Here is a 72,089-nt window from a genome sequence, read left to right on the forward strand (position 1 = left end):
CTGCTGCCCTCAACTCAGACCCAGAGCCAACAGAGGGGAACCCATCCCGGTGGAAACAAAGGTATGTGTAGCCCTTAGAAAATTAGCTACAGGTACTTTTCAAAAACCAACTGGGGATATAATGGGGTCTCACAGGCATCTGCATCAAGGGTACTCTACCAGTTCATGGATGCCATGCAAGCACATGCCAGTGAACACATTTATTTACCCTGCACCCCTGAGGAGAGGGTCAGCAATATGCATTTCTTCCACAATGTAGCACACTTCTCTGAGGTACTAGGTGCCATGGACTGCACCATGTGCAGACCAAAGTACCACCCAGTGAAGAGGGAAGGCTCTACATCAACTGCAAGGGTTTTCACTCCATCAACTGCCAGGCCATGTGCAATGCCCTGGGCATTATCATGAATGTGTGTGCTGGCAGCCCTGGCAGCTATTACAACTCCAACATCTGGTATGCCTCACAGCTGTACCAGATGTTTGCTAGGGGGAGCATCCCATATGGCCATTTACTGGGGGATGCTGGATACCCACTGGAACCATGGATGAAGACACCCATCAGAAATGCACACATATCTTCTAAAGAACACCATAATGAGGCACACGTAGAAACTAGGAACATCATAGCACATGTGTTTGGGCTGCTCATCTCACTGTTCTACTGCCTTGATATATGTGGTGGAGCCCTGCAGTGCTCTCCAGCCACATATGCACACATGTTCACAGTATGTGCCATTCTACACAATATGATCCTACAGGAACAGCTGCAGAAGGAACATCACAGGGAAGAGAGACACAGCCCCCCACCAGTGCCAAGGTCCCCACAGCCACAGGGGGACTCAGAAGAGGAACCCCCTAAGCCTAGCACTGTAGGCAGACATAGGTATGCTCTGGCCTTGGTAAAGAGGCAATGCATAGCAAATGCACTGACAACCTAGGGTACTAGGGACTTGACACCTCACTCCAACTCACATACATAGTAAAAAGGATGCCACACCACACAACCTGTACCTTACCATGTATTGGCTGTGTACTGCATGCATCAGACAGAGACAGCCCTGAAGCACAAAGGGACTCTGGCTGACCAAGTTCACAGACGACTGCAAGCTTGGAGCAATTACTAACTCCCCAAGTGATGCAGACATCCTACAGAAAGCCTCACTAAGACCAATGACTGGTGTCAGAGCCATGATCTTAAGCCTAATGCCAAAAAATGTGTTGTTATTCCCTTAGGTGAAAACTCAGTTCCCACTAATTACCACATCGATGGGAGCCCACTGAACACTGAAACCATTATAAGAGATCTGGGCACCCAGGTTGACAGCAACCTCTCCTTCGACCACCACATTGTCACTATAGTCAGAAAGTCCATCTATGTGGCACAACTCATAACCGAGGGTTTTGCATCCAGGAAGAAAGAGGTCATCATTTCTCTCTACTCATCCCTCATTGAACCAATCATTGAGTATAATGCCCCATTTGGCATGTACCTCGCTAGACACCTGCAACAGCTGGAGAGGACACAGAAGTACCTCATGAAGAGGATCCTAGGTCATAACACATCCTACATGGACATACTCAAGAAACTTCAGCTATTTTCCATCTCTTATTGCCTACTTAGAGGCAATCTCTCCTTGACTTAAAAAGCCATGTCTGACCCAGCCCTGCTAGAAATGCTACACCTATCACTTGGGGAGTTAATAATAGCTCCCAGCTTGCAATCTTCTGTGAACCTTGTCAGCCAGAGTCCCTTCATGTCAGCCTGGACTTCAGAGAAGTAGATACCAAACCATGTGGGACTCCACTCGTGACTAGTCGGCAGTCTGACTTGGAGTCAGCTACTTTCACACTGTGGGTTCTATGTGTGAGCCAGTTTGCAATCCACCTAGTGATATAGGGGTTGATGACTAGCTTAGTGAGTTTTTCTATGATTTCTGAGTGGGAATGGTATCAAACGCCTTGGCCAGATTAAGGTAGGCTGGATAAACTACCTTGCCTTCATCCACAGCTCTGGTGACTGACTCAAAGAAGTCGACCAAGTTGAGTAGGCATGATCTACCCTTCACAAAACCAAACTGTGTGGGATCCAGAGTTTGGAGGTTCCCTATTAGGGCCATGATGATGTATTCCATAGCTTTGCATATCAGACTCTTCAGGCTAATGGGGCAATAGTTCCCAGGGTCTGTAGTTGCTCCTCCTTTGTGGAGAGGGATGACTGTAGCAGTGCACCATTTGGTAGGGGCAAAGCCTCAGGTGAGGCTGTGATTTAACAGGGCACACAGGTGAGGTGCCAGTTCTTTCTGTAGTTCATGTAGAACACATCCAGGGATATTTTCAGGTCCCATAAAAGGTGTACTCTTGGCCTTGGACAGTGCTGTTTTAACCTGTGCAGCAGTAATACTGGGTGCCTAGCAATCTACTGGTATTGTGATTGGTCCTTTAGGGGGAGGAGTAAAGTTGGTACTGAATCTGTTAGCCAGTATATTGGCAATATCTGTTGGCTCAGTATAGGAGGTACCATTGTGCAGTAGCTCAGAGCAAATCTGGGTATTGCCATGGAGATTCTTTATGTGCAATGTACTCCTCTGAGGTGCAGGGCACAGCCATTGGGCTATGGCTGTGCATGTTTGCAGACGACTGCATGCTGGATGCTGTCACCGGATTCCCTAGTGATGTGGGCATCTGCCAAGAGGGTCTCATGCAGACACAACTCATCATCCCCTTTGGGGAGAGTGACATCCCCACATATTATCACAGTACTAACAACATCCTAAGCATGCAATCAGTCAAGAGGGTTATGTGCACACAGGTTGATGGCAACATGACATTTGCCCACCATGTTGCTTCCATTGTAAGGGAAACCTTCTACATGGCTCACCTCATACATAATGGTATGTCAACCAGGGACATGGGGTTCACAACATCCCTGTATTCCCCCCTGATAAGGACCATTATTGAGTATAATGCCCCATGGTCATTTACTTGGCAAAGAATATGCAGCAGCTGTGGAGATCACAGAGGATCCCCAGCAGGGAATACCGGGGCCTTATACATCTACTATACACAGATTAGCCCATCCCTCTACCCAGTTTCATACAGACTCCTCAGAGGTGGCCTCTGTCTGGCATGCAAGGCGATCAAGGACTCTACCTTGATGAGACTGCTGTACAACTGAAAATCAGGCTCTACTCTATTAACCAGCACACACACCCTCAACCTAGTGTCACATCAACAAGACTTGTTGGCGGGTCAGCTGTGTGTCCCACACACTCACCCAGCTATGGAATGGACACCCTTTCCACATCAGCCAGGGAAGCTATTTACACCTATTCGAGTGAGACCTGGAAAACTGGATGGTTAACAGGACATACACACTTAGGATACCACCTGTGTCCCTGTTGGACTGGAGCATTGGGTGCTGACTTGCATACACATGGGCTAAACTCTGGGCTAGGCTTGTGAGGGCTTCAGGGCCAATAGCCTAGTAACCTCATATGATCCTAGGTATACCAGTTATGGCCCTGTATGCTGTGATGGACTGTGTTATTATGTGTCCACTCCCATCACTGCCATCTACTGCTGTGTATCCTCTATGGGTGACATACCAGTACCATGTCATACATCCATCTGACAAATAGTTGAGTGGTACCACGGGCATATGGGACAGTGAAGCAACATCTGTGTGACACAATTACAGACAGCACTGCAAATGTGTTGTAGGGTATCCACCTTGTGGGTGTCCAACATCCACAGTACACAGATGTTTGCAGAATGTGTACATGTGCCTGATATATGTAGACCCTCTGCCAGACAAATGTGGATGTCTAAAAAAACAGTTGCACAATATGTAATGGTCATTTCCAGACTGTGGGGAATCTGACTGTCACAGGCCAGACACCTCAGAAAACAGTTATGGTACTTTAATATCTAATACTGTATTCATTCCCTCACATTGCATGTTCAGTATGTGCACTCAGTTAATGAGGTGGAACCTGTGTCCCCCCACTACTACTGGCTATAACCTGCTGTCCTGCTGTAGGGGGTCAACAGGTATGCTACCCATAGCTCTCAGTGATGATATACAGGTGCTGAGTATGCAGTGACCTAGCCAGAGTACATCAGGAACAGTCAGGGACACCTGGACAATGTTTGAACTATGCCTGTGTGACATTCAGAGTGAGAGGAGCAGACTGATAGTACATCATGTGATATGGCAGCTGTATCCACCACTACTGACTGTCACTGTTGTCTAATACACAATCCATTCACATTCATACTTGAGCTGACCATTGCTGGGGGACTCAGGGGCCAGAGCTGTGATCTATGTCACAGCAGACAGAGCCATAAGGGAAGCCTGTAGCTGCTGGACAGCTGACTAACAGTGACATTTAATTCCGAGATATTTACCACAGACCTCTATTGTTGTAAACCCCATTTCCCATGCCTGCATCCCCCAATTGCATCAGATTACATGGGGAACACTATTACATACCTGGTATAGTGCTGTACTCCTTTATGTGCAGGAATCCTGTGGTAGAATGCTAGGATAGCACAGTCTGTCATAATAGTGAGCATCATGATGTGTTGCATACCACTGTAAAAACATGTCTTTTGTAATTTGTGTGTATACTGATCATATCTAAATAACTAAATGTATCTGTAATGTTTCTATGTGGAGCTTTTCTCCCTGGGCCTCTGCTGAAAAAGGGCCTTTTCGGCTCAGTCAGACACCTCCGGTTAACAAATGTAAAATAAATAAATAAATAGAGAAAGTCACAGACCTGTGTACCATAGGCAGCAGTATGCCTTTTGTAGGTAATGCTCATGAACAGCTGATTGCCTGTGCACCAATCTGTGGCTTAGACTTGCTAACTGTATTCAGAAGAGCTGAGTTGCATTTTCATTAGCCAAAGTCATGTCAACACAGTGCTGTATTTGAGGCCTTCATGTAGGCCTTGACCCCTTTTCCTGGCCTGTGAGAAGGACCAGATGGCTTAGTGGTTAAGGTCTTCACCTTTCCACAAAGCATGCCAGTTCAGTGAATGTGTCCTTCCACAAAAGAAAAATATCATCCACGAACCTGGCGTAAGAAGATGAATTTATGCTATTATGCCAGGTTCGTGGATGATATTTTTCTTTTGTGGATTATATGGAAAAGAGTACAGATTTTTTGAGATTCATTACTCATTCTTCAGAGGAATCTATAGATTTCCTAGATGTATGTATAGGATGGGAGAGTGATGGCAAGAGGTTATATACTTCCCTATACAGGAAACCATGTTGGAAAAATAGTTTGCTAACCTATAGTAGTATGCACCCGAGGCATACATTTAACAATATTGTTAAGGGACAGGTTAGTAGGATATCATGTTTGTGTACTAGTGACCAGCAGTTTGAACAGGAATTAAGTAGCTTGAATACATACTTGGTACAAAGGGGTTATAATGAGAAAAAAGTAGCGGACATAATGCAAGATACTGTAGAACACAGAAAAGGTCATGCCCATCTTTGGTATTCTAAGAGAGGAGAACTGAACATTGAAGGGGTAAAAAGGGTAATAACAAGGTGTATGATAGGGATAAACAATGTTTGATGCTTACATATAATGCAGACATAGGTGGAAAATGCAATATAGTGAGAAAGAATTGGAAGATTTTGTTAACCGAAGACAAGTTTAGTAACATGGCTGGTCAGAAACCATCTTTTTGTTTTAAAAGGAATCACAACCTGAAGGATATGCTCTACAATGAGAATAGGGGGATGCAAAACAAGCAATTCTTTAAGAAAGGGACTTATAGGTTCAGGGGCTTAAAGCCTGTCCTCATATGTCCTCATATTCTGATTACAGATTCACTTACACATCCGGTTACCAAGAAATGTTATTACATACATCACTATGCAGACTGCAGGACTTGTAATGTAGTAATGTTGTAATGTAATATTGCACAGTGTCATTCATGTACTTCCTTCTATGTAGGTAAGACTAACTGCATGTTTATACAGAGGATTCCGAAACATATGTCAGATATAAGGTTGGATCAGGTACATAATGCATTGTTTCAGCATATTCATGCAATTCCAGGGCATGTCTTTATGTTCTCAGTGTTGCAGGTTGTAAAAAATAGTATTAGAGGTGGGGGTATAGTGAACTATACTGAAGTAAATGAGACTAAGTGGGTTATTGAGCTATCCGCAGATAGGGCTCCAGGCTTGAATGGGTTAATTTCCTTGAAGCCTATTTTGAAAAGAAGGAGGGTGCATTACTGATTCTGATTGGTTTTCATTATTTTAAATACTTTGATGTAGTTTAGTTTTTTATCTGAAGAAGGGTATACACTCAAAAGTGCTTATCTTGGAGTTGGCTGCTAAATCCTTTTATTGTTATTTTATTAAAGGTGTTTCATTGATATACAGCCTGGTGTTTCACCATCTTTTGCTCTGCTTGTTTACATGTTTGTTGGATGGACAGCCTTTTTAGTGTAGGGCTTCAGCTTTTGTTTGCTAATGACTGCAAGTTGGTCAAATTAAAAAATGAGATAAATGAATTGAATAGTAGCATTGTTAATGATTTATTATTTAATAAAGTTTTTGCGGATACGGAAAAGTTTGTTTATGACAATTGTTTAAGGAAACAATGTAAATTGTGTAGAAATAGCAAAGATTATACAGACAAAAAGGCCTACCCCTACCCCCAATATATAAGAGTGACACTTTGGAGGGAATGATAAATGATAACAACAATGAAAATATTAGAATATGTGTAATTGGTGATGATGAACATGAATCTTTTTTAGCACACCCACCCGAATTGAGACGTTCTGAACGATTAATGAACCTTCAAAATCAGGGTCAGCATGGTACTTTCTTTCAGGGAGCACACAAGGGACACTCCGTAAGAGGGGGGGAGGACAGGTTTCAGAAATAGATTCAAGAGAATTCACCAACACTGAGTTTCAAGGTTTTGGAAAATGTACTATATACAACCTGTGTGACTTATAAAAGATGTACATCAGACCTTGCTAAATAAAGGATTTAATTTTGTACCTAAGTTTAAAACTGATATAGTGAAAGTACTTGTTAATTTGAAACTTTTTATGAGGCAGTTAAATCTGTGCCTATTTTTTCAAACCAGAATGACGAACTTAGACCTGAACAACTGAGTTTAAAGTATAAAAGTACATTCATTCCACCAAACAATCCCATGATATTAATGTTTGAAAGTATGTGTGAGTATGAGTTTAGGCAAACTTTAAAAGAAAATTATGCAGAAAATAATAATTTAACAAAGGATGAGAGGATTTGCTTGAAAGAATTGTCAACGGACAAGTCTTATAGAATAATGAAACCAGACAAAGGTGGCGGCATTCCTATAATGAAACACATAGATTATGTATGTAAAATGTATGAATTATTGAATGATGAAGGAACATATGAAAGAGCATCTAAAAATGAGTTAAATACAGCTTATACGAAAGTTGATATGATGCTATTTGATGCCCATAACCAAGGTTCCATTACAACGAGTGAATATGAGTACTTGTGTGTTGATGCCCCAATTATCCCAGCAATATTTGGAATTCCAAAGATTCACAAAGATCAGATAGACTCCCCCATTCAGGCCAATTGTGGCAGCAAGGGGTTCAAAAACTGAGTCCCTAACAGTGTATGTTGATTATTATTCAAAATTGGCTCTGCAACACGAACCACATATCCTAAAAGACTCATGGCATTGCCTAGAATCATTAAGGGAAGTTGACACACATCAAGAATACATGTTCTTGGCTATAGATGTGGTAAATCTATTCACTGTGATACCCCATAGGAAAGGTCTAGAATTTTTTTGAGTATAGTTTAACAAAGGATGGTAATATGAACCAGACCAAGGTTGACTTACTGGTGGAATTAATGGAAGATATTTTAAGAAATGATTTTCTCTTCTTTGAAGGGAAATTCTTTGGCAAACCTCCAGAGTGGCAATGGGAGCCAAGTGTGTACCTATATTTGTGAACTTAGTATTGGCTGAATGGGAAACAAGATATGTATTCCCATTTCCATTTATGTACAGAATAATAACGTATTTGAGGTTTTTTGGATGATATACTAGTTTTGTGGGCAAGAAATCAGGATGAAGCAAGAGAATTTATTGATCATTTAAATAGTTCAACAGAATTTCTGAGATTTGCATATAGGATTCATGAAGGAGAAATGGATTACCTAGATATCCTTTTGAAGAAGGGTGAGATAATGGGTAACCTTTCCTTGAGTATTTTCACAAAGAAAACGTACTCCAACATGGTGCTCCATTATGATAGTTGCCACCCTACCCATCCAAAAAGAAGTGTCAGAAGGAGCAGATGGTTAGACTCTCAAGATTAGTTAGTCATAATTTGAAATTTCTGGAAGAAATGAGTATCCTAACAGGGATGTTTAGAGAAAGAGGCTACCCCTTCCATCTACTGTTGAGAACTAGGAATGAAGTGATTAAAAATTGAGCAAGTAAGTTTGCCCCTATTTTGAAAGAAGAACTAAATAATGCACTACAGGGACATCAGAAGCCATTTGGTAATGATGTAATGGTTCTCCAATACAATCAATATGCCCCATATTTAGCTATGAGTATGTGAAATTTATGGGAGGGCATTTTTGATGTGGAGATAAAAAAGTTATGATGTAAACCGAAAACTGCATATGGTAAGGGTAAAAACTTGAAAGAAACCCTAGAGAAAGATAATAAGAGATGGATGAGAATTCACAACTCAAAAATGTAGAAGTGTGGTTCTTGCAATACTTGCAGATTTATTAATGATGGCCCATATGTGGCATTGGAAACTTATGGTAGGAATCTCCAATGCCCTGGACAGTGTAATTGTAATACAACAATAGTGGTTTATGTAATGACCTGCACCATCTGCCCAGCTTTTTATGTGGGTAAAACCACAAGAAGATTGGGGGACAGAATTGTCGAACATAACAGGGACATTAAAAGAAAAAGCTCAGTAATGCACTATACACATAGCATTGATTGTAACAATTTTAGTAAGTTTATATTTTTTGTTATTGATAGAATGTTTGTGGAGGGAAGAGGGAATCCCAACTTGGATTTAGAAATTAAGGAGACAGAATGGCAATTACGGCTTAATGCCAGAACAGAACCAGGAATTAATGACAACATTCTGATTGCAAGTGTATTAAAGAAAAGAGCAAACCTTATTTAAATATAAAGCAATTTGATTCTTATTATTTTTCTCCCCACAAAGAATGTTGGCTGGTTTTACATATTTTGCATTTTGTAAGTTATTTTAGGTTATATTTGATTATTTAGATTTGGTAATATAATCACTATGAATTTATTAGTTAATACAAATATTTATTTCATTAATAGGTGAGAAAATATTTTATATATAATGTTTTAACATTTGTTTTATGTTGTGTATCAATGAAAGGCAGTGATTGGTATTTTAATAGACAGGAAATTACATACATGTTTTATGCTTAAACCAGTATAAAAAGGGACTATGCTAATTTGTTTATTAAGACTCTGAGGATGCCTTAATATTTATGGGCAAAAGCGCTGTCTTTTTGTGTTTTTATCTATTTGTAGTTGAATAAATGTCCATTCTTACCCAACCACCTTGTGGCTTATACATCTTTGTTTACTAGTTGGTGTTTGGATGTTTGGAGAGTCAGTGATTCTTTGTTGATTAATTGCTGTAATAACTGAATGTGGTCAGTGTACGTGGGGGCGAAATGGAGAGCTATGTATAGGGCAATATCTTTTTGCGGGACAGATGCCCATTTTCTTTTAAGGAGAGATTGGAATGATGGCAAAGGAATGAATATAGGTATGTGTGGGGAGGTAAGTTGGGTAGGAGAGGTAGCATTTGCAAACAGACAAGATGACAGACTGGGACAGTGTATGACACGTGAGGGGGTAAACACCTTGGACAGAGAGGGTGTTGTGGAATTGGAGGTCCAAGTGTCCCCCAGATGGCAGCAGTGGGACTGAGCTCCTCACCCATGGGCAGTCACCACTATTCCTTCATGATCCTGAAGGTGGCTCTGCTGAGGGCTGGGCACCAGGGCCAGCCTGGCCCTCCAGGTGCACCAGTCTGCCCTCATTCTGGTGCAGTCTATTGTCCATATCACTCTGGAGAATTCTGCACACCATCCCTGGGAGCTGCTGCTGGGTGACCACTCCCTCTCCCTGCCAGCACCTGGGGGGATGGACGGGCCCCATCCCCTGAGGCGATTCCACCTGTGGGTGGTGCAGGACCAGCAGGGGGCACAGCTCCAGGTTGGGTGCCAGACGTGCTGGGACTCAGTGCCACAGCCAGATGAGGTAGGGTATGTGGATCCCTAGGAACCAGTCTACCCACTCATGCTATGTTGTTGGGTTTTTTTCAAAGTGTCTAAGTTAGTCATGCACAGAACATTTACATGTTAGTTATAACAGCATGGATGGGTGTTCCAATTAAATCAGAATTGGTTAACCCTCAGGTGAGAGGCTGGCATAATGGTTAAGCTGTTTATCTTTGAGACATAAGGTACAGGGTTTGATTCTTGCATGAAATAAATTAGCTAGGCTTAAAATTGCCCCCAAGGGCAGTTAGTCTAGTGCTAAACTATGAACTATAAAAACAATAAAATTGCATAGCATACAGAACACAACAATAAATGGGATAATAGTCAGTATTGTAACACCCTGCCAGTAACAGTTATGGCAAAAGGCCAACAACATTGGTATTTCAACAAGGTATGTTAGTATGCAACCATTATAATATGTAAGAATAATAAAACACAAGGCCCAACATAAGGTTTTGAGAACAACATAAGTGAAATGGAAACCATACCCGTAGTATAACAATAATAATATTTGTGATGCAGATAAGAGTTGGGAGGCAAGAGAGACATTCCATTAACAGTATAGGCTTATATTTATTGCAACAGTACTGTTGTATACTCTACAGGTCTGCCCTCATTTTTATTTCTACAAGTGCCCTGTATCTTCTATAGCATGTACATACATCTCAACCTACGTGCATGAGACAGTATGGGCCAATCTGTAACACCTACAGGTACACAACTGCAGGGTACTATTACATGTCAGGGGAACATATATGACTACCAAGGTGTACTGTGCACTGATGTTGTATGAGTGTGCTAGTGACATACTTAGATTCGATGCTAAATCTCTGTCCAAGGATTTTGGCAACAGTGATCACTATCAGTGACTTGAGGGGCATGTATCATGCATACTACAGAGTGTTTACATGTATCCTGCATCCTTGGCAGGCATGGGGCTAAATTATGAGCAGACATTCACAGATGCACCAGGCATGCAGCTGAAACAACAATAAACTGTTTTATTTGTCTTATTAACTTGGAATAGTAGAGTACTTGTGGACATTTAAATTAATGAAGTGTTATCATCTTGCTGAGCAATGCTGTTTACATACTAGTACATCTGTACACATGAATTAGTATACCATTGGAACAGCTACTACAGATAATTTATTTACCTGTAATTCCTGTTAACAATACATAACTGTTTCTATACATATTTAGTAGTACTTGTCTGTTTCTGTAAATATATAGTAATACTTGTCCCTGGATTCGAACCCTGGTCTGTGTGTGGAAAAATGAATAACATATATAACATTTAGCAAACTGTAATACTTTTGTGTGTTTATTGACTGATATGTGCCTAGAGCTCATCTGGTAACAAATACTGACCTGGTAATGTCATGAGATGCACGCATGACAGAGATAGTAGTTGAACTTTGTATTATTACTTGTAATGCAGGTGTACACATTTAACCCCTAGTGGATGGGAATATGCGTGATGTGTACTGACCAGATCAGGGTGCTGGGTTGGCTACCCGACCCATATACAGTTGCAGATGGTATATTTGCAGTCTACGGCTATTACAGTTTCATACTTGCCTGCATCAGCATAACTACATTCAGGAATGCATATAGCTGAAATGCAAAGATTAACACAAGACAATCCTGAGGGAAACACACCATAATACCTTGCACATTACTATTCAAGATTCAGATCTTATAGCTGATAGTGCAAAACAAATATCATAATGCAGTATATCTTGTAGTACAGCTCATCTACACTTTAGCAAAACAGTTCTTTATCGGCCAACCTTCAGTCACTTCATGGTATTATACCCATGTTTACTTCACAGTACTTGTAATATTCAATATCTTGACCAAAAGGCCAAAATACACACAACATTTGTCACAAGAAACCTTTGAGGATGACATGAAACAGTTAACAGTCTTTTTATTGTTGAACACTTTACATAATGCAGGTATTGAAAGACAGCTGTTATTCCACAATGTATGCATTACTAACTTTATTTCCTTAACAATTCTGACTGCAGCTGTACTTTATTTCCTGAAAATCATGAATGCAGATGATTTATTCCCTTCACATTATGAATCCAGTTGTACTTTATTACCAGAACTTTATTATTAATACAGTATACACTTGTTATTTCTTAACATTATTAATGCAGTAGCAAATTGTTTTCCTTAACATTATCAGGTTTCATGCTTTCATGTATATCAAACTGTACCTGGCATTACTTACTTATATCAGTCCAGGTCTATGAATACATTCATTGCACTACACTCAAAACAGAATATACCTACTGGCAGTTACTACTGTACTCTTTCTTAATTATATTACCATATATTGCAGGATATATCTGTACTCATCACACTCTCAGTACAACCTGGCCAGGTGCCCTGCATGAGCCTCCAGGTTGCGAGCTCTCTCCTCTGCAACTATGGGGAGAGAAGCACACCATTATGCATACCTGTCTATTAGATATTCATGCTAGACTTTGGTAAATCAATACCTCCTATACTTACAAACTTGTGGTGCATTGTCATCCCGAGCATCTTGAATCCACTAGACGAAGAGTTCCCCCTTTCTATGCTTCAGGTCATCTTATTGGTGATGCACCTGCTCACCAGTGCGGGGGATGCCAGTTGCAGTGGTGAGGTTGCGTGTCAGCCAGTCCCAGGCCTATGATTTGTATTCAGACCCCTGGTACTGGCCCTGCAGCAGCCGCATGTTATGGTCTTTTACGAGGATCCCAACCATAACCCTGGGCTCCAACATGCCCCACTGCTGCACCCGGAAGCCTGCACTCTCTCCAACTCTTGCCATAGCTCTTGCACGGATCAAATTCCAACATGTTCTGGCTGCATTCCTGCCTGTGCAGCTTAAATATACCTGTTTTCCCACCCTTTACCACCGTTGGACCATTTTTAAAAATGTTAAGCAAAGCTTAGCACCATGCAAATCTGCTAAGCTTAGCTGAGCAGTGCTTAAACTGGTAAATGCTTATCAATGTTGAAACCAGATAAACGGAGCTGCGCATTGCTAAGTACTGCTAAAATGGTTCATGTTTAAGCATTGCTTGGCTTGGCTTAGCAATGCTTAGCAGAGCTTAGCTATGGGCAAACCAGATTTTTTTTTTAAATAAAAAAAAATATTGAAAGTAATTGTTCATTAATGATACTTTATTATTTTGTGTATCTATTTTACTTTATATCTCTTAACCTTATGCATTTTAATTACTTTATCTTGAAGTGTGACTTTAATGTATTGGACACTTGTGTGCAACTGGGGCATTTATCCTCTTGTCTCCACTGAAAATGGGCTTTTGGTCCAGGTGAACTAACCTGGTTAACAAATATCAATGTATGCATAATTAAAAAAATATATTTTTATAACATGTTCCTATCACATGTAAAAGCTGAATGGCCTGTCTGTGTATTCAAACCATACACCTACTGCACACAAGGCTATGACTCTAACCATTCAGCTACCAAGGATATGGTGATTGCAGCTATACATTTCTATATAGCTCTCAGTTACGTTTAAGCACTACTGAGCACTGTGCCACATCATGCAAACCTGCTTAGCTATGCTTAAATTTGACCTTTTCTAAATAATTAAATGCATCTGGTTTCTATTTTTAGATGTCTGGCACGTGTCTATTGCTAAGCGCCATACCGCGCCAGGTAAACATAAAAAATAAAAATAAAAAAAATGTATTTAAACGTGTTTGACTTTATTATTTAAGTGCCAGCTGGCACTTTAACAGTGCATGGGTTGTGTTACTCATCTACAGACACTGTAACACACCCCCTACACTGATTCTGTAACTGTGTCACATGGCTCTCTCTCAGTAACACACCTTCATTAATATGCAATGTGTGCTGCCGAGGGGGGAGCCATAGACACAGCCACAGTACACTCCATGTGGGACTTATACTATTCCTATGTGGAGTTTATTACATCTGGAGGTATAATTGATATATAATGTTTGCAACTATATTTGTGTCAATATAGTTTGTGATGCATAAAGCTTGCAACTAAAATTATGTCAGTATGGTTTGTTTTCATTTATATAAATGTATGATTGCCTATGTCATACATGACAATTTAATAAAGATGTTTCTTGTTTAAAAAATAAAAAAATTATTGTAGATCAATATGCATGTGTATATACCTTTAAAAAGCTATACAAGGGCTTGCACTAGAGTGTAAGTACGGAGCACATGTGAGCCTGACTGCCATTTTTGAGTTAGCTGTTGAGATGTGAACATGTATGTATGTAAGCTCTGTTAGTTAGTCCGTTCATATTTAAAGACGCTGCTATCCATCCCGACGTGTTTGTATATATTAAAGCATCTGAATGAAACCTCAAGCCTTCTTATTATTTGTAATAGAAATGAATGACCAACATGATGTCAGAAGTGACGTATCTAAAAGGGCCTGAAGTATGGTTGCCACCTTTTCAGATGTCCAAAGTGGGACTTTTTTGTAGAAATGTGAAATTTTGCTGGACATAACATACCCACAGCCAGTGCAAAGGACAGAACTTCACTTTTTTGCCAAAATAAAAGCTTATTTTGTAGCATTTGAGTTGCTTATGCTGTTTCATGTAATATTTATGTGTTTCAGATACAAAATAACTGTTTTATGCAACTATTAAAGAAAATTTAAGAAATAGATTTTGTCTTAAAATCTCAGGACATTTGCCATTTGTTTAGGTTTTTTTCGCAGAACACAACTGCCCAAAGTGGGACTGCCCCTCGCAAAGAGGGACAGGTGGTAACCCTAGCCTGAAGTCAGAACCAGCATATCCAAGGGGCATGAAATTTGGAATGACTTGGCTGAGATGATTAGGGGCACTTGGCTACAATTGGAGGAATATAGATGAGTGGACCATCCCAAAAAGTGTAAAACTTTGCAAAATAAGTCAGAAACAAATTTAAACATTAAATCTTGCTCAGCACTATTTCTTATTTGTATAATATGAAAAGGGGCATACAGAATTTTCTAAACAATTTTTCATAAACAGATATATACGTTACTGATAAAAAATATTTGAATTACTACAGAAAATGTTTGGAATAAAGTTTGAATTGCATAAAATGAATAAAAAGGGGAAACAACATCATATTCGCAAAGCATATGTATTCAGAGCTCTAGTAACTACAGAGGGATTAAATTGATCAGTCACAGCATGAAGTTATGGAAAAGAGTAGTGGAAGCTAGGTTAAGAAGGGATGTGATGATTAGTGATCAGCAGTATAGTTTTATGCCAGGAAAGAGCACTACAGATGCGATGTTTGCTCTGAGATTGTTGCTGGAGAAGTACAGAGGTCAGAAGGAGTTGCATTGTGTTTTTGTAGACTTAGAAAAAGCATATGACAGGGTGCCTAGAGAGGAGTTGTGATATTGTATGAGGAAGTCGAGAGTGTCAGAGAAGTATGTAAGAGTGGTACAGGATATGTACGAGGGTAGTGTGACAGCAGTGAGGTCTGCGGTGGGAGTGACGGATGCGTTTAAGGAGGAGGTGGGATTACATCAAGGATCAGCTCTGAGCCCTTTCTTATTTTAACGAGTGACTGGTGTTCCATATCTGAAGTCAACTCCTCTTTGGTCCGATCCGACTATAAGCTAATCACCCTTGATATCCACATCCCGCCCCCACCCCCCATTAAAGAAACCATGGTAAAAATTTCTCCAAAGCCATCTTCATGCTTCTTAAGACAGAAGTGAACTTCATGACATCCATGCAGATGGACATACAGTTACAACTGCTGAATCCTTCACAAATGCACTCTGTAAGCACTTACACGAGTGCATGGATCGTGCTATCCCAAACAGAACCTCTAAAAAAAGGAAGCCAATCTGGTGGTCCCCTGCCATAAACAAACTGTACAACAGAAGGAAGAAACTGTTGCAAAAGAGAGTAAAATCCCATGTGTGGAGGAGCTTCCTGGTCAGCCTCAGTAAGAAGCTGAGATCCCTTATAAGATCCTCCAAAGCTAACTACGAAAACAAAATTGCCACTAATTCTAAGGACAACCACAAAGCATTCTACAGCTATGTCATGAATCTCAATGGCAACACCCAGATCTGCTCTGAGTTACAGCACAACAGCACAAAAATTACTGAACCAACTGATATTGCCAACATCCTAGCAAATAGGTTCAGTGCTAACTTTACCCCCTCTCACCCCTAAAGGGCCCATACCTATACAGGAAGAATGCAGAGTCCCTGTAATCACAACTACGCAGGTAAAAGCTGCACTCTCTAAAGTAAAAAACACAGCATCCATGGGACCGGACAACATCCCAGGCTGCGTTTTACATGAACTTCAGAACGAACTGTCTCCCCACCTAAGCTCCATGTTCAATAATAGCCTCGCATCAGGCTTTGTGCCCACTGAATGGAGCACAGCAACAGTTATCCCACTCCACAAAGGGGGAGCCATCGCTGATCCTGGGAACTATCACCCTATTAGCCTGACGAGCCTGGTCTGCAAGGCCATGGAATGTATCATCATGGAACTCATAAACAAAGACATTGGTAACCTCAAAATTCTGGATCCCACCCAGTTCAGGTTTTGTGAAAGACAGATCATGCCTCCTCAACCTGATCGACATCTTTGTGGCAGTCACCAAAACCGTAGATGAGGGTATCTTGACCTTGCCAAGGCTTTTGACACCATCCCCCATTCTGCAATTTTAGCTAAACTCACTAAACTAGGTATAAATCTCTATGTCACAAGATGGGTTGCCAACTGGCTCACTGACAGAACCCACACTGTAAACGTTGCAGACTCCAAATCTGACCTCAAAGCAGTGACAAGTGGAGTACCACAGGGTTCAGTCCTGGGACCTCTCCTGTTTGGTATCTACTTCTCTGAAGTACAGGATAACACAGAAGGCCTCTGGCTAATGAAGTTCACAGATGACTGCCAACTAGGAGCCATAGTCAAGTCCCCAAATGATGTGGACTTCCTACAGAAGGGCCCCACTGAGACAGATGCCTGGTGTCAGAGTCATGGCCTCAAGCTCAATGCCAAAAAGTGCATTGTCATCCCCTTTGGTAAAAACTCTTTACCCATGAACTACTACATAGACAGCAGTCTACTTAACACCGAATGTGTGATAAGAGACCTTGGGACCCAGGTGGACAGCAGTCTGTCCTTTGATAGTCACATCGTCACAGTAGTCAGGAAGTCCTTCTATGTGGCACACCTCATTATAAAAGTGTTCTCATCCAGGAAAAAAGAGGTCATTGTTCCCCTGTACTCAGCACTCATTAGACCCATTATAGAGTACAACGCCCCTTTTAGAATGTACCTCACAAGACATCTGCAGCAGCTGGGAAGGCCACAGAAGTACCTCACAAAGAGGATTACTGGCCTCAAACAGATGCCCTGCACTGACCATCTCAAAAAAACTCCAGCTTTACTCCGTAGCATATTGCCTACTCTGAAGTGATCTCTGCCTAACATATAAAGCCTATGTCAAACCCAGAGCTGTTGGACATGCTACACCTAAAGAAATCCTATTCCCTCTGAGCTACATGCTCTAGGGACCTAAACTTTGTCACCACAATGAACAGGACAAGCTGAAGGGATAGATTCCTGTCCCAGAGACTTCCCATAATCTAGAACAGGCTACCCATCTATGTCAAGCAAAGTTCTTCATTAGCACTCTTCAAGAAAAATCTTGATGAGTGGATGGGAAATAGGAAATACACCCTGGGGATCACTTCTCTGTCTCTGCTCAACAGTGGCACAGGAAAATAACTTTCTTGGGTGGCGTAAGCCAGGGAATCTTGTTGGCTAGGCTTATGTAGGCCCTTCGGCCAATAGCCTAGTACCTACCTATGAACCTATGCAATGGTGATGGACAGGCTAACAGACAAGATCAGACAGGAGTCCCCGTGGACTATGATGTTTGCAGATGACGTGATCTGTAGTGAGAGTAGGGAACAGGTGGAGGAGACCTGAGAGAGATGGAGATATGCTCTAGAGAGAAGAGGAATGAAGATCAGCAGGACTAAGACAGAATATATGTGTATGAATGAGAGGGAGGATAGAGGAATGGTGAGGATGCAAGGAGGATAGGTGGCGAAGGTGGATGAGTTTAAATACTTGGGATCAATAGTTCAGAGTAATGGTGAGTGTGGAAGAGAGGTGAAGAAAAGAGTACATGCAGGATGGAGTGGGTGGAGAAGAGTGTCAGGAGTGATTTGTGACAGACGAGTACCAGTAAGAGTGAAAGGGAAGGTCTACAAGAGGGTAGTGAGACCAGCTATGTTATATGGGTTGGAGACAGTGGCATTGACAAAAAGGCAGGAATTAGAGCTGGATGTGGCAGAGTTAAAGATGTTAAGATTTGCACTAGGTATGACGAGGGTGGACAGGATTAGGAATAAGTATATTAGAGGGTCAGCCCAGGTTGGAAGGTTTGGAGACAAAGCCAGAGAGGCAAGATTACGTTGGTTTAGATATGTGCTGAGGAGGGATGCTGAGTATACTGGGAAAAAGATGCTAAGGATGAAGCTACCAGGTAACAGGAAAAGAGGAAGGCCTAAGATAAGGTTTATGGATGTGGTGAGAGAGGACATGCAGGTGGTTGCTGTGACAGAGCAAGATGCAGGGGACAGGAAGAAATGGAAACAGATGATCTGCTGTGGTGACCCCTAACGGGAACAGCTGAAAGAAGATGATGATATGTATTTTCATATTAGGCAAAGATATCAGAGTTATCAGAAGTGTATAAAATGTTCACATGCTTGTTCAGTGTTACAGTATAGCTATTTCACACAGTACAGCTATTACAATGCATATTGCACAGAATACAGCCATTACAGAGCATATTTTGCAAAGTAAAGCATTTCAAAGAATTTATTGTGCATTTGAATGTTGTTACAAGCTCACATAACAGTTTGCATGTAATCACAAGGGCCGTATTTTCAGTGTGTTTGTATATACTTTGTGGGCATGGCAGACAGATTTTGAAAACTCAGTGCACTTGTGTTTGACGGCAATATTGCTGAGAACTGGGGAGTGTTTGAGCAAGAGTACGACATTTTTATACAGGCTGTATTTTCTGATAAAGATGACTGTACAAAGGCATTTATTCTATTTAATTTAGCTGGGTCCGAAGCCATTGAAAGGGAGTGCTCATTTGTGTATACACCTGCTATTTATGCTGATGAGGGGGAAAACCATTATATTGTTGTACAGGCTGAGTCGAGGGAGAACCCAGAGTGCTTGAAATGCAAATTTAGAGAAATGTGTAACCCCACCAGACAAATGTTACAATGGAAAGGTACTTATTTTACACAAGGGATCAAAATCCTGGTGAAACATTTGCAGCATATATAACTGACCTGAGAAATAAAGCTAAAATATTCAGATTTGGTGACTTAAGAGATGAGTTGATAAATGACAGATTTGTGTGCGGTATAAAAGATGATGCTGTGAGAAAGATTTTGCTTCATGACAGCAATTTAACTTTGAATAAGGCTATTGAGATTTGTCAGATATACAAGTTTACAGAAAAGCACACAGATATGCTTACAAATTAGAGCAGCACTAGAAGGCACAGTGATAAAGCTCATGTTGATAGTATGCAGCATGTGGTTGAAAGGAACAGGCCCAAGCAGAAGGCAACTATGGGGTTTCCCAGGGACTACTGCATATCTCCGCAGAACATCCTAGCATATTCCAGACTTTACACAGCCCCAGTGAAGCATCAGAGCTAGTCAGCAAACTCAAAGCATGGGTCCCAACATAGTTTCATTGCTAACTGTCGAAATTTTGGAGGAAATCATTAATCTAGAAGGGGAAACTGTTTAGCTTTTGGTCAACAATGTCACAAATGTAATAAATGGAATCACTTCAAAAGATTTTGTAAATCAAAATACCCACATTCTTTTATCAAAAGGAAACATTTTAAGAAATGAGTTAATCAATTAGAAATCCATGGAGTAGGGTTGCCCACCACTCTTTATGTTGATGGTGTGTCAGTGCTTCGTGAAACGGTCAATGCAGTTGATTTAAGGGCAAAGAATGAAGTATTTTGTACTGTTTGGATAAATGGCAAACCCATAGAGCTCAAAGTTGATACAGGTTCCAAGTGCAATGTTATGTCTGCAGAAACATTTGCTAGCATGTGTAAAGGTGAAAGGCTTGATGTGGCAAGGTGTATAAAACTTGTTGCTTATGGAGGTGAAGAAATTCAAACCAAAGGCTCAGTAGTGCTTTCATGTTACTCTGTTGAAAGGAGCTATGACTTATTATTTTATGTGGTCAAGAGGCAGGTTCAGTCATTATTACAGATCAGAGACACTTTGAAAATGGAACTGCTTTCATTTAACAAGGAAAACAGACTAGGGAATCTTCCAGTTGTGTACTCCATGAAGTTAGACCCAGTGGTCAGTTCAGTTATCAGGCCAGCACATAAAGTTCCAATAGTCAAGCAGGACTGAGTTAAGGCCGAGTTAGAAAAAAGAATGGTGTGACAAGGTGTAATTTGTCCAGTTGAATCTCCAACTGAATGGGTATCTTCCATGGTAATAGCTCATAAGAAAAGCTCAGATGACATCAGAATATGTATTGATCCATGAGATTTGAACAAAACACTAAAAAGACCTCATAATCCAATGCACACAGTGAAAGAAGTCATAGCTTTGATGCCAAATGCCAGTATTTTTTCTGTCTTAGATGGAAAGAGTTCATTTTGGCAAATTCAGCTTGACATGAAATCCTCATTGCTCACTACTTTCAGTACTCGATTTGGCAGGTGCAGATTTTTGAGAATGCCATTTGGAATAAATTCTGCAAGTGAAGTCTTTCAGCATGCAATGGAGCAACTTTTTTCTGGGTACCCTTGTGCTATCATAGTAGACAATATACTAGTAGGAGTTTGTGAGGAGGCAGAACATGACAGAAACCTCAGAAAAGTTCTAGAAAGGACACAGCAAGTGAATCTTAAGCTCAGTCCACACAAATGCAAACTCAGGCTACAAAAAGTTCCTTATGTTGGTCATATATTTACAAGTACAGGCCTACAACCAGATCCTTCAAAACAATCAGCCATTCTTGAGATGCCAGCTACAGACAATGTTCAATTCAAGCCCCGCAATGTTTTCTTGGCATGGTCAACTACCTAGGCAAGTTCATTCCAGACTTGAGCCAACTATCATCACCACTCAGAGAGCTGACACATAAAGATGTATCCTGGCTCTGGTTAGAGCAACACCAAAGAGCATTTGATCTCCTGAAACAGAGAACTGTTGGTCAGCCAATGCTCAGACACTTTGATGTTTACAATCCAGTTACACTTTCCTGTGATGCATCGAAATTTGGTCTTAGTGCAGTCATTCTAGAAGAGGATCTACCTGTTGCCTATGCATCGAGAACTCTTACCCAAACTGAACAGTGGTATACCCAGATTGAGAAAGAGCTTTTGTCAATTGTGTTTGCATGTTTGAAGTTCAATGCTTATATTAATGGTAGACCTATCCAGATTGAAACAGATCATCAAATGCTAGTCACTATTTTGAGAAAACCAATGCATTCAGCTCCAGCCTGACTGCAAAGTATGATGCTGAGTTTGCAAAAGTATAATGTTAGTCCTGTCTACAAGAAAGGCAAACTTCTTTATCGTACCGATATGTTATCCAGATCACCCAGAACAACCACTGAACAGAATAAAAATCAATGTGCTCATTTGATTGATGATTTTGAAACCATGGAAGTGCATAATATTTCTTCCATGTCTTGATGAGTTAGGAGATCACACAGCCACAAATCCAGTTTTACAAAGGTTGAACTATTTTATTAGTCGAGGATGACTGATAAAGGAATCCAGTTTACCTCAGGAAATGCAACCTTATTTTCCATACAGAGAAGAGATTTTGTCTGACAAAGGTATCATAATGAAAGGTCCAAAAGTAATTGTTCCAAAGTCCATGCGACCCAAGTACATTACTATTCTGCATCATGGCCACCCAATAACCGAATCTACCAAAAGAAGGGAGAGAGAAATAGTATTTTGGCCTTCTATGTCACAAAACATTGATAGAGCACTTTCTTCTTGTTCAATATGTAATAGTACAAAGCCTCATCAACAGAAAGAACCACTTCAGCTTGACTAAATTCCTGAACTACCTTGGTCAACAGTAGCCACTGATGTCTTTGAGTGGAATGGACAACATTATTTGGTGTTTGTAGACTCTTACTCCAACTGGTTTGAGATTGACTTACTTCCTAATCTATTTTTATTTTTATTGTATTTTAAATTTGTTGAATGGGCTAGTCCAACTGGATGTATGTCCATTTTTAGTGGAGGCCTGGGGAGAAAAGCTCCACAAGTTTCAAAAAAAAAAAAAAAAGTACACAAAGACAATGATATTTACAAAGACATTGGAACTTTACAAGGTTTAGGCACACATTGCATGTCTTGTGATATAACATTTGAGTAGGAAAAAAAAAACTGCAGCAGTTCTTAGTGTTACTAATGCTAGTATGTATAAAGGACACTATTAATTAGAAAGTCACACAAAAAATGTCAAAATGAAATGTTAGTGAATATTCATGGGAAGAAGTACATGGACACACTCATACTGTAAAATTACACATGAGGTCCAAGAGTAGACTGGTTATAGTTAATAAAGTCAACAATATATACATAGGCACATGCCCTAAATAAGATAATGTGATAAGAAGCAAGGTATCATGGGAAGGGTTAGTTATTTAATCTGGGTTAGCACAGGGGCATCGCCAGTGCGATTTAAGGTAGGATTTAAGTTTGCTTTTAAATAGGTTAGCTGAGGATAGGGAGGTTAGGTGATTGGGTAGACTGTTCCAGGTTTTACCCACTGTATTAGAGAATAGAGTGTCACCAGCTGAGTTATTAGATTTAGTTATTTGTACTAGTAGTTTGTTAGATGAGCGTAGGGTTTTGAGATTATTATAGGGGGTGACTAGGGAAGTGAGTATAGGTGTGTTTTCTGGTTGATACAGGATCTTGTGGGCTACTATTACTTGATTGAAGAGTATTAGATTTGGCAATTCTAGCCAGCCTAGTTGATTCAGACTGATACACTGATGGGTTCTATAGGAGGAACCGGCAGCAAATCTGGCAATATTGTTGTAAGAGGTAGACAGTTTGTTCAGAGTACTTTTACATAATTTGGTATAGATAGGAGAGGCATAAAGCAGAGTAGAGATAAGGTGGGTGCAGGCAATGGTGATCCTGGCTAGTGGAGTCAGAAAGGGTTTGATCCTGCAGAGGGAACCTAATTTCTTATTAACTGTTTTTATAGTGTTATTGATCTGAGGCTCATAAGAGAGGTTACTATCAATTAGAACCCCGAGTAGTTTAGTGGTAGGATCAGGAGATATAATAGCTCCATTACTAGAGGTTACAGTAAAGTTAAGTGGGGAGGTTCTACGGGTGGGGGTGAATAATAGCATTTTTGTTTTTTTTGGGTTTAAGATAAGACATCTATGCAGAAGCCAATTTTCAACTGTGCTAAAGGTCTTTTGGGTTGGAGACTGAAGTTCTGATGGGGAAGTGGCAGTGACTGTGGAGTCGTCTGCATATTGGATGCAGGTGGCTTGTGGGATTAGAGAATGGAGGTCATTTGTAAAGATGGAGAAGAATAAAGGTCCCAATATGAATCCTTGTGGGACCGCTAGGGCAACTGGGAGCTAGGAAGATAAGGTGTTTGCCCACAGTACAGCCTGTTTTCTATTATATAAGTAGGATTGGAACCACTGAATAGTAAGAGCATCCAATGACAGGTTTTTGATTGTGTTTATGAGGAGGTGGTGGCTGACCATGTCGAAGGCTTTTGACATATCGATAAAGAGGGCTGAGGATAAAGTGTCATTATTTCAATTTCTATTAATGTGGTCAGAAAAGGATAAGAGAGCAGAGGTGGTGCTATGAAATGATCTAAAGCCATGTTGACAGTTGGCTAGTAGATTTTCTTCAAGTAGGTGGGTTAAAAGTTGCATGTGAATGCATTTCTCCATTACCTTTGCCACAGGGGATAATATGGCTATGGGCCTGTAGTTGGAAAAGTCCTTGGAAGTACCACTTTATGCAGGGGATAATGCGGGAGACTTTCCAGAAGGATGGGATGGATCTTTCAGAAATACTTCTATTAATGAGGATGGACATGGGGTAGGCTACGACTTTAGCTGATTTTTGCAGGTATTCTGCAGGTAGTTGATCTGCAGAGAGTGTGGTGGGTTTAAGTTTTTGGATAAGTTTACAGAAAAGGGATGTGGGAACTGGTCGAAAATTAAATAGAAGGGAGTTATTGGTGGTGGCAGTGGTGGAGCATGTGATGTTAGGAGATAGCTGGTTGGCCAAGGATTGAACATTTTCTGTAAAAAAGTGTTAAATGAGTTGGCTATTTGGGTAGGATTATTGTGATTAGAGCCAGTGAGAGTAGGAGTGCATGAGCGTCCTGGGTGTAGGAGGTTATTTATGCCGAGCCAGAATTTTTGAGGATTATTATGGTGGGTTTGTAGAAGATGGCAGTATTAGGTCCTTTTATCAGACACTATGGCTTTTTGTTTCATTTCTTAGCTGCCTGAACTGTAGGTGATCTGATTTTTGTTGCCTGCCAGTTGGCCCATAGTTTATTTCTTTGGAGGATGTTTTATTTGGTAGTTCTGGTGAGCCATGGGGCTGGTTTAGTTCTAATTTTACATATAGGGGCATGGCAATCTTGAATGGCTAAGAATTTTTAATTAAAGTATTTGACTGCATCATCTAATGGGAGATGTTTCAGGGGTGTCCAGTCACAGGCTGTAAGTTCAGTTTGGAAGCTATCCAGGTTAAAGTTTTTGTTGGTCCTTACAGTCCTATAGATGGTTGAGTTTGGAGATTCAGTCTTATATCTGATTAAGTAGGTGAGTGAGTGATCACTTATATTTTCTGGGAGGGTGCCTGTTTTATAAGTTTGCTGGTTAGTATTAGTGAGAATCCAGTCTAGGGTGCTTTTTTGTTGTTAAGCTTATTGGTTCGGGTAGGGGATGTTATGGTTTGGGTAAAGCCATATAGGTTAATATGAGTAGAAGGCTGCTCAGATGTACAGGAAATCCAGTTTATATTAAAGTCACCAAGTATTATGTTTTTTTGTGGATAGTTGGTTGATAGCCAGCTGAGGATAGCTTCTAATGTATTAGCATTATTGCCTGGGGGAAGGTAGATACAGATTATATATATATGGATTTACATTTGTTGAGCTGAAACTTAGATATAAGAATCTCTGCATTACTGGAAAGAGGCATTTTGGGGTCTAGTGAGGTAACTTGTAGTCCATTTTTATAAAGTATAGCTATGCCTCCATCCTTCTTAGCATTACGGTCAAGTCTCAGGATATTACAGCCAGGGGGAATAACTACACTATCTTGTATTGATGGGTTAAGCCAAGTTTCAGTAAGCAAGAGGATATCAAAAGAATGTACATCTATAAGGGCATGCAGGAGAGCAACTTTATTATTGATGCTTTGAATATTTAGATGTGCTATCAGAAGAGAGTTGGGGGGCCTGGTAAGCAGGTGTGTGTTAGTAGGAGTTGGTGTATCAGGCTTTGTAGCTGTGCTTGAGGTTGGACCAGGGTTTGGGTGTATGTCACCATCTAATCTAGCAGCCAGCACAGTCATTACTAAGACGAAACATCATTTTTCTGTGCACGGAAGTCCACACAAAGTCATTTCTGACAATGGTACACAGTTTACAAGCCAACTGTTCAAAAGATTTGCAGAAGAATGGGACTTTACTCATGTCACGATAAGTCTAGTGTACCCGCAGTCAAATTATTTGGCAAAACACACAGTGCAAAGTGCAAAACATTTACTAGAAAAGTCTAAATGAGATAACAGTGATGTTTTCTTGAATCTATTGAATCTCAGAATTATCCCATTTGTTAAACATCTTGGTTCACCTGCTCAGAGGCTTCTGTCGAGATAAACCAGAACCACATTACCACTCAGTAATCGATTGTTGGTTCCATGTGTCAAGAACAGCAGATCAGGAAAACACAATCTGTTGAGCAAATGCATAACCAAGAAGTCCTACTATGATAAGACCAGCAGACCACACAATCCATTACGAAAAGGAGAGGTGGTAGGGATGCAAATGTCCAAAGGTTATGATCAGATTGGTGTAGTGAAAAATATTTGTCCAGAGCAGAGATAGTACATTGTGAAAACAGAGGAAGGAATCTTTAGGTGAAATCAGAGGAATTACTGCCAGTGTCAGAGCCTATACCACAGTAAATAGCCTGTGAGAAAGACTTGTTATCTCAGAGTGAGTTATCCAGTGATACAATTCCAGAGGAAATTGCAGAGGACATTCCTCTTCCTATGACAAGTCGAGACTTTCCTAATACGAGTTGTGCACCACAGACTGTCCGTGTTGCTGCTTCTAGTCCCAACTCTTATGTTACGAAATATAAATGCAAATCCAAACCGGCTTTAGGTACACTAGGGTGCCCAAAAACATAGACAGCAGCAAGAATAAAAATAAGGCACCGAAGTTACATGCTGGAGACTAGCCACAGTACTTTATTACAATGGAGAACAATAGGTGAGCTCTTTCACAACTTAGTGTTGCTTCATCAGACAATGTTAATACAGGTAATACTTGATTAAATACTTAAACAATCAGTATGGCATCAAAACTTAAAGCAATATTACCAAGTAAAGCTGTTAACACAATATCTAAAACAGACTTTAAAACTCTGCAATCATAGAACATGTGTCCATGTCTATAATAAAACCATAAATGCCCTTCATGGCTGTTATAAATAAATATATAAATGTTAAAAATACAAACATACATAAATTACAAACATATAAAGCCTTAATAAAACATTAAAACAAAACTTATGATTAATGTTTAAGGTGTCTTGCCTTAAGGCAAGGAACTAATGAGGTGCAACCATTCAATCCAGGATACTTATCCGCATTTAACTTAATAATCCATTTTTGTTCTAATTCTTCAGTGTGATTCTCTATATCCCCACCTCTATTTGTCCTTACTATTTGTTGTAAAATTAAGAATTTAAAACAATGAGTACTGTCCGTATTCAAGACATGGTTAGCTAAAGCACTGGATTGCTTCTGGTTCCGTATATCCCTTACATGTTCTAACATTCTATCTTTAAAGCTCCTGTTTGTCTTGCCTACATAGTAGGCATGACATACTTGACAGAAACAAAAATAAATAACATCAACACTCTTACAATCATAGTAATTCTTCGTACACAGTTTAAAACATTTCACAGGATGGATATACTTATTTTTAGTGTAAATATATTGGCAAGCTGCACAATTCCTACAAGGAAAGGTACTTTGTCTAGTAGAAAAATTATTTCTAAGAGGCTGGTATTCTTTATTACAGATATGTTGTTTCAATGACATGTTGTTTTTAAAACTAAAATTTGGGGTAGCACCAATCGTAGAAACAAGGCCTGGTATTTCCTGTAATAAATGCCAATTCTTTTTAATAATTTCTGTATACTTATTTATATCACTTGCAAATCGAAAAACTACTCTGAACTTATTTCTGTCAATAACTGTATCATGAGATGTTCTTATATCAATATCATAAGGGCTCATATACGGTTTACATCTTGTGGATCTAAATTTCCATGCATCTGCTATCACATTCGTAATTTCTGAACTAGAGTAACCTCTTGTTTGAAATTCAGTTTGTAGTTTGTTCAAAGCAACTGCAGCCTCTTCATCGCTGTTGTGCAAACGTAAGGTCCTATATACTTGTCCTTTAAGGACATTCCTAGGTATGTGTCTCGGATGCATTCTTGACTTGTGGAGACAGGCATTAGTTCTTGTAGGTTTATGATAAATACTAGTTCTTAGCTGCTTCAGATCAGTTTTAGTGACATTCATCCAAAAAATCAATGCATGTATCAGAAAAAGTAAAAGTAAATTTCAAAAAATCTGTAGTACTATGCAAATAGTCAATAAAATTGCTAATATTTCGACCATGCCCTCTCCACAGGACAAAGACGTCATCCACAAAACGTACATACCAAAGGATATAGTCAAAGAAAGGATTCAAGGCTGACAAAATATATTGTTCTTCCCATCGTACCAATGACAAATTGGCGTAGCTATTTGCACAAAAAGTGCCCATAGCCACGCCAATCTGCTGGAGAAAAAATTGATCTTGAAAAATGACCACGTTATTTTCAAGTATAATCTCTAATAATGCACAAACCAGCAAAATCTTATTTGTGGTAAGCTTCTTATCTATGTTAAGGAATTCCCTTATTTTTTCAATGCCCCATGCATTTGGAATATCCATAGTAAGAAATACAAATTCTTCATCGTAATTAATAGTTTCCATCCTATCATGCAGCCTCTGTAGAAACATTTTTGTATCTCTAAGAACTGTGTAACAACCATCTAAAAACTCATGTAAGATGCATTCTACATAAATAGATAGGGGCTCAGAGAACCATCCTGCTCCTGATACGATGGGATGCAAAGGAGGGACGGTGGGGTGTTTATGGATTTTGGGTAGTCCATATATTTTTGGAATTAAAGGTTTCTGTACTGAAAAATAATTAAATAGGGATTCATCAATTAATCCTGTAATTAGTAAATCAAACACTAGAAAGGCCACTTTATCAATAACGGCAGTTACAGCTATTTTCGTCAGCGCTTGATAAGTACAAGTATCTAGTAACAAGACCTTCATCTGGTTAATATACAGATCTTTATCCATTAATACGATTTTACCCCCTTTGTCAGCTTGTTTTATAACAAGGGAATGCAGGTTCTGTAACTCATTTAGAGCCCTATATTCTTCTACATTTAAATTGTGAAAAGTGCAACCATTCATACCAGGGGCATGTGCTTCTTTGAAAGCATGTTCACAAATATCAAGAAATCTTTGTATACCTGGAGGAGTAGGAGGTATATAAGTACTAGGTTTCTTGTATATATTAATATTTGCATCAGTATTGCTTGGAAATATACATTTTAAAGATAAATTCCTACCAAGTAATTTCAAATCTGTGATCATTTCTGTTAAATCTGCCTTTCTGGCAGGAATGAAGGACAAACCCTTATTAAGTAAACTGCTTTGTTCATTGGTCAAAATAAAGGAAGAAATGTTCACAATAAGGTTTGTCTCTACATCCTCCTTTTCTTCGAGGACTGTACAGTTCTTTGAATAAAATGGGTCAGTTGTCTTAAAACAGAATATAGGTCTTGTTACTAGATACTTGTACTTATCAAGCGCTGACGAAAATAGCTGTAACTGCCATTATTGATAAAGTGGCCTTTCTAGTGTTTGATTTACTAATTACAGGATTAATTGATGAATCTCTATTTAATTATTTTTCAGTACAGAAACCTTTAATTCCAAAAATATATGGACTACCCAAAATCCATAAACACCCCACCGTCCCTCCTTTGCGTCCCATCGTATCAGGAGCAGGATGGTGCACTGAGCCCCTATCTATTTATGTAGAATGCATCTTACATGAGTTTTTAGATGGTTGTTACACAGTTCTTAGAGATACAAAAATGTTTCTACAGCGGCTGCATGATAGGATGGAAACTATTAATTATGATGAAGAATTTGTATTTCTTACTATGGATATTGAATCTCTTTTTACGAGTATTCCAAATGCATGGGGCATTGAAAAAATAAGGGAATTCCTTAACATAGATAAGAAGCTTACCACAAATAAGATTTTGCTGGTTTGTACATTATTAGAGATTATACTTGAAAATAACGTGGTCATTTTTTAAGATCAATTTTTTCTACAGCAGATTGGTGTGGCTATGGGCACCTCGTGTGCAAATAGCTACGCCAATTTGTCATTGGTACGATGGGAAGAACAATATATTTTGTCAGCCTTGAATCCTTTCTTTGACTATATCCTTTGGTATGTACGTTTTGTGGATGACGTCTTTGTCCTGTGGAGAGGGCATGGTCGAAATATTAGCAATTTTATTGACTATTTGCATAGTACTACAGATTTTTTGAAATTTACTTTTACTTTTTCTGATACATGCATTGATTTTTTGGATGTGAGTGTCACTAAAACTGATCTGAAGCAGCTAAGAACTAGTATTTATCATAAACCTACAAGAACGAATGCCTGTCTCCACAAGTCAAGCATGCATCCGAGACACATACCTAGAAATGTCCTTAAAGGACAAGTATATAGGACCTTACGTTTGCACAACAGCGATGAAGAGGCTGCAGTTGCTTTGAACAAACTACAAACTGAATTTCAAACAAGAGGTTACTCTAGTTCAGAAATTACGAATGTGATAGCAGATGCATGGAAATTTAGATCCACAAGGTGTAAACCGTATATGAGCCCTTATGATATTGATATAAGAACATCTCATGATACAGTTATTGACAGAAATAAGTTCAGAGTAGTTTTTCGATTTGCAAGTGATATAAATAAGTATACAGAAATTATTAAAAAGAATTGGCATTTATTACAGGAAATACCAGGCCTTGTTTCTACGATTGGTGCTACCCCAAATTTTAGTTTTAAAAACAATGTGTCATTGAAACAACATCTCTGTAATAAAGAATACCAGCCTCTTAGAAATAATTTTTCTAGTAGACAAGGTACCTTTCCTTGTAGGAATTGTGCAGCTTGCCAATATATTTACACTAAAAATAAGTATATCCATCCTGTGAAATGTTTTAAACTGTGTACGAAGAATTACTATGATGGTAAGAGTGTTGATGTTATTTATTTTTGTTTCTGTCAAGTATGTCATGCCTACTATGTAGGCAAGACAAACAGGAGCTTTAAAGATAGAATGTTAGAACATGTAAGGGATATACGGAACCAGAAGCAATCCAGTGCTTTAGCTAACCATGTCTTGAATACGGACAGTACTCATTGTTTTAAATTCTTAATTTTACAACAAATAGTAAGGACAAATAGAGGTGGGGATATAGAGAATCACACTGAAGAATTAGAACAAAAATGGATTATTAAGTTAAATGCGGATAAGTATCCTGGATTGAATGGTTGCACCTCATTAGTTCCTTGCCTTAAGGCAAGGCGCCTTAAACATTAATCATAAGTTTTGTTTTAATGTTTTATTAAGGCTTTATATGTTTGTAATTTATGCATGTTTGTATTTTTAACATTTATATATTTATTTATAACAGCCATGAAGGGCATTTATGGTTTTATTATAGACATGGACACATGTTCTATGATTGCAGAGTTTTAAAGTCTGTTTTAGATATTGTGTTAACAGCTTTACTTGGTAATATTGCTTTAAGTTTTGATGCCATACTGATTGTTTAAGTATTTAATCAAGTATTAGCTGTATTAACATTGTCTGATGAAGCAACACTAAGTTGTGAAAGCGCTCACCTATTGTTCTCCTTTGTAATAAAGTAGTGTGTAACTTCGGTGCCTTATTTTTATTCTTGTTGATGTTATGAAATATGTTGAATCTCTAAACCTTGCAATAGATTTGAAGCAACGTGGACATGAGCATTGTATTTTGTTTCTGATGTACACAGTAATGCATGCCTATTTTAGGTTCATAGGTTCATAGGTGTTTACTAGGCTAATGACCACGAGGGCCTTTTTAAGCCTAGCCATGCATCCTAAATCTCTGACAAGTTCTGATACCCTTGATAAGTGTAAGCATGGGCCTGGGAGATGAACCATTTACAGGTCACCTGTTTGCATTAGAGACATAGGTGCCAAACCAGGGATGAATTTCTGGTCTCCCATCCAATTGTCCAAGTTGCACTTGAATTGGGTTAGGGAGGAACTCTGCTTCACATGGATGGGGAGCCTGTTCTACAGATGGGGTAGTCTCTGGGGTACATACCTATCTCTCCAGCAGGTCCTATTCATATCACAGGCATGGTTTAAGTCTTTAGAACGGGTAACTCTGGTACTGTTTGTTTTCTGGATATGCAGCAGGTCCATCAGAATGGGGTCTGACAATGCCCTGTATGCCAGGCATATCTCTGCTATTGTTTTGCATAAAGGGGCAATCTTTAAGAGGGAGGATGTAGATCAATATGCATGTGTATATACCTTTAAGAAGCTATACAAGGACCTGCACTAGAGTATAAGTACTGAGCAAGTGTGAGTCTGACTGCCATTTTGTAGTTAGCTGTTGAGATGTGAACATGTATGTAAGTAAGCTCTGTTTCTTAGTTAGTTCTTTGGTATTTAGAGATGTTGCTGTCCATCCTGATGTGTTTGTATAAATTAAAGCATCTGAATGAAACCCCAAGCCTTCTTATTATTTGTAATAGAGATGAGTGAGCACAACGATAAACTAGCTCTTCCTTATTTCTACACCTCTCTAAAGTTTTTGTCACAGTCTTCTCCTCCAAACTATTAAAAAAATGGATAAACTAGGTCTGTCTCTACTCCCAACTGGTTCTCTAGCTACCTGTCAAATTGTTTCCAGCTGGTTAAACGGCAATCAACATTCTCGTCTTACTTACCAGTCAATAAAGGAGTCCCACAAGGCTCTATTCTTTGTCATCTTCTGTTGAATATATCCATTAATAATCAATCTTCTCTCATACAGTACACAAATGATGCTACTCTCATCTGTTCTTCAGATACTCTTCTACATATTCAAACTAGCACACAAAATGCTTTTAACTCAATTGAAAACTGGCTAACTAATAACTAAGTCCACCTCAATCCAAAAAAACTGAAATAAAGTTAGTCCTTTTTCTTCCTAAATCCATGACCCAAACCAAAGACAACTTCACAATGCTATAATTAAACAGCACCACCATCAACATCATCTCCTACACGAAGTTAGTAGAAGTTACAATTGATGGTCGTCTAAAATTTGGCCATCATATTCATAATTTTATTTTAAAAATCAAAAACTGTGTATGCTCTGTCATGCAAAAAAAAAAAAAAAAATCTTTGCAAATGAGAGCTACTCTGGCAAGTGCTAATTTGCTCCCTTCCTTACTCTATGCTGCACCCATCCTTACCAGTCTATAAACCACTCTCAAAGCAAAAGTAGAACTGTTACAATAAAGTGGCCATGTTTGCAATACAGCATCTTTATAATTCACATCACTGTGAAGCTCTTAAATCTCTAAACTGGCTTCAGCTTCCCTCATACCTCCAAAATACTCAACTGCTTTAGGCCCATGAAAGTATATACAAACCTATAATTTGCCTTAAAAGACTTCCTCTCCTTATCCTGGTTGTGCACATGTATCACACATGGGATGAATTAAATCCAATGCTCTTTTCACCTCTCTGCACATGATACTCTATCTTCTTCTTTTACTTGTCCTACTAATCTCACTTCCCCCATAGTACCAACCTTCCTCTCTCTCTCCAACCTTATTTCTATCTTCTTAGACCCTTTCCTTATTCCATTGCTTTGTCTAACTACTCCCTTTTCTATAATCACATCTCCCTGTATCTTTGTACAGCTCATATTGATTCTCCCTCTCTTACTTTCTTTTACACCTAACTAGATAGTCAAGAACATCACTTAAAACTGTATATTTTCTTCCATTTGTTGTCATGAAATGTTTCAACAAAGCCTTCCATTATATTACCCTGTTTTAACTTCACTTATTTAAAATTCACTGCTCACTTTTGTTTCATTGTATAATCTCTTTCTACTTTTATTTGTACTGTAATTTCTTGTTTAAGTATTGAATGTAGAATATATTGTTAAATTGTATGGAGCTTTTCTCCTCGGGCCTCTGCTGAAAATGGGCCTGTGCCCAGTCGGACTTTTCCAGTAAACAAATGTCAGATAAATAAATAAATAAATATAGTCTAACAGTGATAAAGTCAACTTTCATAATAATGTAAAGTCAAGGAGAGTATGGTATCATGTATGTGGCCAAGTAGATGTAATAATACAAGATAAGACAGAATATTGCAGGCCGATTCATCATTTTATAGTAGGATGGGACAGAGTGGATTAGGATAGTTTAGGAGGGACTAGACAGATGTGTCTCATGAGGAAAGCCATGAGATCTTTAGGTGTTAGGATTTAAGGCAGTTAGTCTTAGTGAGAGGGGACTGGAATTCCAAACTTTAGAGACATGAGAGGAATACATTGGGTCACATGAAGTATAATTTAATTAGGTGCAGTAAGAATTTCTCAGTGGAGTGAAACGTCTTAGCTTGACAGTAAGAATGGATAATATTCCTTATTGTTTGGCATTGTTCAGGATGGAAAATTAGACTGTGAACAGTTTTAAGCTGTATGAATATTAAATAGTAAAGCAATTCAAAATAGCTTATCTGGGTACTATCATGCAGTGACAGACTCTATAAGACAGCTGCAAATTTAGCTATTTTGTTGTAGCATTTTTGTAGCATGATTATTAGGTTAGCTTTCGGGTTGACAAATGTAAGAGCAGCATATAGGAGGGTGTGTAGCAGTAGAGTAGAGGCAATGGTTTGTCTAGCCTGCTCAGTCAGGAAGGGTTTAGTTCAATATATAATGTTTTTTTGTACATTTTGCTGATGGCTTGCTTTATGCAGTCCTCATATATCATGGCATCATCCATGATGACACTTAGGAGCTTGATATGAGTTCCAAGTTTATTTTTGGCTTGGTCAGAGGAAGTAATGGTGGAGAGAGGTTTGTTGTTACATATATATAAATGTGTATGCATGTGGATATGTGTTTATAAAACTGTATGACCTAAAAATAGACCCCAGATAAAATGTATGATAAACATGCATCTTACAACTATCTAAACAATTTAACTTACCAACAGTTTCTTCAAACCCAAACACAGTTCCATTGAAATATGGCTTGGTAACTCTCAATTATTACTAAACCCTAAAAAAATACTTATTCTGTTCACACCTAAATGATAATCTAACAACAAAATGGTCTTCACCATTACTTCTGACAAAACAAAAAATGAACTTGTAACTCTAACAAGTTCCTAGGTGTAATCAAACATTTGTATACATCCCATCTATATCATCAAAGCTACTAAATACCCCTAAACCTGCCATGTTTATGCTTCTAACTAAATGCAAAAGTAAAATTTCACATACTGCACACACAAAATATTGACATAAACATTAAAAGATAACAATAAAAAGTAAAATACATATCATTCACTTAAATGTAAAAAGGCAAACTCAAATGTATCACACGCAAAGTAAGCACAAATACAACCCACTAAAAAACCCACTAAAACCTACATCAACCCCCTAGAAACAGCGTTCATTCTTAATTAGACCAAGAAAGTTAAAAGAGAAAAATAAAAAGCAAAAGAAAGCATTGATTTCAACTAGCTAATATGAAAACAGCATTTCCAGCAACACAAACCTGATTCCAGGTACTGAACTAAAAATAAACTGCTGGAAAAATAGGAAAAATATACAACTAGCAATTCCTAATATAACTCTTCATAGACTACTAAAATACAGAAAATGCAATGGTTCTACATAAAAGAAGAAAATAAATTAAGAAATAAAATAAAATAACTCAAAGACAGTAGTTGAAAACAACTGAGTTACTCCATTCATACAAGCCTACCCAAACAACCTGCCTATAGCTTCATTCAGTAGAAACTTAGGCAATTAATATAATCTACTGAAGTAAATGGGAAAAACTAATCTAACATAAATCATGGTAAAACTGATAACTGTAGAACAGGGTGTCTGGTTTGTGTGACAAATGAAATAACCTGAACTAGCTTGTAGTGTACAATTATGAAACTCAATCCTCATGGTTTCACCACTCATCATGAATCTTATTTGCTAAACCTACAGTGTAAGATATTTCATTTATCACACATATTCATCGTATATACAAGTATAGTTATGTAACAAGTCATCATAGGTGTGGCAGCTGGGAGGTAAAATATCATAGCCCATCTATTGAAAACCACACACACACACACACACACACACACACACACACTATGAAAGCCCTGATGATCAGCTCACCAAAAATACCACATGCACACACACACGCACATGCACACACACACACACATACTCACACACACCTGCACCCACATACACCACACACACACACACACACACACACACACACACACACACACATAAACCAAAGAGTTACTCACTGAATGACCACAAATATGGCCTGAAACATCAGAAACTAAACAGTGTTAGTAAGCATTTTTGTACCCTGCACAGACCCTTTTTGTGTCAGGGTTGTCCTTAATCCATTCCTCTCCTTGTATATTTCTAGGGGCAGGTACCAGGAAAAGAAGAATCCTTCACTCCCTAGATGTCTACCATCAGCTCATGTTGTACCTGAAGTAGCTGCATGGGTTTAAGCCAGTTGAATAGGTATTCATATGTTTTACACAGACAAGGAAAGGGCTGGCACTCACCATGCAAACCCTGTCCAAATGGATTGCTAACTACATCTCTTTGTTGCCATTAAGCAGATCTCTATGCACCTGAAAATGCTGCAGACAATGACCACTCTGCTATGGGAATAGATTCTTTCCATGCCTGCTACAAAACTGCCATCATTACAGACATCTGTGCTGCATTCACTTGGTCAGCAGTCCATACCTCCACCAACCATTACTATCTGGACCAGAGCTCCAGAAGCCAGGCTGTCTTCATACCTCAGTACTTCAGGACTCAGCTTTCTGAACTTTCTGCTTGGCTGTTCACTGGTTCATTCTTCTACAGTGATTGTACTGCTTGGGATCCAGCCCAGTTCCAGTTGAAGACTTACTATGAAAGATCCTCAGTGTTATATATAACAGATACTTTTTTACTTTATCAGATAATCTGTGTGCTCTCAATATCACCACCCCCCTTGTCCCTTTTTATTTTGCTATCCTGTCCACCTACTGGATGTTGCAGTTGTTCTCTGTAAGTCAATGAATCAATCTTTATTTAAGTGCTGAAAGCCCAACAACTTTCCAAAATATTATGACACACAGCAGTAAATGATGGAAAATAATAACATTAATACTGAATTCAATGTAATTATATGCAATGCAATACACATTCTGGAAATGCATTCTAAAAATGCTCATTACACATGGAATAAAGGGAATATCAATCAAATAAATACTTCCACAATTGTTTCAAATCTTAGTTGTTTATTTGCAGAATGGTAGCTGGAAGTGAGTCGACAGGCTCAGGTCTAAGCATGTTTTCCTAGTGTCAAATGTGATGTAATTGCATGCGCCAGTATAAAATATGCATGGCCCTGAACATGCAAACTTCAAAGAAAACAAAATCAAAACTGGACTAAAAGCATAGATGATCTCGGATGTAAGTCCAAAAAGGAGGGTAACCATCTACATAAGCTGATATCTGCTAGGCATGAAGCTGTCAGATAATCATTGCATTTGAAGCCTGCTTATTAGAAACATTGTTACAGTGTGTCAAAGATATTAAAATACTTTCTGACTTATAGACATAGGTGTATAATAAAGAGCGTAATAACCATTATATTAGTTCATTACTAATATGACTTCCAAAAGTTACGCCAAACCAGACCATAATGATTAGCTATATATGAGAACAAAATACAATGGCTATCTTATATCATACTGTTCTTGACTTCCACATAATCAATGAAATCAGCACACTTCTTGTCTGAATGTATACTGCACATTATAAAGGTGATGTCACCGTGAAGATCTATGTTTATTTAGCAACATTTGCCTTTGGCTTATTGTATAAACTGTGTAAAAAGTCATGTTTGAAGGTGAGGTGCTTTGAAGTAACTTGCATTTTCATTGGAAATGAGATCCTGGTAGAGGACTCTAATAAGTGAAGTTATAAAGTTTGAGATCTGGTCTATAAAGCACAAGGGTTCCATTACACTGTAATCTTACTGAGCAGTGTGTGTGTGTGTGTGTGTGTGTGTGTGTGTGTGTGTGTGTGTGTGTGTGTGTGTGTGTGTGTGTGTGTGTGTGTGTATGATCCTGTGCATGCATGTGTTTGTCTGTGCTATGTATTTGTCTGTCTGTCACTCTCTAAATGTATGCAATCATTGTGTCTATTTGCAATGTTGAGGGTTTTTTTCTGTATCTGTGTACAAACATGCCCATGCATTTTGTGTGCATTTAACTGTATGTATTATGTGTGCATTTGTGATCTGTGTATCCATTTGTTTTGGTAAGTGCATGCATCTGTGTATCTGTATGAATGCTGTTATCTGCGTGTATGTGTGCTGGTACAAGTATATGTACACTCCTATCTGCACATTTGTTTCTGTGTGTGTATATGTTTATGTTTATGTACAGTAGTATTTTATATGCGTATGCAAGGAAATTTTCAGCGCTCTATGTGTATTTGTGAGGTGTGTGTGTGTGTGTGTGTGTGTGTTGGGGGGGGTTACAAGAACTGGACCCTGATATTATTAGAGGAGTGTATCAGCAGGGCTGCATTTTTGTGATATCAGAACCACTTAAGATTGAAACAGTGATGTTCATGATAATAAGAGAGTCAAATAAAGGGAAGCATTTACTTCACTGAGGTTTGTAGTAATGTTATATGTGAGGCCAAAGAAAAAGTCTGGAAGTATGTATTTCATATAATCACAAGTTTGGAGCCTAGGCTTGAGGAGTGTATAAGGCACTGATTTTGTTACATATTTGCAGATTTAAAGTGATGTATGATATGTATGCAGGTACTGGGTTGAGCCATATGACAAGACAGTGAAATGATAGCACTTACTCTTGGAATATTTCAGTAATCATTAATGTGCATTTCCGTAGGTATTACATTCTGTAAATCCCAATACCAAAAACAAAGTTACTTAAAGCCAATTACAGAATATCTGAAAGAAAAAAAGTTTTTTTTTCTTCAAAGAGAGCAAGCCTCTCTTCACCTTCCACAACCTCAACTGATAAAAGACAAACTCCACAATCATACAATAGAGAAAAGGATAAACTGCATGTTTGCTGAAAACCTTTTTCAATTAATTTGTTTCAGAATATCAGGAATCACAGAAAGAGCTCATAAACACCTGCCACATTCTTCTTTATTCTCTGTTGTGTATTAGATGAAATTGTCTTGTCCTTGGTGGTGTCCACCTTCCAACTCTTGCTTGAGAACTAGCTGTCTATATTCAGATCATAATGCAAAATGTGGAGTTTCTGAAATGTGTCATACTGTACTGTTTATCAATGTCTTGTTGCCTTGTGGACTGAATTATTTCTCTAAAGTGTACTCAGACCAACACACTTTAAAGGCAGTTCTAATACGAAATGCTAACTCCCTAAAAGTTGACATTTCAAAAAAGACGATAAAATACCCCAAAACTAAAAAGGTGAAAAAATACTTTTTTTTCTTGTTTTTTTTGCAGGAAGGGCAAGGCCTTCTGCACCCTAGATGTGGGGGGGGGGGCCTCACCCTCCAAACTTATATATAACAACTCCAAAGATGCACAAACTTGAAAAAGGGAGAAATCTCCCTGAAAGTGAATTATTGCTAGCATACAGTAACAAAGTACACAGGCAGTGATTTCCTATGGGGAAAAAGCATTCTGCATTATGCCGGTCATCTTTTTTTCTGGGAGTGACTGATGCTCATTCAATTTCTCCTCAAGAATATGTAGGGAATTCCTAAAATGCTATTGTAAAATAGCATATCTCTATTGTAATTACTTGTGTTTCATGTTAATGTGAAATACTGTCTAATAGTATGGTAATTCTGTATCTTATAATTACTGGATTTTCAACTTTTTGAGAAGTACTGTCTGATTGTATTGCAATTACCTAACTCTTTGCCTTATGGCCCTGGTTATGATGGAAAAGAGTCCATGGACCAGTACACCAACCCAGCTGACAAATATGTAAATAAATGAATAGACCTGCTCAGCAGTGTATAGAGTTGTTGAAAGTAATGTATTTCTGTGGTTAAGGCCTGTATAAACCTAGAGGGAGTGAAAGGGCTGAGACTGGATTACAAAAACACCCAAGATGTGATGGAGTTTCAGTCAGTAAAGCACCCCAGAGATCATGGAGTCTCATCTTGTGTGAAATACATCAGAAACTTACCGTTCTTTCAAAACTGGTCATTAATTCTCACCGTCAAAAGATTTCAGTAGCTATACATATGACATGTGAGAAGTGCTTTCTCCAAGTTCCTAGGAAGTTGTGATAAGCCCAGAGCAAGATTCCTACTCCTCCTAAACAGTTGTACTATATTTGTGTACATAATTTAGAGGTTGATCATATACAGCGTTCTTCACTGTCTTTGCAAAAAAAGTCCTGAAATAAAGAAATTGGCTTAAAACCACTAGTTCGTTTTGTGTTATGAGTGTTTTGGAAAGTAATTGTTACCGCTGCCTCCCAGCTATTAAGAGTAATTTTAGATATAAAGGATATATTCACTCATTTATTACATTTGTTGACCAGAAATACTCAGTGAGAAGGATGTATTTTCAGTGTATTGCTAGGGAGAGAAAATCCAAAACAAAATGCAGACATATAGAATGAACATCGAATAACCAAATGTCAATATGAATTGCGCATGCTCTTTAGCTTTTGTTACAAAATTAGTATTTTTCAGCACGTTAGGGTATTCGATTGTCAGTACTGCTGTTTTAGTCAGAATAACACTAAGAGACACTATTATAGACAGAATCAGTGGAACTAGTGTCAAATTACATAAGTAACAATTGGTAATAGCCATGTACTAGCCACTGGCATTAGAGAAAAAATGCTTTATTGAAAATTACAGTATTTAAAAAAAGCATGAATTCTCTTTATATCGAACTTTTCTCCTAAACTCTTATCTGAAAATGAACCTCAACCAGTACAGCAAATCAGATTAATGAAATATGAATAAATAATATACAGGCACTTCACAGGCCTGTCCTAACACATATTCCCTACAACTGTAATTAGTGTCCCCCCGTGACACACCATCTGCTTTTCCTAAATGACTCTCCTACAAATAAAGGAGTTTATTCCAGCCAAGTTGCCTAACAGCTCACTGTTTACCTTAATTATCATAATCACTATTATAACTAGAGCTTTACTGTTGTCTAGCTAACAGATGTCAAATAAGACAGGAAAGAGCTAGTATTAGACTAAACAGGGTATGGTTCCTGCCTGCAGCATAAATACTGCAACAAACTGAAACCATGCAAACAATAGATTCACAATGAATAAGCAGATGGCCAAAGGACAAAATAAAAGAGATTATTTCTTCCACTCAATAATCCCTAGCAGTTTAGAAAGTCATTACAATTTTATGCAAAGTCTGACTATTCAGAATTACTGTCTCTGCTTTGTAAAAAGGAAAAACAAATGGGTTTATCTCATCCATTCCCACTTTCCTTAGCATTTCAAGTCTCTGTTACCAGTTGACAGCGAGACACAGAACAATACCAGACACAATCTCTAGCAAACAAGGAAGAGAATAGTGTGCTCTGCTTAACCAAAGTCCAATGCCTATCCCCTTTGTATGCACAATGTATGACAATCAGGGTGGGGTTGGCAAGTTACTGCTCCAAAGGAGTTCCAGGGCAGTAATTTTTGCCTTTGCTTCCTCTTCCTTGTAAGACGTGTACACTTGCAAATGCGTCACACAGTGTTACTTCTTTGGGTTCATGTTGCAGGCATTCCCGAAAGTTTGGCCATCCCATGTTTGTCCTGGAATGCCATAGAGCAACTACTGGAGACTCTGCATCACTAATTAAATGAGTCAATAGAATAAATGTTTTCAGGTTTCTTCTTTAAACTTATATACTTGACTGAAACTTTAATTTTATGGAAACCACAAACCCACAAAGCCTATAACCAGCTTAACACACACACACACACACACACACACACACACACACACACACACACACACACACACATTATAACCAGCTTAACACACACACACATTATATATATATATATATATATATATATATATATATATATATATATATATATATATATATATATATATATATATATATATATATATATATATATATATATATATATATATATATATATATATATATATATATATATATATATATATATATATATATATATATATATATATCTTCACATATATACATGACCCATATATAACCTATAAGCATACATGAATACAAGAAAACTGTCGACATGCAGTGTCACCCTACCTATCTAGACAAATGGAGTAAGCTCCACAAACTGTTCCCACCCAAAAGCATTGATATCAAATTGAGTAATCAACAATATTGACTGTCATTCTGTAAGATAAACACTAGTTACTTTCCCAGATCTCCCAGAACAATACAGAGAAAAGTGAATAGTATTTCTGTTTAAAAGCATGTGAAATCTTACTAGTCTTCACATATGCCATGTGATGAGTCCAATATAAAAATGTCTGTCTGCTTATACCAGCTGGTCCACAAGTCATTGCAAGTAACTCTTTGTTCTTGTATATCCCAGGAGGACTCAAACATACAATGCATTTTTGTGGTAAAAATTCCACAGGGCCTACAATAGAACTAGCCCTATGAGTCACTTAGCACTGTATTTTAATTCTATGGCATTCACAGAACATGTGTGCTGGCTTGGTCTATCTTGTTTTATATCTAGGGCAGACCTTCAAGCAGCAAACATAACCACTTCACAATATAACAGGGTTTATATGGGATTATGCCACTGTTTACTCCTAACAGAGTTGTGGAATGGAGTCACTATAACCCTGGTGAGTGGTAACTCCAAGCTGTACTCCATAAAGCTCTTCCTCTCACACTCCTAAGTCTGTTTACTAGCCAGCACTTAAAGGATTTGTTTGAGGATGGACAATAACTTGCAATGAAAGTGGCATATAAACTGGAACAACACAAGCTACCATTTTATTCCTGTTATATAGCAGCCCATGATTCTTAAACTTTAGGCATTCATTATTTGGGAGGAGGGGGTGGAGACTGTGGCAAATTTGTTCTGTTCATACCCACCATCTGGAATAATCTGAAACATATACATGATTTACTGTTCTGACTCAACCTATTGTCAAAAATCCAAATGCCTGCTAAAGTTGCCATCCACAAAAGTTTCTTTCACTCACTTGTGAATCCATCCAGGCCATGTTATAGTACTTAGTAATTCACCCCGCAGTTTAAAAGTTTTCTTACTCAACAATGGTTGCAATCCTTTACTACCATTTCAAAGCTGAGTTTGTGCTAACTTTTGACCCAACAAACCAAACAAAGGTATAGCTAGGAATGTGAGTTAATTAAGTTGAAAAGGAAAATGCTATTCGATATGCACAGTCTACTAGGCCAGAGATGCCTCTAGAAGGGATAATAAAACAATCAAGAAAAGACTAAGAAGACAAGGAGATAAAAAAAAAATACAACATGAGACTTTTGATTTCTCATAAACAAATTTAAACACACAAACAGATATCAGGAAAGCCCAACAAAATCTAATCCATCTGTAGCACAGATGAATAATACAAGACATAAACACTGAATCCAGTAGTAGCAATATTTAAACATGTCAACGCATGAAGTGTGTCCAGGTACAGTTAAAATAGTGCATACAGGTTCATGAGCAGTTGATGAGTTTAAATACTTGGGATCAGTAGTTCAGAGTAATGGTGAGTGTGGAAGAGAGGTGAAGAAGAGAGTGCAGGCAGAATGGAGTGGGTGGAAAAGAGTGTCAGGAGTGATTTGTGACAGACGAGTACCGGTAAGAGTGAAAGGGAAGGTCTACAAGAGGGTAGTGGGACCAGCTATGTTATATGGGTTGGAGACAGTGGCATTGACAAAAAAGCAGGAGTTAGAGCTGGATGTGGCAGAGTGAAAGATGTTAAGATTTGCACTGGGTGTGACGAGGGTAGACAGGATCAGGAATAAGTATATTAGAGGGTCAGCCCAGGTTGGAAGGTTTGGAGACAAAGCCAGATTGGCAAGATTACATTGGTTTGGACATGTGCTGAGGAGGGATGCTGAGTATATTGGGAAAAAGATGCTAAGGATGAAGCTACCAGGTAACAGGAAAAGAGGAAGGCCTAAGATAAAGTTTATGGATGTGGTGAGAGAGGACATGCAGGTGGTTGGTGTGACAGAGCAAGATGCAGAGGACAGGGAAAAATCGAAACAGATGATCTGCTGTGGCGACCCTTAATGAGAACAGCCGAAAGAAGATGATGATCCAGGTTCATGAGCAGCATCACTATCTGACACTGTTTTCAACACAAGCGTAGTTTACACTTGCTGTTAACTGGGGGGTAAGACCCCTACATCCCCAATACAAGGTGGTGTGATCTCCACACCCCTCCCTACTTTATTATTTTACTTAAAAGGTCAGTTGACCTGAGAGATAAAACATTATCTGCTATACAAGATAGATAGTATTGCTTTCGCCTTTGAGGTCATACAACCTCGGAATGATAAAAGTAATGTAGGGTGTACTGTCCCATATCAGTGTGTGAGGGGGTTATCCTCTGCAAAAAAATATCACTTTCTAGCAAAGTGACGATGATTGACAGGATTATCAAGTGCCATTACAGAGCTACACTAAGATCTTTCTGCACTTAATATTGCTTGAATCTGTTTTTTTTTGGTCAGATTCACAGTTCCAGCCTACAAATTATTTGTCTTCACTGAAGCTAGAAATTAACAAATCTGTAAACAGTTTACAGAGATCCTAAATTAATTCTCTGTTCTTTTTTAACAAAGGAAAGACCAGGTAAAACCTGCATAGGAAAGAAAGGGGTAGCAAGCTGCACAAATGGGGAAATAAACCATGAGGGGGTTATGTCAGTTAACCAAATGTCATTGTTAATGATGGAAACAGTTCAAAATGGCATTGCTATGTCCATTAATTTACTCCATGCAGGGTGGAGTGTGCCCACTTTTTATACTAATGAACTCTGAGGTCCCTGCACCATGAAAGTGAGATTTCCTCACCATACTTATTTTGATTGGTGAAAATGGAATTATCCCACCTGCACATTATTGCATTCTCAAGCTATGTGCCTGTTGAAATTATGAATGTGGGGGAATAGATACTAAATCTGAGGTTGTAATAGTTCAGAGCACTACCCAAGATATACAGTGATCGTAGAGTAAATACATACAAATAGCAGGGGTTTAAGTGAGCAGTTCTCACACTGGGGGTGCAGGACTGAATTTCCCCTGCAAAAATATCATAAAAGTATAGCACTGAGTTTAAAAATGTGATGTTTTTGTTTGAATGATAGTTTATTTGTTGGATATCTGGGAACCCACAGTTTTGAATTCCTCACTTTTCATAGGGACCCCTCAAACCTTATATGCTGTTCAGCTACCAACAATGGGAAAACAGGGTAGGTGCTCTTAGCAGTGATGGAAGATAAATCCCAAGGATCAGAGGGATTGCCCACTTTGACAAGGATCTTCAGAAAGGTGGTACCAGGAGTTTTGATGGATCCTCACACAAAGCTGTTCAACAGATTCCTTAATGAAGTGACAATACTCAGTAACTGTAAATGCATTACAACTGTACCACTTCTTATGGGGGTGAATGGAGCAGAAATCAAATATGAGAATTACTGACCAGGGAAAATCTCATCTCAGTAGCAGGAACAGTCATTGAGAAAAAAATGTTGGAAAAGCTGACCAGATTTCTGAAGATAATCACCACCTAAACATCAATCAGAATGGACTCTTAACCAGAATGTCTGTTGAAATGAACCCAATACATTTTTATGACCTGGTAACTGGGAAGTGGACAAGAAGAAACTATTTATAAGTTCATAAGTTAGCTGTACCAGTGTTCAGGTCAGATGGCTGTGTACAAATACAAGTGCCTTTAATTTGATGTCACACATCTGAAATTCAGTAATGCCTGCAGATATGTACTGTAAAGAAGATTCATAGGCAAACTAAAAGGGATAAAAAGGGTTATGGGCAGAGGACATAATGGCTAGATGGGTAGAATGAGGAATATATTGCACATCTCTCACTTAGGGAAGTACTGTCATTTGCAAGAGCAATGAACAATGGAATGTGGTAGGAATTAATGCTGGAGTCTGTGCTCTTCACTTTGTTAGTCTCAGCCATAAAAGTGTTCATGTGAAAAGTAGGATTAGTCACTACATGAATTACATCAAGGTAAGACCCATGGATGATGCAGAGCTGGTCTAATGAGGGACCTGGAAAGGCTGGGTCTATATTAGAATACTGAAGACACATTCTTTCGAATGTGTCTTGGTCAAACTGAAAAGGCTGAAAACACAAAATATCGACGTGGCTATTAAGCAAATTCTTTCCCTGTTTTCGGCACTGTAGTGCAGTCTCGGAGTTGGTATATTTAAGTAGGGTGTGGGGGGTGAAGCCCCCCACTTAATGTAATGTTTGAAATTGATTTTTGTTTTTGTTTTTGTTTTTTTTTTTGGTTGGAACAGCGATTTGTGTTCTGGCACTTCGACACTGTAAGCTTTCGCTTACATAGGGTTGATCAGTCACCGTTCGCTTTTTTAAGCATTCGGTGATTTAATATAGACCTGAAAGACTAACACCATTGCAGGCCCAACATAGCCCACTCCACAGGGAGTCCTGTACCGACCTGTGGCAGGATTTTATATCTTATGTTATCCACAAGACTTGTCAAAGAGCCATTACTGCAAAGTACAAGGCATTTTCCTACACGTGGTCTTACTTCTGCAATAGCATCAGTGGTATGGACTACATTTAGACTTCCAACAACATCCTTTCTGCTAACAAAAACAAACATAAAAGAAGCTTGACTACTGCTGATACATCCTGAGTTCTTTTCTGCGATTTTTAAAAAAGCTCCATTTTTTTATTCTGTGCTATCCATTTAGTTAGACAATTCCATCTGTCCAAAACTGTGAAACAATACATCATTATAAGGAAAATTAAGTTTGAACCCAGAGCTTGATGTCATACCTTTATCTACCTTCCATTTTCCATTTCACTTAAATTCCTTAATAATGCCCTCTGCCCCCAATAGCATTGTCTAGCCAGATCATGTCTTCCTATTCCTTCTTCTCACAATACAGGACAGTCCAAAACTATCTTGACTCATTGTTTGCCTTCCATTTTACTCCTCTGGTTTAATCATTTAGTTTGCCTTCCTGTGACCCATCTCTACCAAGTTTGTCTCCTTCTCCTTCACATCATCCATAACTGGATGTAGTGCTGTAGCTTAAGCTTTATAAGTTATCTAGAAAGTATGAAAATTACTGCTGTGCCTCTTGAATCTATACCCTGGAAATGGATTCAGGAATCCTGATTGTAATTTCTCACTCTGCTCTTGAAAATTCATTATCTCTGTTAACCATCCTTTAGTCATTTTCCTGTGCCATTGTTTTAATCTGGGTCTCCCCTCCCCCAAACACACACACAGGAGACTGGACAGGACCCCTGAGCTTGTCTTTCCCAGGTACACTGCTGTACTACTTATTGCATCTACCAGTACCATCTTACTCCTCTTAACAACACTTTGTAATCTGAAAAGTTTTAAATGGCAGCTGAAGCAACACCTGATAGATAAATGGCTCTGCACCAGCACCATTCCAGGTTAAACTGGCACTAATATAGCTACATGAATTTCTGCCATAACTGTCTGCCGCACAAAATTCAATGTATTATTATTACAACTTTATACTCCATCATCGCATCTCGTCTCCTTTATCTTCCTTGTACCTCCTCCCCTCCTTCCTTCTTTGGGCTGTTCTATCTTCCTCTGTCTTAGATTTAGAACAAGTCTTCAGGTAACAAATGTTCTTATGTAAAAACCTAATAAAGTATGTAAACCGATGATACTGCACTGCATCTACCTCCCAGTATTAAAAATGTTCATGTACAACCCGTGTAACTTATTTTTAATCAAAACTGTTCGGAACTGATGTAACTGATGTCACTGATGTCTGAATATAGGAACTGTTGCTCATGAGCGAAACAGACTGTTAGTGATGAAACAATTCAAATGATGCCCACAATCTCTGTATAATGGAGTTTTTCTCCATGGGCCTCTGCTGAAAAAGGACACTACTCAGTCGGACATTTCCAGTAAACAAATGCCAATAAATAAATATCATCAATGGGACAGGAATGTTGCAATGCCAGTATTCTGCTAGGAATTATTCAGTATAGACATTTTTATTGGAATGGTACAGTACAGACATTCAGATGGGAATGGTACAGTGCTTGTAGTTTGATACAGACAGGGAAGGCCTTCAACCTGCATTTCTATCTAATCACACCATGCATTTTTTCTTTGCAAACAAAACTGCAACCTGTGAAAATAAACAGTTGTATACACTCCACTGCAAGAAATTATTAAGAAAATATATCTTTATTTCTTCAGGGTTGAGCTAATCTCCTTACCCACCCCCCAAATCAGGTGTCTCTATCCCTGAATATCACTATTAAAATGTTCCCAATCAATGAGTATGAGTAAACTTAAAGAAATAATTGTTCTTTTTTTCTTAAAAATATATATTTTATTTTCACTGGGTCTTTATAGCCTCAGAGTAGGACTTTTTATGGAGAGGGTGAAGGGGCACAGCCCTCTACACATGCAGGTTTCAGGGTTTAATGATCCTTGTAAACATAATTTCCTCTGAAAGTATATTTTTCATATGCTGTCAGATTTATTATTGTTTTGTATGTATCCTGTTTGTTTTCACGTACTTAAGCTTCACAAAAAGGTAAAGGTTTCCATGTCCTTACTAAATCTGAATATGTGCTGTTATAAATGTGTCATTCTATTTAATTTGGTATTCTTTGTTTAGGATACTGTACATGTTAATTTGAAAAGATATGATTATATCCATATGACTAGTAACTTCATATCCATAAATAGGAATAAATGAAGTCAAATCACTGTGGTAAGTACATCCCAAGGAATGATTTACTGTCAGGATAAGTTCATATGTTCATAGGTAGGTACTAGGCCATTAGCCCTAGGGCCTATATAAGCCTAGCCAAAAAGGTACCCTGGCTTTCGCCACCCAAGAAAATTATTTTCGTGTGCCCCTGTCGAGCAGAGCCACAGAGGTGATCCACAGGGTGAATTTCCTCTTTCCCATACAATCATCAAGATTTTTCTTGAAGAGTGCTAATGAGGAGCTTTGTTTGATATAGATAGGTAGTTTGTTCCAGAGTATGGGAAGTCTCTGGACAGGAATCTCAATGACAACCCCCTAAGTACACAACCTGTGGGTGAGAGACCTGGGTACTCAGGCTGACAGAAATATCACATTTGACCATCATGTAGCGGCAGTGGTCAGAAAAGCCTTTTACTTGGGTTCATCTCACAAGTAAAGGGATTACATCCAGAAAAGAGAAGGTTATTACCTGTCTATACTCATCCCTCATTAGACCAATAACTGAGAAGAACGCCGAGTTAGGTATGTACTTCTCCAAACATCTGCACAAACTGGAAAGGCCACAGAAATATCCCACAAAGAGACGGGTCTATATTAACACCTCAAAACTGCATTTTTTTGAACACCTAAATGTCGACATTTAAACAGTGATTCTATATCCAGATGCAATCTTAGAAGCAGATAAGCAAAAAAAAATTGTTATAAAAAATAATTTCTCTAATTTTTTCATGTCATTCAGTTATAGCTTCATACATGTGTACTAGGCTAATGGCCCTGGAGCCTTTACAAGCCAAGCCCATAGAAGTGCCCCAGCATCGTGCCGCCCGAAGTTAGTTCCCAGTGCCTCTATCAAGTAGAGCCACTGGAGTGATCCCTGAGGTGAACTTTCTATTTCCCATCCACTCATTAAGATTTCTCTTGAAGGGGTCCAGTAAGGTGCTCTGCTTGACATGTATGGGAAGTCTATTCCAGAGCATGGGCAGTCTCTGGGTTATCAACCTCTCCCTCCAGCATGTTCTGTTGATTATGGTAATGAGGTTGAGCTCTCTGGAGTGTGTGGTGCAGAGAGATTGGGGTTTCTTTAGATGTAGCATTTCTAACAGAGCTGATCAGACATGGCTTTGTAAATCAAGCAGAGATGCCTCTTAGTAGATGACATGAGACAGAGAGTAGCTGGTGTTTTTAGAGTCTGTCCATGTAGGACATGTGTTTAAGGCCTAGGACCCTCTTTGTGAGGTACTTTTGTGGCCTTTCCAGCTGTTGCATGTGTCTAGTGAAGTACATGCCAAATGGGGCATTATACTCGATGATTGGCCTAATGAGGGAAGAGTAGAGAGAGATGATGACCTCTTTCTTCCTGGATGCAAAACCCTTGGTAATGAGATTTGTCACATAGAAGGACATTCTGACCACAGTGGCAATATGGTGGTCGAGGGAGAGGTTGCTATCAACCTGTGTCCCCAGGTCTCTTATAACACCTTTAGTGTTCAGTGAGCTCCCATCATGTGGTAATTAGTGGGAACTGAGTTTCCCAAAGGGGATGATGACGTATTTTTTGGCATTAAGCTTAAGGCCGTGGTTTTGACACCAGTCATTGGTCTCAGTGAGGCCTTTCTGTAGTAGGTCTACATCACTTGGGGAGTTAATAATGGTTCCCAGCTTGCAGTCATCTGTGAACTTGGTCAGCCAGAGTCTCTCCATGTTGGCCTGGACTTCTGAGATGTAGATGCTAAACAGGAGATGACCCAAGACCAATTCCTGTGGGACTCCACTCGTGAATGGTTGGTAGTCTGACTTGGAGTCCGCTACTTTCACACTGAGGGTTCTCTCTGTGAGCCAATTTGCAACCCACCTAGTGATATAGGGGTTGATGCCTAGTTTGGTGAGTTTATCAATAATTCCTGAGTGGGGAATAGTATCAAATGCCTTGGCCAGATTGAAGTAGACTGTATGAACTGCCTTGCCCTCATCCACCGCTCTGGTGACTAACTCAAAGAAGTCAACCAGGTTGCGCAGGCATGATCTACCTTTCACAAAACCAAATTGCGTAGGATCTAGAGTTTAGAGATTCCCTATATCCTTGTTAATTAGGTCCATGATGATGCGCTCCATAGCCTTACATATCAGACTCATCTGGCTAATGGGACGAAAATTCCCAAGGTCTGTAGTCACTCCCCCTTTACGGAGAGGGATGACTGTGGCAGTGTGCCATTCGGTAGGGACAAAGCCTGAAGTGAGACTATGATTGAACTGGGCACACAGATGTGGTGCCAGTTCACTTTGTAGTTCATGTAGAACACATCCAGGGATATTGTCGGGTCCATGGAAGCTGTATTCTTGGCCTTGGACAATGCAGCTTTAACCTGTGCGACAGTAATACTGGGAGCCTGCCATTCCTCCAGTATTGTGATTGGTCCTTTGGAGGGGGAGACAGGTAAAGTTGGCACTGAATCTGTCGGCCAGTATGTTGGCAATATCTGTTGGCTCAGTATAGGATGTGCCATTGTGCAGTAACTCAGAGCAAACCTGGGTATTGCCGTGGAGATACTTGATATAACTACAGAAGGCATTGTGGTTGTTTTTAGTGTCCGCTGCAATTTCTTCCTTCTGTTGTAGAGTTTATTAATGGCAAGGGACTATCAGATTGACTTCCTATTTTGGAGGAGAATGTCTTTGTTCTGTTGGGTATGGCTAGTTCCATGCATTTATGTACATGTTCATACAGTGCATTAGTATATGATTCGGCAGTCATGCATCTATTTTCCATTGACATGGATGCTATGAAGTTAGCCACCTCTGTTTTTAGGAGCCCAAAGACAGCTTTGGAGAAGTTTTTTGTGGTGGTTACCTTTGCGGGGGATGTAGGTGAGATGTGGATTTTCATGGTGATTAGTCTGTGGTCGGATCTAACCATGGAGGAATTGACTACTGGTGTAGAGCAACAGTTGCCCATGTTTGTAATAACCAGGTCAAGGATGTTGCTTCCTTTAATGGGGGTAAGAATGAGCTGGTCCAGGCCACTGGAATTGATGAATTCCAGGAAGCATTAGGCCAGTGTATTGGTGCATGAGTAGTTTTCCCAATTGATGGAGAGGTAGTTGAAGTCACCTAGTATAAGAGTGTTGGGTTGGATGCTAATAGTTTCCAGGGTGTGTAGAAACGTGGAGTGAGAATCTTGGGACATGGTTGGGGACCTATAGCAGGCTACGACCTGAATCACCATCTTACCCAATGTTAGTTGTACCTGAAGTATCTCAGATGCGTTGTGCTGGGCTACTAGTCTGGAGATGTGCATATCCTTTATGAATATAGAGACACCACGGCCTTTGTAGCTTTGGTTCATGTTATGGGGCTGAAAGGTGTAGAATGAGTTATAGCCTGGTAGAGCAGGGGTGCTTTCTGTTGCTTTAAATCAGATCTCTATTACAGCACAAATGTCGATGTTCTCCATTTTGATGAGTTCTTCAAGCAACTGCATCTTGAGATTTAGACTTCTATTGTTGAGCAACATGACCCTCAGATTGCATTTATTAATAGCTGTTACAGTGGTATTTGGTCTTTGGAACATCACCTAAAAAAGGCACTATAGGGGTGGCAAGAGCCTTAGCCAGTATCCGGAAACCCAGGGGTGACAGATGCAAGCCATCTCTGGAAAAGCATCGAGGTCTGTCAATCATGTCATCCCAAGTAGACAGATACTGGATCCCCTTAGAATGACACCAGAAACTTAGCCAATTGTTGAAGTCAATCATTTTCTGCTTGTACTGTCGTATCATTCTCGGCAATGGTAGGATGCTGCATAGGGCTAGGGTCATACCTGCCTGGGCCAAATAATCCATGAGGTTCTTCATGTCTCTTTTTGTGTAGTTCAGGGAGGTGCATCTCACGTCATTCACACCCACATGGACAGTGACAGAGACACACTTGTACTTGTGGAGTGACCTGAGTGCGTGTGTTATGTGTCGGATTCTGGCACCTGATAGACAACTGACTGTTGCCTTCTCCTTATTCAACCTAGTGAGAGTGACATTAGTGCGCCTCACTATCAAGTCATCTATAATTAGTGTTTTGGGCAAGTTGTTTTGCCTTAGGGGCTTAGGTTTCCTTTTGCCAATTAAAGAGATTATACTCTGTCAGATATCTCCCCTCCCAAAAAGAGCTATCTGCTCAAAGAGACATAATCAGTTAAAAAATAATAAATATATTAATCAATACAATGTATTATCTTCCCCAGTACAGAGGTCAGAATGGTAAATTAACTAAAGACCTAAAATCCATGGCAGGGGAAGTAATGTGTGAATTAGTTTAAAATTTGGCCAGTGGCTTTCAAAATCTAGAAGCTAAATAATATTTCTGATTAGCACCCATTTTAAAAACTCAAAAATCACTTGACAAGTGGATAGGAACTCTGGCCAGTAATAACAACACTTATGGTGGCCTGAAAAGTTATATAGTTAATGGTCATCTGACTATCCTGCTACTTCTGATTTATTTGAATCCTTATAGTGTTGTAGTACACAAATTATTTGCACATCTGGAGGTGATAGCTTTACTCAATAAATGCACTGATTTTTTTTATTCTACTTTTTCTTTTTTGTTACAGTTTTTTACCAAATATTCAAAGGTGCCTAACAGATCATATACATCCTAATTGGGTACTTGCTGAATGAATCTAATTATGAGCAAAATTCTCCTTTTATTTGGAGCAGTGTAGGGACATGGTCCACATCTTGCTTACATGCTACAGGCCTGTAGCAGTCATAGTTTCTTTGCACGGCAGTGGTATTAAGTCAGACGTAGAGGTGGCAAAGTTCTTACAAGACCATGTGATGCCACATAGAACTAATTATTCACCATGTTACACAGCGGTGGAACTCATGGCAGAGTGGTGAAGAGTTTAACCTTTTCTGTCTTGCAGTGCTTGGTTCACAGCAGTAATGCCTTTTATGCTGAGTTTGTGTTCTCCCTCTGTTCATGACGTGTATTTTCAGACACCTCCATTTTCATCTGACATCCCTAAGAAGTGTGATAGTTGAAATGATGAGGTTATAAATTTTCTGTGCATGTGTGTGCTTGTGTGTGTGTGTGTGTGTGTGGGGGGGGGGGGGGGGTGCACACTTACACACACACACACACACACACACACACACACACACACACACACACACACAAGCAAAATCTAAGGATCTGGTATCCTATCCATGGCTGACTTTCTGTATTACGATTCTTACTCGTCAGGGAAAGGTTTGGCCTCTTAATGACCCTTAAGTGGATAATTAATTAGTGAAAATGAAAGAATGAATCAGTCACTAGGGAAACAAGTGTTTAATGCTCTGATACTAATTTAATTAAAACTTGCCTCTTGAAGAAGAATATGTTCTTTCATTGACAGCTCTCAGAACTTGATTAAGCTTTCAGCTTCCTCTATTCGTTTTTTCAGCTGAATATGATTTGTCGGCATTTCACTAATGAAGGGGAGGAGAATAACAACAAATAAGAAAGCAGAAGTGAAAAATACTGTCACGTGTGTGTAATGCGGTGGAGAAAATGGGAAATAAGGAGACAAAGAAACAACTTCATGCATTTGAGTAAAATATTATGCATTTACATGTGTTACAAAACTTGTCTCTCAGCAATGGAGATGCATCATGGGGGTAGCCCTAGTAAACCACCTCCTACTCCTGTCCTTCTACTTCCTATAGGTAGTCACAGAATTTAGTAAGAGATTAAATTATTCTACGCAAATGGTATTTGGTATAGAAAAAGGAATATACTTCTATTTGATTTTTCTGAATGAAAACTAATTTTTCTGTTCGGTTATCAAGTCATCAAGCTTTATATGGCATCTGCCTTTTATGACCTAAGAAGCAGGATAAAATCAGAGAGATGTCATATGATGCCAACATCATTAGTGTCTTGGTGACATCAAATCAAGGGATGGCCATCCCTTCATGGCTAATTAATAACCCCTAAATGTTCCATAAACATATCAATTCTTCAGTTATATTCACAGTATATAATGCCATAGTTTAGAGAGATATTTGTGCAGTTTTCTTAACCTGCATACTAAACTCTCTGTGATATATTTTATTGGGGACAGGGATGTTAGGCTCAGTCTTCCTCCCCCGAGCAGAGTGAAGCTACTGGTGAAGTCAGGCAAGGCTCCAAACTGGGGGCCTGATGCCCAGGTAATTCAGCTGTAGAAAATATTTAACAGAATGGGAGAGTACCCAAAGAAGTGCTTTAAGTAAGGACTTTTGCCCATTTAATTTGGTACTTCCTGGACTAGCACAGGGAAACTTCACTGGTTGTTGGTATTTACTGCTTTAGAATGGTTGTGGTAGCCTCCTTACATCTTATTGTATGAATATAAAGAGTCTTAGGATGATTTTTCCTTACATTGTTTTCTTCCTACTGGAACACATTTGTTACTCTAAAAATGTACCCTAGGCATTATCATGCCTGTCTCACAATTGTAAGATCCAGTGACCTGCCATTAGATCTTTTGGCAGCTTTTTGTCCCCTATCTGCTACTAATGCTTCATTCCTGTCTCTCTGTCACATTTCATTTTGGGCTGGTCCTATTCAATCTCCTCCAGCACCACCTCACTGATATTTTCTGAAATGTACAGATGTTCTTCGTGTTTCACTGTTGCAGTCATTACATTTGTGTAATCTGCTGGCAGGTTGCCCTCAGTCAGCCTGATTAACAAAGTCTAGGGTCCTGCATCGGTTGCTGTCTCTTCTTCCATGACGTCAGGTCGTCAGGGGTATAAAACATGCAGCCGACACCATTACATCAGTCTTTCTTGCCATACGGTGCCCAAAGCAGAAGCAGTTCGCAAGTACCGGTCGGCCAACTCCTGAAATTTTCATTTTCAAGTTTCAGAACCGAAGTCTTCAACTTAAAGCTAAGTACCCCATTGGGGAAACGTTTTCTTGCTCCTTACCGATGTCAGTAAAAGTTAATAATTGCATTGCATTACTTGTGGGAAGCAAATACCTCATAAAGATTTTCATTTGTACTGTATTCCTTGTCTAGGCCCTGACCACGATGTACCTTGCTGTCGGTTTTGTGCTTTATTTAATCAGCACACTATCCACCGTTGGTACATTTTTGCCTCTAAATATTTCATTTATCAGTTTAATTATCCAGAAATGATGTCGGTTAGCCATCCGACTACCAGAATTCTGAAAAAACGCAAAGAAAAAGACAGAGACAGGCCGTCAAGGTCCAAAACTGCCGACGACGCTTCTCCTAAGCCAGTCACCAGTTCGCCAGTACTCAGTGAGGTGCTTTCGCAGCCCCTGATACCCACTACTTCTGACTTGCAGGCCTCTACTGAGACCCATTCAGAGTCCAGTATGCTGCAAGATGCTTCACTTATGGAACGCGCAGATGTCTCTACCCTGGATGGGTCCTGAGCCGCTGTGCAGGCACCGGCTTCTGAGGGTGTATTCAGGCCTACAGACTTGCATATTAAACTGACTCCTCCTTCTATTCTAAGGCCCAAATCTCGATCTATGTCTAAAAAACCGATGCCCAGGCCCCTATGCCTAAAAAACAAATGATCAAAATGGCTGAAGATCCTGTTACTCTAATCAGGGGTAGTCAACCCCCCACCCTTCTAAGAGGCCTAGGACTGAGCTTGACTATGAATCTTCTGATCAGGACTCTGTTTCTTCTAATTCTTCCAATGGCCTAGATTTGTCCATACCTACTTATGAGGATTCTGATGCAGAGGATTCCATTCCCTCTGCTTCCCCCCCTGAGGACTTCTCTTTTGGGGAAACTTTACATACCTTAAGGGAGCATTTCCACTGGGAAAGTCAGGAATCTAAAAAGAGACTTAGGGATTTCCTTATTCTACCTCAGCATAGGCCTTTGGCTATACCTCCTGTACTAGACATTGTTGATGATGTGTTTTCGGAATCCAGTATGGCCCCTGATTCCCTGCCTCCGGCTCCCAGTAAACTTGACAGATACTACAGGGTTCCTGAGTCCCACAAGTTCCTTTTCAAAAATCCTGTTGCGGATCCTGAAACCATTTCTCAGGGGCCCAAGGGCATTAAGGCTTCTGCTGCTAAAAATCCTAGCCCTTCTGATACAGACTCCAGGGCACTGGATAGATGGGATAAAAAGGTTTATACTTCTGCAACCTTGGCAATCGGGGCTTTAAACTGCCAATTTCATATGCTAAAATATCAACAGCATATTATGGGACTGCTCAAACAGAAAATGATGTTGATTTTTGACTGTGTGGAAAATAAAGATTTACAAGATTTATTGCATTCTTCTGAACAAGTTGGAAAACATACTTTGCAATGTGGTTTTGATTCTTTAGAGGCCTCTTGCAGGGCTGCTGTTACTGGGTCTGTGCTTAGAAGGTATGCTTGGCTTAAGGAGCAATTTCTGCCTGATCATGTTAAAGCAAAATTATTGGATGCTCCTTTAAATCAGGACCGCCTGTTTGGCAATAAGGCTGAAGAAGTTCTAAAAAAGATAGAAGATAAAGTTAAATCTATGCAAACTGTAAAATATTTCTTACAAGTGCAACCTCCAAGATTTAGTAGGCACTGGTCTACTAAGTATTGGCCCTTTCCAGCGCCTTCCAGATCCACCCAAGCCAAACCCAGACACACCAAAAGCACCAGGTTTCAGTCCCAAGGGACTCTCAGAAATAAGCAATGGGGGGCCTCCACTTCCAAATCTGGAAATAACAAGACACCCCCTATGGTAAACAGTCTCAATGACTTTCCTTTAAAATTACCAAGCACTTACCTTTTAGCCGCCCCTTTGGGGAGAAAGATTGCTCTTCATGCAAAAAACTGGGAACTCATAACCCAGGACAAATTGGTTTTAAATATAGTGTCCCAGGGATACAAATTTCATTCTCACACATTGCCAACACCAAACGGGTGGCCAGCCCTGCCCCAAATCAGTGGGCAGAGGCTCAGAAACAAGTACTTTCCCTCCTAAACATGGGGGCTATTCAGCCGGTACCAGCACAGGAAAAGGGACAAGGTTTCTATTCCAGGCTTTGCCTGGTACCCAGAAAAGACAAATCATGGCGTCCAATTCTGGACCTGTTTATTCTAAACACCTTTCTGGACATTCCAAAATTCAAGATGCTGACTCTTCACCAGTTACTTCCTATGCTAGGCAAAGATGCCTGGTTGGCAACTCTAGATTTAAAAGAAGCTTACCTGCATATTCCAATCAGGGAATCTTGCAGAAGATACCTCCGCTTCAAGCAGGCTATTTGCATTATCAGTTATCTGCACTGCCCTTTGGCTTATCTACTGCACCCAGGGTATTCACAAAGTGCCTGGCTCCAGTAATTGCATTTTGCAGGCAAAGAAATATTCAAATATATCCATACCTGGACGATTGTCTAATTCAGGCAGAAAACCAGGCCATCCTTATAAATCATATGGCATTTGTAAAAAAGGGTTCTAATTTGTCTAGGGTACACCATAAATGAAAATAAATCATAACTGGTACCCTCTCAACAGATTACATTCCCGGGTGCAAGCTTGAATACAACTGCCCAGATGGCTTTCGTCACAGCAGAAAAGCAAATTCCATTTGGTAACTTACTTCAAACAAGTGGCCACAAAAACCCTGCTATCTGCAAGACAAATACTGCAAGCCTTGGGGTTCATGGCCTCCTGCATTCTTCTAATTCCATATGCAAGACTGCATATGAGGAAACTTCAGTGGTACTTAAAAAGTCTATGGAGTCAACATTGTCACAGCCTGGAAACAATGATTCCTATCATACCTTGCCTATGCCTGGAGTTCCTATGGTGGGCAGAGGCCTGCCACCAAAACAAGGGACTGCCATTCACACTACCCCCTGCCACCCAAACCCTAACTACAGACACATCAGACTATGCATGGGGGACTCACCTGGCAGGGAAGTGCATTCAGGGCAAATGGAACCCAAATCAAATGCACCTGCATATCAATCAAAAAGAAGTGTTAGCTGTACAGAATGCTCTGACAGCCTTCAAGGACTACATTCATCCAGGACAACTAATGATAAAGATGGACAACACCACGGTTATGTGGTACATAAACAAGCAGGGGTGTACACATTCCTACCCCCTCTGAAGACTAGCCATGACATTGTGGAACACAGCCTTGAGCTACCAAGTGCAACTACAAGCTAAATTCCTGCCAGGAAAACTGAATACACTGGCAGATGGACTAAGCAGAAATCTCATGGACCCACACGAGTGGAAACTGGAACCAATGTTTTTTCAACATGCTGACAAGCAAATGGGGGAGCCCAGACATAGATCTATTTGCATCCCCCCAGAACTACCAGTTGGACAAATTTTGCACAAGGACTCCTCACAAAAAAGCCTGGTAAGTGGATGCTCTGTCCTTCAGCTGGAAAAACCTATCATTCTACGCCTTTCCCCCTCTGCCTCTGCTCTCCAAAATTCGGCTAAAAGTCAAACAGGACAAACCAAAAATGATTTTGATTGCTCCAGACTGACCACACCAACACTGGTACCCACTCCTGCACAGTGTGTCACAAATATCTCCATGGCACCTGTCTCAGACACCTTCCTTACTGTCTCAGCAGGAGAACCAAATTCTGCACTCTCAGCTCCATTTATTGAACCTTGCAGCTTGGCTAATCACTTAAATTCACCCTTTGCATCCCTCAGTAAACCTGTGATGGATGTCATCTTGGAGGCAAGAAGACCTAGTACTAGAAAATCTTATGCTGACAAATGGAAAAGATTCTGTGCCTGGAACCAATCTTTAGGGATGAGCACAGCAGCGCCCAATTTACCTCAGAGTTTGCAATACTTAACTGAGATGCTTCACAAGGCCCTGTCTTTTTCCTCTATTAAAATCCATGCTTCAGCTATTTCAGCTCACTATAACACAGAACCACCCCTCTTTTCTCATCCCCTGCTCAAACAGTATCTCAGAGGGGCAAAGAACTTGAGACCACCCAGGAGGGCTCCTACCCCTGCCTGGGACCTTAACTTTGTTTTGGAAAATCTCACTTTACCTCCTTTCGAGCCAGCTGCTACTGCAGACTTAGAATTTCTTTCTTGGAAAACAGCCTTCCTCTTAGCAATCACTTCAGCTAGAAGGATATCTGCATTACAGGCCCTTATGACAGTGGAGCCTTTCATCATCTTTCATGCGGACAGGGTATCTCTGAGGACCAATCCATCCTTCATGCCCAAGATGGTTTCCAGTGTGGCTCTTAACCAGTCCATTCATTTTCCAACCTTCTATCCCAATCCACAAAACAAAGGGGAATGGATTCTGCATTCCTTGGACGTGCATAGACAACTTAGATTCTACTTGGACAGAATTAAATTTCGAAAAAAATCTGAGCAATTGCTAGTGACATTTGCTTCTAGGGCAGAGGGGAAGGCTATTTCAAAACAAACCATTTCTAAATGGATAAGCCATTGCATTAGTTTCTGCTATAAATACCATGGAAAACCTATCCCCCCAGGAGATCAGATCTCATTCCACCAGGGCTGCATCTACTTCTGCAGCCTTTCTCAGAGGTGTTCCTACCAGGGATATTCTAGAAGCTGCTATCTGGAGTTCTGTACATACTTTTACCAAGCATTATCATTTACCAATTTTCTCTAAATCCAGAGCTGGCTTTGACACTGCAGTCTTGCAGGGCGATATAGCTGATCCTAATGCTGTATAAATCCATCCTCCCAACCATAGCTTTGGGAATCTACCCAGATGTAATGACTGCAACAGTGAAACATGAAGAACATAGTACAGTTGTGTACACTTACCATAAATGTAGATATTCTAGTGTATTCACTGTTGCAGTCCTGGTTACCCTCCCTCCAGCCCCCTGTTTTTTCCTCTTACTATACCTCTACTTTATTTTACTATGCTTAAAAGCCTTTTTGGTGTATTTGCTTTTGGTTGGAGGTATATTTTTGTGTTTTTAATTTTATTTGCTCCCCATTTGGGGGGCACCTGTCATCTGGGGCAAGACAAACTGATGTAATGGTGTCGACTGCATGTTTTATACCCCTGACGACCTGACGTCATAGAAGAAGGGACAGCAACCGACACAGGCAGCAAGACTTTGTTAATCAGGCCAACTGAGGGCAACCTGCCTGCAGATTACCCAAATGTAATGATTGCAACAGTGAATACACTCGAACATCTGCATTTATGGTAAGTGTACACAACTGTACTTTCTGTATCTTGCTGTTATTACCTTCCCTGTGTTTCTTGTCAATGCTCCCCATGTTTTTCTTGTTTCTTTTTTATGTTGCTGACGAGGTTTTAGTTTTGTTCTGACATGCCATTTACTCACTAAAAATGATATAGGGAAAAAACTACACTTGACTTCAGGATTTATGGTGTCCCAGAGAACCAAGAAAGAGACAAGTAGCAAGTCCCCACTGCTTACTGCCCATCACCTGGGTTTCTCCCACTAGCAAGACCCCACATCACCTGTTTCAACTAAGATTAAGGCAATAATGCTACAGTCTTTCAGCAGTTTAATTTTATGAGCATTTTTATTCCCAAGCACAAGAAAACTGAAAACAAACATATAAAAATAATTCAGTGAGTAATAATGTTTGAATTACATTAAAAGTGTTAAATAGGTAAATAGTATTATTTTTTCCTTTTCTTTATTTCTAGATAAACACTGCAAAAGAGATAACAATTTAAAACATCATGAAAAGCTTAGATTTTGTTACAGATATGAAACAGAAGAGTGTAAGCATTGATTACACATGTACATTACTAGTAAAATGAATATTGATGAAAGCTAGATGATATAAATTACGGAAGGAAACCATTTCAAATATAATCATAAAGACAGAAGCTGAGATTGTGTCAGTAGTCATGTAATCAGCAGGATGTAATCCTATACACAAGGCATCCAGTGAAAAGATACTTTGGGAGATATGGTAAGGACTTGGGTGGGATATGTCAGAGAAAATACTGGCTATAAATATAACTAGAAGGTAAGACTATGTGTCGTGCCGTAGACCGGAACAGAACCAGCTGACATATACATGATCAATGTCTTTGTGAAAGGCAGCTGCTACTGAGCAGTTTAATTATGAGATGAAGATTATTCTACAGTGTGGCCAAGATGGCAAGCTGTTAGCAGTGTAAGATTTTTGCTCTGCTAATCATAAACAATTCTGACATGATTTATTTATTAAATTCATCAAAAAATACTCATTAAAGGTGAAGTATTGTAAAGAAAATCATCCAGGACTATTTGATGAAAAAATATATATTTATTCAAATATTTTCTTTTCAAAAAATACAAATCTTATAAACTGCTAAGAAAACGAGCCATTCTAAAGCAGCATCTCAAAAAACTTCTGTGAAGAAAGAACTTCAGTCTATCCTTAATAATATACAGGACTTATCTTTGAAAATGGACAACCTAGATTCTAAAACAGATACAATTAAAGAAGGTTGCAAACAATAGATTGATCTAATTAATGAAGTTGTCAAACAACAAAAATTTCAAATATCCGGCATGGAAGAATCACTTAATGACATTGATGGGAGGGTAGCAAAAGGAGAGAATAATATAAACAGAACAAATTCCTGGAAAAAATGGATGACATAGAAAATAGAGTAAAGAGAAACAACATCAGAGTTTATGGTGTTCCAGAAAAGCAAGAAGGAGACAACATGGTTCATTTTTTAACCTCCTGGTTACAAAAATGTTAAACCTTCCTGACGCCTTTCGGCAAAAACAAAGACTTTAAACAGACTTCAGTCCACAGGAAGAACATTAGATGAACACTCAACACTCATTATCTGGGGGGGGGGACTGTGCTCCCCACAACTCCTGCTAATTATATATACCAACCCCAAGATCGCACTTCAGTGGTGAAAGGGCAGGTTTCCTTAATGCTAAGTTACTGGTAAGTAAGTAGTTTGCTTCCTTTATGTTGGCCAACTATCATCGCTCAATGAAAATTGTTGTGATGATATGGACTTTTGATTAAAGGAAGGTTCAATAACTAGCATTTGATGATTAAACATAGACCCGATTTCGGGCATTTTATTAATTAATATTTTAAAAAATAGTTGACTAGAACAGATGCCTTTGGACTTCAGATGTGAATGCCAAAAAGATTGACAGTATATTTGCCCACCAGCAGACTATTTGGATTCTGTAATGAAAGTAAGCTGTGAACTAGATAAATGCAGTTTGCGATAAACTATAGTCTAACAGATGCTATGACATAGCATCATGGTTGACAGTATCAAAAGCTTTAGAAAAGTCAAGATGCAGGGCAATACTTATATAATCTAATGTCAAATTGCTATGGACAAAATCAGCCGAAGTTAAGACAGCAGTCTTTATACTGTGTTCAGGGTAGAAGCAATGCTGTCAGGACCTTCTGAGGGGCATTGGTATTCATGACATAGTGTGCAGAGGCCTACAGCATTTCCACACACAGTGTTTAGTACAGTATTTTGTTGATTTATAAAAGTATTTCATTTTTTTTACTTTTATAAATCAACAAAAGTATTTCATTACAATCTGCGGTGGTGCAGCAGCAGCATTGTTGCCTCACGAAAGAGGTTCTCCCGTTCGATTCTCGGCTGGTGTGCAGGGAGTGCCTTCTGTGTGGAGTCTGCATGTCCTCCCCGCGGTTAGGTGGGCATTCAAAAGACATGCGTAAATGGGTGTGCCTTCGTTGAAGGTTGAACGTCGAGCTGGCACCTCAGCGTTTGTGAAAATCTACTGCGAATCATTAGCGGACCGGAGTTCCGCTGTGGTGACCCCTAACCGGGAAAAGCCGAAAGACAACAACATAAAAGTATTTAATTATAAAATTTACTGTAATATTTAATATTGCAAAGTCAGCAGCAGTTGTTACTAGATATTCTAGTACTTACCTCTCAACCTCTTAGAGCAAGACACCTAGACAAAGCAATAAGTAAAAGTGGGACAAAGTCCCAAAAATAGGGAGAATTTTTAAATATTGCTCTTACAAACTTAAAAGGTTGATAAAATAACAGGTTTTGCATTAGCATACATTTTGTGAAGGAGATGAAGTCTGAAACTCAAATGTCTGTCATTATTTTCTAACTGCTATCTGTAATGATTTACTACTAATTTGCCAGAAAAGCACAAGTATATGAAAAATGGACCAAAAATATCAGGCCAAAATCTGGACATTCTGTGAAAATCTGTACAGTTGACAGGTATGATTAGTACAACAAATCACATTTACCGTATATTATCTGTAAAATGTTACTGTTAAGTCCAAAATAAAAGTAAAATGATAGTCTACTTAAGTTAAACAGCATATTATTATTTGTGGACAGTTTCAACTTGAAAAGGACTGTTGCCATAAATCTCTCAAAAGATAGTTGATGATAAAAGGCATCACATGAAAGATATACAAAACCTTAACTGAACTAGTTTTTCTTAGCATGTGTCCCAAAGTTCAGCAGTTCACAGACTGGCACAATAATTTTCAGGTTGATTCCAGACCATTTCCAGATACCAATATTGTACTCCAAAGGAATAGTTTGAAAAATATCCCGCAGTCAACAGCACTCCTTCCAAACAATCCATCACCAGAATTACTCTAACTCACTCTAAAACAAGACATTCATTCTGTTTGCAAGCTACTGTTGTTTCAGCAACATTTGAAAACAATATTGGCAGCAGTTGTAAGCATTTTAAACACAGAACTGGACTATTTTAAAACTCACATACAAGTTTGGTGAATCTCAAGGAGAAATATATGTGTTTACAATGTAATATTATTAAAGTTATATTTTCCCAAAAACACACTTTTGCAAATGCAGAGAAAATATGGATTTACAAACCATTATTTCAGGGTGATTTTATTTAAGGGCAGGATTTGAAAGTTCAGTCAAACTTTGGAAAATGTGCAGTTTGGGGCCATGATGACTGTATCTTTGTTGTTTTCACATATTATCCTTACACTCAAGAGACTGTGCTCTACAATGTCCTCTAGAGTGATTAACTGCTGAGTGTAAAGCAATTGAAATGAAATTCAGCCCCTCCAAGTCTGAAGTCATGGTTCTCTCCCTGAAAAATATAAGTGTGCAGTATTATACATGTTGTACCAGAAGGTAATGATGCAGTCATCAGATATGGGAAGTCTCCAAAGCAACCAAGTCATGGATACAACTGTTGAAAAACAGGTATCCTGTGGTTGCTGGAATCAGTTTTCATAATAAGTGAGGAGTTCAGCAGTCATGGAGGATTTCTGAGTACAGCCACTGCTCCTCTGGGTTGACAGTAGTGAGATGAAGTGTTTTGGACATCTAAGGGGGGTGCTGCTTTGTTGCTTTCTGTGGGGGATGGACATCTAAGGGGGTGTTGCTTCATTGCCTCCTGTGGGGGATGTACCAGACAACACCCATTAGGGGGAGGCCTTGAGGGCAGACTCAAGATGCACTGGACAAATTATATTTCTCTTACTGCCTATAGGTCCTCCAGGATGAACTAGGGATGTTGCTGGTTATCTTCTCCACCCTGATTAGTTGGCTATTACCCCAACCTTTACCAAGGAAAACAGTTTTAGAAAACATATTAATGAATAGTTAGCTGGATGTTTCATGGTTTTATTTGTTTGTGTCATGTAGTGTTTTATTTGTTGTAGGTGTTTTATTTCAGATTGCTAGACATGCTTTCCTGTAACCGAATAAGGAGGTGTTCCCTTTGCTGTGGAAGGGTATTCTAAATGTTAATTTTTGTTTCTTTTTTACATTGGTTATTCCTGTCCCCTATTGACAGCATTATTATGGGTTTAGGAATGGCAACCTTTTTTCAGCTTTAGTATCCCAGGCAGATATGATCATTATATTTTCAAATTTTGGTAGTATATTTTTTTGTTATGAGTTATTTGTTATGTTTGTGCTACTTGTACAAACTTTAGTGCAGAGTTTATGCATTACTATACTGTCCAGCCAGCTCAGGTTTTTGGAAGAAGGAATTCCAGCACTCAAAGATTATGTTATGTTTAATATTTAATGTGTATTTTTTGTGTTCTTACTGTAACATTTACCATCTGCTTAATATAAGTTTGTATTGTTTTACAGTATTGTTTTTGGGGTGTGGTATTAATTTTGAGAAGTACACTGGATGGTGAAGAGTTTCTGTGATGTAAGCAGATTGTTCTGCTGGGAGTAGTCTTTTTGTATGGTAGCTGAATATTATGCTTTCTGATTTACAATTTTAAGGACTGCGCTCAAACCCCGGCCTCTACTTACTGGAGTGTGTGCAATTTACATGTTCTTTTTATGAGTTTTTCCCAGATTTTCCACTTTTCTCACAAAAGTATGTTGTCTGACTATTCTAAATTGGTTATTTGCTCTTGCCATTGATGCCTACATCATGGCTGAAAAGGGCTGGAGAATGAAAAGCTCATTTACCCAGTTACTGTGCACTCGCACTCACATGCACACACACACACACACACACACACACACACACACACACACACACACACACACACACACACACACACACACAAATGTGTGTGCGCGTGTGTGTGTGTGTATATATGTATGTATGTATATATATATATATATATATATATATATATATATATATATATATATATATATATATCACTTTGATCTCATCACTTAAAACATATATATATATATATATATATATATACACACACACACACACACACACACACACACACACACACACACACACACACACACACACACACATATATATATATATATATATATATATATATATATATATATATATATGTATATGTGTACTGTATGGGGGCTGGAAAATATGTTTTTTCCCCAGAATTGTGTGATCTTGAAGTTAGGGTATTTAAGTAGCAGAGGTGTCGGCTGCACATTGGAGATTCGTTGTTTTTTCCAACCTTTAGTAGTCAATTTTTCATTGTCGAGCTACTAAAGTTTAAACTAACTTCCATAGATACATATATCGCACACATTCACGCACCCACCCACAAACATGCGCATGTACACACACACACACACACACACACACACACACACACACACAAACACAGTGTGTGAATATGTGCAGTACTACAGTATTTGTGGATAGTATTTGATCAATTGCCTAATTCTGTGAAAATAGTCTATTTTCAGTATAGCTCATATCACAGTATTCACCACAAAAATATCTATAATTTGTATTTCGTAGTGTACAGTTACAGAAAATTAATACCAGAAAGATTACTGCACTTTTAAGCATAGTTTGAAGTTATTTGTTAAACAGATTTTTTTGCATGCAACCATCTTTTTTTAAAGCTGATCAGATTGCATGAAGAACAAATATGTTGGCTAAAGCTAGAAGCATCTGGAAGATAAATATGTTTATTTAATATTTTGAAACAGGTGATTGGTAGAGACAACAGGCCACATTAGTCACTTACTCTGCAGTTAAGATTTTGTCATGTTGTTTTTGCATCAACACCACAGGCCATGTACACCTGGCTGAGAACATTTACATTAAAAGAAGACAGTGGTATGAACAAGCAATGTGGCAGGTGTTTGCTTGTTCACTTTCATTAACCTTTTGGAAATGTGATTGTTGATAAATATACAACATAACTATCATGAAAAATAAAGTATGGACACATATGCATTACTGAAAGAGGACTGTAAGATGAATTTAAATGCTGAAATAGTAAGAGAGAGATGTGTTACAGCAAAATGTTAGAAAATAGATGACATCCTAAGTGAGATATAAATGCTTCACTCCCCTAAGTGGTTGGACCTACCTAATGCACTATCCTAGACTCACGTTAAGATTGCCAACAACATCCCAGCCAGTAATTAAAGTGGTGTGGATCCCACAGAGAACTGTGTTCACTGAGCCCATACCTTGTACTAACTCACTTATCAAACAATTTTAAGGGTGGCTGTCTAATCTATGGAACTTGTTACCAACAGATAGCAGAAAAGTCTTACCTATCATAAAATCTCCGTGAAAGCATACCTATGAACAAAATGGTCCTTCACTCTAAATAACTCCATTACTAAGCCCGCCATCACTTCTTATTCAAAATCTCATCTCATCTACAGTTTAGAATCTACGTGAAAACGTATATATCAACAAACTGGCCCTGCCCTTGTGTCCATCCCACTACTAAGCAACGTCTTACTTAGTCAGACCAAACAAATATACTTTTTCTATAATATTCCCATTGTTACAGGTCACAAGCAAATTGTAACTGGTTTGATAAAATATGCATATGCCCGATTTGCTGTCGGTTTTGTGAAATTAAAACATGAATATACATACACTATTAAATAATACTGAATGTTTTGTGTTTTTTGTGAGTTTAACATGCTGAATGAATTATGTAGTCAACATAATATGATGATTATCTTTTAAATTATATATCTGAATGCTAATGTGCCGTTAACTTGTGCTGCCTGTAGAACTTTTTTCCATAGGCCTCCACTGAAAAGAGACATTACTCATTTGGACTTTCACAGTAATCAAATGCAAATAAATAATTACATTCAAAGATGGAGTGATATGGAAGAAGTAAGGGGAAAGGATGGAAAATAAAACAGTGACCAAAAGTGACAATGCACAGTGATTCAGGGTTTAGATTTGTTTGGAAACTAGGACTTGTGTAAATAAAATAATACTGTAATGAGATTTAAAATGGACAGTTTTGAAGGATGGTGAAATTAAGGCTCAGGGAGAATAAATGGAAAATGTGAAGCTTTTTTGTTTACCTCTTTTGTCCACCAGTCATCAGCTCTCTCCTGACCAACTGGTTTATTCATTCCACATCAGTGGGGAAAGGGTCAGCAGAGCGAATTTATCATTTAGGCAACCATCAATGGTGGTTCAGCAAATTTATATGTATGCCTTATGTCCCTCTGTGCACACTTATACCATGAGAGGAAGAAGAGTATGCAAAGCACTGACTGCACTGTACACCCATCAAGTCCACTAGGCTCATTGTCAGCAACCAGCCCTAACCTCCTGTCTTTGAGCATGTGTGGCAGGTTCCCCATTCTCCATCTAAGAAATAGCTCCTCCCCATGTGTTCCCCAAGTACCTGTACATAACATTCCCCTACAATTTCAAGTGTGCTACTACCCTTCAGTCTTCCCACTCCCTGCCTAGTTCCTCCAGAGCCATGATCTCTAATCAAACCCCACTCAGCTTGGTCACTGTCACTGCTCTATCCCTCTGTGCCATGGAGCCAGGCTTGAAATGTGAAGCTTTCACAGGGAGGAAAGGATAAAACTTGGTAGAAAAAATAAAATTAAGGGAAAAGGAAAACAGAAAGATAAAAGCTCTGGAAGAAGATATAATTTATAGAAACAGTATATAGATAGCCTCATATGAAGAGGTAGAATTCTTCTCAAGCTAGTCTCAGCAAGGGTGGAGGAATACTTTCCATGGCAGAGAACATTGCTTAGAGGTAGAAAAAAACACTTTGCACTGAATCCAGTGAAAATTCTCCTTCTAATCAGATAGCACCAGAAACAGGTGGTAGAAATGGATCACTTTTGTTGGTGAGAGCACTGTAAAGATCAAATAGCCCAAGGGCTGTGGGAGTGGATGAAATCTGTCTTTATTTAGTGAAGATTCTGGATATTTCTAGGGTCCTATGATTCCATGTCTTTTCCATGTTGTGTAGCAGGCCTCGAGAGCACCTTTAGATGGAAGAACTGGAGTAAAGTTTTCCATTTCAAAAATGGGGACAGAATGGTGTGCTCCAGTTACAAAAGACTCATTCTGATTAGCACTCACACATTTATACCAGGGTACTGTTAAGAAGACATCATTAAATATTTAAGACTCTGATTCTGAGAAGTATTGAAGAGTCCGTCCTGATGGTAAAACAATGGATTGATTCTTTTTTCTGGCACAAATATTGGAGAGATGGGGGGAGTTTGCCACTACTGAGCACGTATTTTGTTGAACTGGAAACTGTGTACCCCAGAAGGTCATAGAGAAGGTGCTACAATAGTAGGGATCTGAGGGCTGCTGCCACATGCCAGTACGTCCCTGTATTAAGGAGTGACAACTGACTCTATATCTATGAAATAGGCATAGTACTGTTGATCTGATGATATTCCTCATAAAGTTATACCTGTTTAAGGGCAAATAAATAATGAAATAGGTGAACTAAGCAAATGCAATTCATTATCTTTAATATATCTCACATATGATATAAAGTCTTTATATTTATCCTTGAACTTGCTGTTGATGGATTTAGTAATGATTTGCTTCCCTTAATGAACAAAAAAACTTGCATTTTGTGAGGAATGCAAGAAAACAGTAGCATTCATAGCACATTAGAAGTACAGACTAAGATTAGCACTGTCAGTCTCTTTGAACATCTTCTGAAAGAAAAACAACCAATGGAAACATACAGTTATTATTTTGTTTATTTTAATGGATCACATTTCTTGACTATTTTGTGACTGTTCCTGAATATTTAATGGTTCAGTAGATGATTCTTTTTGTATGTTTTTATTTTCAGCATCCTCATAGTCTTGTCATTAACCCTTGAAATGAGAGGATGATCTTTTCAACAGTTCATTAAATAATAATAATATCCTGAAGTACTCGATAATTCAGTTCTGGACACACACACATCCACAGAAACTGCTGGTTGTTATCTGAGAGACACAAAGTGAGAAAGAGAGAGAGAGAGAGAGAGAGAGAAAGAGGCCCTTTTACCGGCATTTCTTTTCCTTCCTTTTGTATGTTTTCAGTGTCAAATGCAAGGAATGTCTCTCCAATAACGGCTACACCTTGCTGGATGTGGTGGTAATACAACGCTGGTCGATGACCATTATATCCTAGGTTCCGCTGTCTATATTCATCTTTTACAGATATGCCTTCAGTGTGCCTCTGTAGCATTTCCTTGCCTACCACAGGACCTACTCCTGCTATTGTGTAGAATGTGTTTGGGAATCTGAAATTCAAACATCCAAACAGTGTCCATTCCAGCAGATATGGCACCTTAGGATCATTGCCTCATTCCTGGCAGCCTCAGCAATACTGCTGATATCGCTGCAGTGGTCTCCCCACGCGATGTGAAATGTTTCAGCAACATCAAAGATCCTTACATATGTTTGCTAACCTCAATCATAACTCCGACTGTGCCACTAACTGCATTCCACATATTAAGGCACTATACACCTTTTACCGAACAGTACTGCTAGTCCGAAAGTTTACATAGTCTGTTAGTGGTCTTTTTTTTGGAAAAGAATTTTTTAAAATTTTTCAATTGGTTTAGTTAGTTGATCTTTTTTTTTTTTTTTGATAAAAGGTAAGTTAGATAGGTTTTTTAGATGTAATATGCGTCAACTATTTGTGGGTGCAATACTTTATTTTATATATATATATATATATATATATATATATAGAGAGAGAGAGAGAGAGAGAGAAATATTGATGTTTGTTGAACAGCACTAAATTGAAGTCCATAATGTTGACACCAAATGATCGACATTATGCATGTGCCAAGAATGAATTTGTTATTTCTTTTTTTTTTTTTTCAAAATATTCTTTATTTCAATTTATGTAACAAAACTAATAGTCATGCAAAACAGAAGTTAAAGAATAATAGATGTTACCACAGTTAATAACACAAGATCAATGATAACCATAAGAGCTCACAACTATAACTACAATAACTACAAGAAAAACTATATACACTGTGCCCATACCTTCATTAAAGCCACCTTTAATATGTTTCGTAATCGGAAGCGGTAAACATATTAGAAGAAGATCTTATTAAGTAATCAAAACCGTTTAGAAAAGTTCCAGTTTCATCCTATCGAAATTAACATTCTGATCTTATCCTTCCACCAGGAGTGAAAAAATGAAATCCCAAAATTTCTGGTTTTCTAGTCTTTGACGTGGACTAACAATTAACCATT

This window comes from Protopterus annectens, chromosome 12.part0, assembly GCF_019279795.1.
Source record: "Protopterus annectens isolate FY-2018-M chromosome 12.part0, PAN1.0, whole genome shotgun sequence".
Classification (NCBI taxonomy): Eukaryota; Metazoa; Chordata; order Ceratodontiformes; family Protopteridae; genus Protopterus; species Protopterus annectens.